Source organism: Piliocolobus tephrosceles, chromosome 6, assembly GCF_002776525.5.
Source record: "Piliocolobus tephrosceles isolate RC106 chromosome 6, ASM277652v3, whole genome shotgun sequence".
NCBI classification, from domain to species: Eukaryota; Metazoa; Chordata; class Mammalia; order Primates; family Cercopithecidae; genus Piliocolobus; species Piliocolobus tephrosceles.
In genome coordinates, this window is record NC_045439.1 from 93,788,057 (window position 1) to 93,852,662 (window position 64,606).

At 42.9% G+C, this 64,606-nt stretch overlaps 1 protein-coding gene across 2 annotated transcripts; it reads left to right on the forward strand.

Annotated features, from left to right (window-relative positions):
• Nucleotides 1-25,771: 25,771 nt before the first annotated feature.
• Nucleotides 25,772-54,694, forward strand: BNC1 (basonuclin 1). 2 transcript variants are annotated; one of them, XM_023194289.2, is made up of 5 exons: nucleotides 25,772-25,950; nucleotides 42,349-42,448; nucleotides 43,495-43,730; nucleotides 45,764-47,628; nucleotides 52,467-54,694. In XM_023194289.2, the coding sequence occupies exons 1-5, from the start codon at nucleotides 25,852-25,854 to the stop codon at nucleotides 53,149-53,151; spliced, it is 2,985 nt and encodes a 994-aa protein (XP_023050057.1). In that variant the 5' UTR covers nucleotides 25,772-25,851; the 3' UTR covers nucleotides 53,152-54,694. The 2 variants fall into 2 exon arrangements, with proteins under 2 accessions (XP_023050057.1, XP_023050058.1); XM_023194290.2 differs by lacking the exon at nucleotides 25,772-25,950 and adding an exon at nucleotides 27,014-27,336.
• Nucleotides 54,695-64,606: the final 9,912 nt, after the last annotated feature.

Consider the following 64,606-nt stretch of genomic DNA (forward strand, 5'->3'; position numbering starts at 1 on the left):
GCCACAACCTCTGCCTCCCAGGTTCAAGCGATTCTCCTGCCACAGCCTCCCAAGTAGCTGGGATTGCAGGCATGTGGCACCACGCCTGGATAATATTTTTTTGTATTTTTAGTGGAGACAGGGTTACTCCATGTTGGTCAGGCTGGTCTCAAACCCCCAGCCTCAGGTGATCTGCCCATCTCAGCCTCCCAAAGTGCTGGGATTACAGGTGTGAGCCACTGCGCCCAGCCTAGAATCTCTTTAACCACAGCTCTAGACTTCTGGGTTCAAACAAACATCTTGCCATTATAATTTGGGCAAGCTTCTTTGCTTCCTCAAGGACTATGATTACTCTTCCTGATTGCCTAGAGAAATACCCTGCATCATCTCTAATCTATCTGCTCCTGATCCTGGAAATATGGGATTCCTTGGATCCCTGTCTTCTTTACTATCCCCCAATCCTGTTGCTCCATGGGTTCACATCTGAGGAGCAAGATAGAGCTGGGCAACCACTGGGCTTTTTGGGTGATGAACCTTCACAGGACGGTATCCTGACAGGAGGAGAGGGGGTGTCAGAATTTGCAGATAAAGTCCCCAGTCTCTCTCATCACCTGCAACATGCTGGACACACTGAGAATCAGAACCCGTTATAAACCCCAAGCTGGTCTTGAATTTTCAGTTTTGTCTGAACTCTCAGAAAGTAAATTCATTCCATGACAATGTGGGGGGAGCATGGGAGCAGCCGACCTGGGTTGCAGGGAGTAAGAGGCTGTGTTGTCCTGTAGAGAATTTAAAAACAATAAAAGAGCTAACTAAAAGTCTCTCTGCTTTTTATTATCTCCATGCGCCACTTCTGAATAATATTGGCAATAAGAGACTCCAACATGTGGATTAGACCACTTCTACCGACCCCTTCCCATCTTGGTACACCTTGACTTTCATTTCTAGCTTTTCTTTTGTCCTACCATTTTGTTAGTCTGACCGTCAACCCCCAATACCTCATTCTTCACTGGGGTTCTTGGTATCTGAAGTGATGAATGAAGAGAACACAAGTCTTTATTTGGGAGGAAGAAAGAGGAGTGGTCTTTAAAGCCCACGTCTGCCCTCTTTTCTCCCCACAGAGGTGTCTGGGAAAGAGGACCTGGGAAACCAGGTATGGGGCCCAACTCCTGCCTTTCCCCTGAGGGCAGACATTGTCCCCAAACTTGGAGTCAGGCTCGTGCTGGGAAAGGGAGTGTCTCTGAGGCCCAGCCCTGATGTCCCAGCTTTTCTAAAACTTTCCCTGTGCCCCAAGGCAGAGTTAGTCACTTCCTTCTCCTGCTCCCACAGCACTTTGTACATATACCCCTTTGTTGGAGCACTGGGCACATTGAGCACTCTTAGATCACCCCACTCTCCCGGGAGCTCCCTGAGGGCAGGAACTTACGTGTTCATCTTTGTTCCCTGGCTCTGACACAGAGCAGATGCTCAAAAATGTTCAGTTGGATAGAAAATACAATCATAGGCCAGGTGCAGTGGCTCATGCCTGTAATCCCAACACTTTGGGAGACTGAGGTGGGTGGATCACAAGGTCAGGAGATCGAGACCATCCTGGTTAACATGGTGAAACTCCGTCTCTACTAAAAATACAAAAAATTAGCTTGGCATGGTGGCGGGTGCCTGTAATCCCAGCTACTCAGGAGGCTGAGGCAGGAGAATCGCTTGAACCTGGGAGGCGGAGGTTGCAGTGAGCCAAGATTGCGCCACTGCATTCCAGCGTGGGCAACAGAGCAAGACCCCATCTCCAAAAAAGAAAAAGAAAATACAACCATACACTGTATCCATCTTTCCTCATGAAACCCTGCCTGCTATCAGCTCATGATAAATATGGTCCAGAGTGAGGCATCATTCATTCATTCATTTATTCCACTTATACTTGTTTCTTCTTATGTAACTATCATTAGGGTAAATTGTTTTTTACTGTTATTGATCTGAGTGATTTCATTTGTTAAAGATAGTAAGTTGCAAACTGATAGAGGAATAGCAATTCAATACAAAATGAGGAAGTTTCTAGAGAGAAATTCAGAAATTACAGAAGGCAAATTGATGATATTAATTTGCTCTGTAGGGACTATGGAGACCTGCAGAGGAAATGGAAGAGGAAATGGAGTTTGGGTCATCCTCACCCACGGGCAAAATCTGATGGGAACTGTTGTGACCCTGTGATAAGCACTTTGTTGAGGTTTCAGTGCAGTAAGAGAATTACTTACTAATAACGGGTGGGGATGAGCTGGGAGGAAAATGTGACAGGACTCGTTCAGCCTTGTCCAGGCCACACCCAGTTTAGTCAACGACTTCTGAACCCTAAAGACATTAAAGGAACACAGTAGAGGTTGTACTTGGGACAAGTGGCAGGTAGTCAAGCGAGAGACTTAAAAATAAAAATATCACCCTGCTCCTGCAGAGGAATAAATGCAATCCTCTTTACCCAGTAAGAAACACCCCATGCTGCTGCAAAGATGGTCTGGAAAACAGTGCCGTCCTGAAGAACAGTTGATGGTTTTGCTTAAAGAATGAGCAGCTGACCTGATCTACTTCCTTTCCTTTAAATGGAAGAATTTGTACAATAGCTTCAACAAGAGCCATGTCACAATAATCACTTCATCTTTTGCCAAGATGAAATTCAAACCTTCACAGGCATGTGCTGTGGTAGCATTCAAAAATATATTTTCTAGGTATCTGAAAAGAAATGTAAAAGCATGTAAAATAAGTACACAAAAGCCAATTAACAATAGCATCTGGGGGAAAGAGAATGGAATGTAGGGGAAATCCTTGGGAAGCACACAGCTGATAGCTTCAGCAGCACTTCCTGAGCTTTGGCTTTGACCTATTCTGAGAACCTTTCGGGGCCTCTCAGGCAATATTACCACAGACAGGGTTTGCAAACCAATGGCTCATGGGCCAAATCCAGCTCACAGCTGTGTTTCATTTGGCTGGAATAGTGAATTCACTTTTTTAAAAAAATGTTTTTAATTGATATATAATTGTTTTACATATTTTGGGGGTACATGTAGTCAATTCGTTTTTTAAGTTGAAAATCTTTAAATAAGACATGTGCTTTCCAGTTTACCACAGTCTTACCTGCTCCCAACTGTCTGACACTAACTCATTCACATGACCTGCGAGACCTCTGTGGGCATCTAGGACTGTGACCCCTCCATGCCCTAGACTCTGGTTCTCAAACTTGACTGCCCACTGGAATCATCCACAGGAGCTGTGGGAAATGCCCATGTTTGGGACCCAACCCTGAGATCCTGATATAACTCACAAGGAGTACAGCCTGGGCAGTAGGAATTTTAAAAGCTCCCCAGGTGATTCTAATGTGCAGCAAAATACAAGAATCACTGCCCTTGAGAAAGGAAACTAGCTGAAAATCTATGACCCAGGTTGTGTTCCACAAGGCACGCTTTTCTCCAAATTAGCTGTTTCCCTTTACCTAACACTAGGCCACACGGACACCTACCTCAGGCAGACCCTTACATTCAACCTACCCTGATGAGCTCCAGGCCAAACTCCCCAAACTATCCCTGGTGATTTGGGAGATAATGATCCCTTTTGAAATGACGGGTTAGGGCGATTTTCTAGAGCTTTCGATAGTTGACAGGTGATTTGGCCACAAGCACAGAGTCAATCATCTTGTATTAGGCATGAAGTGCCTTTTCATTTGATTCATATTAGATTTATAATAATATCATGAAGAAGGTATTACTCTCCCATTTTATAGATGGGAAAATGGTGACACTTAGCTCTGGGGCGATAAAAGCTTTATTGTACACTCAGTAAGTCAGGCTATGGTTGAACTTATTTCAGTAAACATTTGGTGGCTGTTACGAAGCCTGTGGAGAGCTATATCCCAGAACAGCCCTGACAATTGTTTACAGCCAGCATGTGCTCTGACTGGTCAGTTCCTGTGTCACATTGGACAGTAAATACTTGAATTTGGAGTCATTGGACTTGTATTAGGCACCAGATAGTTTCTTCATATCATGTCTTTTACAACTAAAGTGATAAGATGTGGTCCCAGTGCTTCAAGGCTTAAGCATCGAAGGGGAAATAGACACTGAAAACCTTGCAATAGGATGTAATGCATCATAGAAAAAGATGGAAACTGATCGGGCACAGTGGCTTACGCCTGTAATCCCAGCACTTTGGGAGGCCAAGGCGGGCGGATCACCTAAGGTCGGAAGTTCTAGACCAGTCTGACCATCATGGAGAAACCTCGTCTCTACTAAAAATACAAAAAAAAGTAGCCAGGTGTGGTGGCGCATGCCTGTAATCCCAGCTACTGGGGAGGCTGAGGCAGGAGAATTGCTTGAATCCAGGAGGCAGAGGTTGTGGTGAGCCGAGATCGTGCCATTGCACTCCAGCCTGGGCAACAAGAGCGAAATTCCATCATAGAAAAAGAAGAAAGAGAAGAGAAGAGAAGAGAAGAGATGTAAACTGAGTGTTATGAGAGCATCAAGCATCTATCTCTACCTCTGCAACACCAGAAGGCTCCACAGAGCAAGAGATATTTAGATCTACATCTTGAAGGATGAGTAGGAGTTTCTCAGGCAGAGAAGTGGGTAGGTGGGTGAAGGTACTTGCTGAGCAAAGGCATGGAGGTACACCAATGCATAGCATGTTAGGAAAACTTGGCTTGGAGTCAGGAAAAGAATTGGAGATTCCCTTGAAGGTTAGTTTATCCTGCTTATCTATAAACCTAATGGTTCTGAATGACCTTAATTATTTTTTCAGTATTTGGACCGTCAGGTCTATTGTAGATGAGTTTCCCAGCTGCAGAGACAGAACTCACTATTGTGGCAACATCCCTGGTCTTTTACAGAGCACTTTTCCCCTTTCAAATAGCATTCCAGAAATCTGAAAGTGTCCCTTATCTCTAACAGAAAGTAATCTCTTTTTCTCTCCCACTACAGTCAAGAGTACAATGGCATTGCCAATTATCTTATATTAGCTGATGCCAATGGCAGCATTATTTTTTTAAAAAATCATAGGAAGAGATGGAAATCTCAGAAAAGGAACACACAATGTAACACTAATACTTTGGATATTTCTTTCTTTCTTTTTTTTTTTTTTTTTGAGATGGAGTCTTGCTCTTTCACCCAGGCTGGAGTGCAGTGGCGCTATCTCGGCTCACTGCAAGCTCTGCGTCCCAGGTTCACGCCATTCTCCTGCCTGGGACTACAGGCGCCCGCCACCACACCTGGCTAATTTTTTTTTTTTTGTATTCTTAGTAGAGATTGGGTTTCACCGTGTTAGCCAGGATGGTCTTGATCTCCTGATCTTGTGATCCACCCGCCTCAGCCTCCCAAAGTGCTGGGATTACAGGCGTGAGCCACCGTGCCCGGCCTGGATATTTCTTTAAAATAGTCTTGAGATGACTACAATCTGTCATTCCACTAACATAGACACATTAGTGTCTGTAATTCCTCTTAGCATGTCTTTTAAACCCATCCTTTGTCCCTTAACTGTGGACATCTTTTTTAATGCTATGGAATATAGAAATTGTGGATTTTTAATATTCAGACTTAGTGAGTTATCTAAGTGAGCTCACAAAAGGCTTTCATTTGATCTAATTATGGTTACACCTTCCAAAGTGAATGCATCATCAGAAGTAGCATTGTCCAAGATCAGCCAAGACATCTGTGCATGAGCCTGCTCTCCCCTTTTCACGTGCATGTGTTTTAGCCTGGAGCGATGTACATGACTTTGATATTCTTCAATATTTTCAAGCGGGAAGGTCTGTACAAGATTAATTACAAACTTAGGGCCTAGTGTAACCCAGTCTCTCATTATCATTAATGAACCTCTTCTTCTGTACTAAGAAGAGACCTCTAATTGGGTTTATTTCTTAGAATAGATATAAAGGTATCCCTCAGAAGTTTACTGTGATGACCCATTATGTGAAGTCAACCTGCTAATCTATGCAAACTGGAGGATCCACTGAGAATAATAATTTTTTGTGACATTAGTCTGTTGGGGGAAGCCACAATGAAAACCTACTGCATCATAATATATACTTGGTTCATTAATCTGTAAGTAGAAGTTGGCCTTAAATTATTCATGATAATAGCCCTTAATATACTAGTTTACTGTGGCATATTTTGTATCAGTAATGGAGATCTCCATCCTTTAAGAATATATTACAATTCTCCACTATTAAATCTTCCCTGAGAGGTGGGGTAAGAGCCTGACCAGGACTTTCATGGGAATGTCATGTTTGCAGCATAATAATCAAGCTTTACTGTTCTGAAGAGACTTTCATCCTAAGGATCTCAAAGCACTTTATGAGGCTTCATTAGTGCCAGGAATACCCTGAAGGCACCAGGGTTTTACTATCTTCATTTTATAGGTGAAGAAACAAGACCGGCTGATGAAGTGACTTGCCCAAGGTCACATAACCTATCAAAAGGACATCTTGGAGGGCACAGGTAGGTTTAAGTGGTGGCTGTTTTTCTTCAGCCTTACAAGACACTATTCATGTGTCTTTTGAGCTAGAGAACCACGGCCATGACTTTCAATGTTTAGGTGACCTTCATCCATCCTCAATCCCCTTAATAGGCCCTCAGTGCCTGGTGAAGGGAAGAATAAACCATAGTCTTACTGGTGCTTCTGAGTCAAAAAAAACTCCTTATTAGCTACTCAAACTCTTTTATTTGCAATTTCTCTCCCACTATGTATGGCTTGTGGAAGACTCTTGTGAAGTATGCTAAATATGCCACTGCTATCACTTTCACATTTGCACTCTCTAAGAAGAATGGAGTGTTTTGGAATGCTTATTCTTAAGAAAAGCGATTTCCATCTCCCATATTATTATAGGATTGTAATAAAGGACTTTTGCTTAAGTTATATTCTGCTATTGTGTTGGAAAGTTCCAAATAATTAAGTGGTAGGTTTCTCCTTATAAATCTGGCTCTTCTTTCTAAACCCTCAAGCTTCAAGAAAACTGAGGAGCTTTTTAAAAATTACTTTTTATTGCTGGTGACATCTATAATATGGGTCCTGCTTTGAGGTAGGGGAGGGGATCTTTTTTATTTGTTTTGCTTTAAATGTGTGTATTTGATCCCAGTTCAGCTTTACATTTAAACATTTTAAAAGTGCATGCACTCCCAATTGTGTGGAATGCCAGGAAACGAGTTCATTCTGCGAGGAATGAGCTTTCAGCTCTGTCCTTTGTGACAGATTCCAGAGCGTCTCTACCTTAAGGCAGGCGGGTCACCGGGCCGCTTCAGTGACCCCCCCCCAACCTGTACCAGGCTGCCGGCAAGCACTCCTGTCAGCTCTGTTTACTCTGGCAAGACTGATGGCATCCAGGTGGATTTCCCAACCCCCGTGCCTCCTCATTCTCCGCCCTCACTTCTCCTCTCCAGCCCACGACCACGGCTACATTTGCCAATGGAATAGTTAGGCAGTGAGTTGCTGTGCAAAACTCCCATCTGTGAAAGCGGCTTTTCTCCTCAGTTAAATCACTTGCTTTGCATCTGATGTGTGTAGGGCCTCCACCTGATCCCCTCCTAGCCCTATCCCCACCCTGAAGTGTCCTCTGAGCTTTAGAAAAATGTGCCCTGGTGCTTGCTACTGCTCCTGCATTTCCCTAGATGAAGTCACTCGCCTGGGAGGGCTGTGCTGTTAGGCAGATAATCCTGTTAAGCATCTGGAGGGCCTGGTCAGGAGATGTTCAGCTCAAGAATGTCAGAAGTAGATAGAATGGTGCTGGAGGTGGGCTCCAGGGGCAGTGCTGAGGGTAAACAGGCTGCTTCCCTGCTGGACATCAGCCTCCGGTCTGCCAGCTCCCCACCGCCAGTGATAAGCTGCTGACCATAAGGAATCGTGATTAGTGGATGACTGTTACATGTTAAGCTAGCCCCTCGGATGTGGCACTAAGCCCTAGAGACTCAGACATGAGTAAGACACGGTACCCAGGTAATGTGTGTGGAGGTAGGGGAGGAGGTGGTGAAGTGAAAGGGCAAGGTAGCAAATGGGAAATGATGTGTTGCAGAATCCAGAAAGGGGATGATCCCGGAGGAGTGGAGGGGCTAACTGAAGGAACAAAAGTGACCAAGGCCTGTGGAGAATGGGGGTGTTCCTGACAGGAGAAATTACATAAGCAAAGGTGCTGAGGCTGGAACTAATATGCTGTGTTCAGGGAACAATGGAGGATATGGCTGGTGCAAGAGTTCACACGGGAGTAATGGAAGAGTAACTCTGGAGCCAGGGTAGGGCCACGTGAAAGGGCCTCAAGTGCCAGGCAGAGAGGTTATTCAGCAAGAAAAAAAAAAAAGGTTCTAGAAGAACTTGCCAGGAAGGTGGGAGGGTGACATGATCCAGGTGGTGTTCTAGAGAAATTAATCTTGCATTAGGTAGAGACTGAAAGCAGGAAGCTGTTTGACTGTGGTAACCCACATAGGACTTGATGATATGGGCTGGGCAGTGGCTGCTTAACTTATTCGTGGTCCGCCTTGCTGTCTAGTGTGTCCTTCAGCCCCTACCCTCTATACTCTTCTGTGGCTAACTTCATTCATCCCTTAGGTCTTGGCTGAAATGCCACTTCCTCAGGGGGGCCCTCTCTAACTGACCCCAGATATATTCCTACAGAAGCCCACTTGCTTTCTTATAATACCCATTGTACTGTTTTGTGTCTTAATTGTTTAAAAAAATCATAATCTAAAATTTACCATCTTAAACATTTCTAAGTGTAGTTCAGTAGTGTTAACTGTATTCACATTTTTGTGCAACCAATCTCCAGACCTCCTTCATCTACACCCATTAAAGCACAACTCCTCATTTCCCCCTCCCTCTAAGCCTCTGGCAGCCATCATTCTACTTTCTCTCCCTATGAATCTGATTACTCTAGGGACTCATATATTATTTGGTTTTTTCTGGGTGACTTATTTCACATAGTTCAATGTCCTCAAGGTTCATTCATCTTTAGCATATGACGGGATTTCCTTCCTTTTTAAGGCTGAATAATATTTCATGGTATATATATACCACATTTTGTTTATCCATTCATCTGTCAATGGACATTTACAGACTTTTTTTTTTTTTTAGCAAAACAAACTGCTAGGATAGGACACAACAGAATTAAAATATCAGAGTACCTTCCTGTAATAGGGATAAATACTGAGAGGGAGAGTCACTTGTCAGAACTCCAATATAATAAGATTAGCAAAACAGGGAACAAATTTTATTTCATATATCCAGAATTTAGAGACACAAACCAATTCCTTTTTCTATCCTGTATATAGTGCAAGTGTCAAGGCAGGTATGGATGAACTTATACATCTAACTCTTCTTGCCTTAAACTGCCATAGTAGAAAATGAAAGTGAATTGAGGAGTGAAAAGTACTATTTCTCCCGGCCACATTTTCCCAGGCATTTTTCATTCTGTGATGGTTGCAGGCTGGCTAGGTAGGCCTAGTCCTCTTAACTGTACGACTCTAGAGGCTCTCTGAACCAGAATGCAGTTCTCTGTTACTCAGCTTCATTGACCACTGAAGTCTGGGCTTAATTTCTTTTTTTTTTTTTTTTTTTTTGAGATGAGTCTCGCTCTGTCCCCCAGGCTGGAGTGCAGTGGCAAGATCTCAGTTCACTGCAAGCTCTGCCTCCCAGGTTCATGCCATTCTCCTGCCTCAGCCTCCTGAGTAGCTAGGACTACAGGCGCCTGCCACCATGCCCAGCTAATTTTTTGTATTTTTAGTAGAGACGGGGTTTCACCATGTTAGCCAGGATGGTCTTGATCTCCTGACCTCGTGATCCACCCATCTTGGCCACCCAAAGTGCTGGGATTACAGGCGTGAGCCACCGAGCCCGGCCTGGGCTTAACTTCTAATATGAGCCCCAAAGTTCTTTCTCTCCCAATGCCCTTCTGATCTGTGCCCCCAGCACCTTATGTTAAACCTTGGACTAGCATCCTCCCATTAGAGGAAGGGGTCTAAGACAACTCTCTGAAAAGTTTTTACCTTGCAGCTACAAGTATTTAATACATAAGCATGAGGGAGGACACACACATTCATACACACACACATAGAGGCAGACATGCATATAGCCTGGGGCCTGTGAAGCAAAGAGGAGACGTTGCAACTATTCCTTGGTGACTGTGGGAGGGAAAAGAGAAGATATGAGTGACCATCACCTCAAATGTTTCTTCTAGTCATCAGCAGAGACATCATTCTTCCCCATCCCACTCCTATACTACCACCTTGTTCTGGCTGTTACACAGATGTTATAGTGGACACAGAATAACACAAATGTGCATTGAGATCCACAGCCTTTCTGGGTGCAGAGAAAGCCTCTGCTAACCTATTTCTAGCACACTTGAGTGGCCCTAGGCCCTGGTACTGCACTGCTCCAGGAGCAAAGTCATCAATAAACATCTCTGCCTGAGAGACTCAACCAAATCTGTATAACAAGAAGAACCGTGAGCTTGAAATAACTTACACTGGTAGTTGTTTAATATAATGGTCACATCCCTGGACATACAGCCACAGTTCAAAGATTCATAAGGCATTTAAGTTTATATCTAAGCAGTGGTTGGGAGGATAATGTGTAATACGATTATGCTAATTTTCAATGCAGATAACAGGAAAGTCAAAATAAAGAATTATATCTAATGCTTATTGTAAGTGAATGCTCAAATTGTTACTGGAAATCAGAATATCTGATTAAAAAGTAGAGACACTGAAGATATGAAATTGATACTGAAATTTTAATACAAATTATGCATTTGGAAGCAGGTGTTAGTCAAAGCTGAGTTAAGTTTCTACTCTGAGCCCCTCTCCAACTCTAAACACATGATAGTGATAGATAAAATGTAAAAATAGAATACTAAAAATGTATAGCCATGCTCAAAAGGAAAATAAGTACCTCCATGGACTAGAAACTTATGAGAAATGTAAGCTTATAAGTGGTAAGCAGAGTTGGTAGGTTGAAAATTACTGCATGAGAGATGGAGAACTGAAGCCAGGATTATTGCAGAACTGCACAGATCCACACACTGAGCAATGAGATGACTTTTCTCAGGTCCTGGATGTAAGGTGAACTTTTCCCCATCTCCATAGGTATGTTACTTTTTAAGAAATCATAGGTTCCGGTGGCACACTTAGTATTTTTTTTTCAGGCTTAATTAGTAAGAATGTCCCACCTTAATCTCAGTTTTATGTGGTGATCTTAGGTCTGGTCCCCACTCTTGCATGAAGTTCTAAATCAATAATCAGTAGATGAATTCATTCCAGTGAAATGACAATAATACAGCTCTCTAAAAATGACATTAAAATACCATTTTAAGGACTTCAAAAAAATAAGTGAAGAAATAACATTCATAAAAGAATAAAAAGTTATGAAACAAAACAGGCAGAAATTATGTAACAGAAATATGAAAAATAATTTATAATAAATCTTAGAAGTAAAAAAATATTCCTTGATGTAAAAAACAATCAGGTCTAATGGACATAAAAAGAAAAGTAGCAGATTGGGAGATAGTGCCAGAAATTTTTCCAGAATTGAGCAGAGAAAGATAAAGATAAAAAATTACCAAGAGCAGGCCAGGCATGGTGGCTCATGCCTGTAACCCCAGCACTTTGGGAGGCCGAGACAGGCAGATCACGAGGTCAGGAGATTGAGACCATCCTGGCTAACATGGTGAAACCCCGTCTCTACTAAAAATACAAAAAAATTAGCTAGGCATGGTGGCGGGCGCCTGTAGTCCCAGCTACTTGGGAGGCTGAGGCAGGAAAATGGCGTGAACCTGGGAGGCAGAGCTTGCAGTGAGCCCAGATGGCACCACTGCACTTCAGCCTGGGCAAGACTCCTTCTTAAATAAATAAATAAATAAATAAATAAATAAATAAATAACCAGGAGCAGTTCAGAAACCCCGGTGACGGGTAGAGAAGTTCCAGTATATGTCAAGAATAGTCTGGAGTAAGAGGGTAGAGATAATAAGGGAGAGTAATAGTTAAAGAAGTTTTGGCTGAGGATTTTTCCTAATATCGTATAAGCACACCAAATGCCAATCAGAATAACTCAAAATAAACCATTCCTAAACATATCATTATAAAACTGCAGAAACCAAGGATATAGAGAAAAACAATAAACCTATGGAAGAAGCAAGACAGACTACTAGCAACAGAACAATGGTTAGACCAAGAGCAGAGCACTCATCAACAATATCAGACACTGGAAGAAATTTTTTTTTTTTTTTTTTTCAGACAGAGTCTTACTCTGTCACCCAGGCTGGAGTGCAATGGCATGGTCTTGGCTCACCGTAACATCCACCTCCCAGGTTCAAGTGATTCTCCCACCTCAGCCTCCCAAGTAGCTGGGACTACAGGCATGTGCCACCATGCCCGGCTAATTTTTGTATTTTTAGTAGAGATGGGGTTTCACCATGTTGGCCAGGCTGGTCTCGAACTCCTGACCTCATGACCCACCCACCTCGGCCTCCCAAATTGCTGGGATTACAGGCATAATCTACATCCGGCCTGGAAGAATTTTAATGGAAGAATTGTCTCCATCAGTGTGCTGAAGAAAAAACACCATCAGCCGGGTACGGTGCCTCACTCTTGTAATCCTAGCACTTTGGGAGGCCGAGGTGGGTGGATCATGAGGTCAGGAGATCAAGACCAGCCTGGCCAACACAGTGACACCTCGTCTCTACTAAAAATACAAAAGTTAGCCAGGCCTGGTGGCTTGCGCCTGTAGTCCCAGCTACTCGGGAGGCTGAGGTGGGAGAATTGCTTGAACCCAGGAAGTGGAGGTTGTGGTGAGCCAAGATCGTGCCACTGCATTCCAGCCTAGGCAACAGAGCAAGACTCTGTCTCAAAAAAAAAAAGAAAAAAGAAAGAAAGAAAAAACACCATCAGTTCAGAATTCTTCACACAGCTAAACTATCATTCATATGTGAGAACAAAATGAAAATCTACTCAAATTTATAAAGTCGAAGGGCATTTGTCATTCACAGATCCTCACTGAAAAGACTACTAAAGGATTTACTTCAGCAAGAAGAAAAGTAAGCCCAGGGGAATGGAATAGGATGCAAGGAAAGACAGAAAGCCCCAAATAAGAAAAAATATATTGATAGATTAGCTATTGACTGTACATTTGGACTTGAAGTTACCTGAAGAACCATAAGATAAAAAGTTGAAACATGAGCCAAAACAAAGAAATAATTCATCAGCATTATTAAGAAAGAACTTGGTATGCTCTAGATTCTCTTTGATCAGCCACGCGGCAGAGAGATGAGTGACCTCCATCTATTGATTGATATACTCCAGTCTTATTCCCAGAAAGATTTAGTTAGCTAACCTGCAACTATTCCTGGTCTATCCTTCATTTTCAGAACCAATTGCTTCCTAGGGGAGTCATTGGCAGCTTTTGATTGAACCTTTGGCACTAGTCCCAGGGAGAACGCTCCATGTTCAAATGAATCATGGGATGTGGGTTCATTTTTTAAAAAACAGTCCAGTCCCTCAAGTCTTCCAGACAAATACAGTAAAGACTTTTAGAAAAAAAGATATGCAAAGGAAAAAGGAGCATGGGATATATGAAAAAAATTTGCAGCATTAAAGAATATGTAAGACTTCCCCAAAGGAAAATTTTCCTCCTAAAGTAGGTTAACCTGAAGATAAACCTGCTTTATATTTCAGTAAGATACAGGAATTCATCACATCAATCAATGAACAGGTCAGCATAAAAGGAGAATGCAACAAAATTATATTCATAATAGCTGAAATTGGGTCTCCCTAAAAAGCAGAACGAAAACTACAGAAAATCTTTTCATCAAAATAAATGATAGTGTCAAGAATGTTATACCAAACACAAAATAAGTCAATAAAATAGTTTAAAGGGAACAAAAGAAGACAGTAGATATGAAGAACAGGACACTGACCTGATAGCCAACCTGTGGATAAAACATTCCTGATAAAGAGAAAACAAATGGTTAAGACTTAATTATCAAAGTTTTCAGAATTAGGGGTCTGGAGGGGAAACCCTGATATTAGAAATCAAGAGGACTTACTTTATCCGAGATAAGAGCAATAAAAAGGGAACAATTTTTTTTTTTGAGACAGAGTCTCACTGTCGCCCAGGCTGGAGTGCAGTGGCGTGATTTCGGCTCACTGCAAGCTCCGCCTCCCGGGTTCGCACCATTCTCCTGCCTCAGCCTCCTGAGTAGCTGGGACTACAGGCACATGCTGCCACGCCCGGCTAATCTTTTGTATTTTTAATAGAGATGAGGTTTCACCTTATTAGCCAGGATGGTCTCAATCTCCTGACCTTGTGATCCACCCGCCTCGGCCTCCCAAAGTGCTGGGATTACAGGAGTGAGCCACTATGCCCGGCCAAACAGGGAACAATATTAATATAAATTCTGGTGAATTATTAAACCCAAGAGATAAAAATACACCTGTAAGTTGATAAGAGTTTGGAGAGGGTGAACAAGGATTTAAGATCAGTCTTGCTGCCTTATATATCTCTTCTGAAACTGTCAATGTTAAACTATTAGTTGGGAAGTTATGATTGAAAAGAAATAGTGATTGTCACTGATATTAAGTTTCGGAAATAAGTATAAAATGCTACATAATGTTTTTACAAGTAACAGGGAATGAGTATAATTGGTATCTAAAATAATACAGATATTGGAATAAAAGGAAAAAGACTTTGAAAGAATAGAGACAGGAAGTTTTTTACTGTTGTATACAGCATCTGAGATGGCTCCCAATGATTCCTTCCTCCTGATGTTCACCCTTTGTGAAATCTCCCCTGCAGGGTGGGCTGGACCTACACTCTCTTCTAACAAATAAAATACAGCAAAAGTGATGGGATGTCACTTCTGAGATCCGGTTACAAAAATATTCTGGTTTCCATCTTGCTCACCATCTCTTGCACTCTCTTGATTGCACTCTCACATGCTCTTTTTCCATCTCTTCCTGCTTTCTCTCTTGCTTGCTCTAAGCACTGCCATGTTGTGAGCTCCCCCATGGATAGACCCATGTAGCAAGAAGCTGATACCTCTGGCAAACAGCCAGCCAGAACCTGATGCCTTCCTGCCAATAGCCATGTGAGTGAGCTTGGAAGTGGATCTTCTGACGCTGCCAACAGCCATATGAGTGAGCTTGGAAGCAAATCCTTTCCTCGTTGAGCCTTGAGATGACTGAAGCCCCCGCCAACACCTTGATTGCAGACTTACTAGCAACCCTGGACCAGAGGACCCAGCAAAGTCACATCCCAAGAGATAATAAATGTTTGTTGTTTTAAGCCACTCAGTTTTAGGATAATTTGTTACACAGCAACATACAACTAAAATACCTATTATCTGATTATATTTTAAATTTTAGAAAAATTTTAGTAAATCCCTCTAGCCATTGAGTGCAGGAGTTCAAATCCAGCCTGGGCAACTTAGCAAGACTCCATCTCTAAATAAACAAAAATGAATGTTGTTAAAAAAATAAAATTCAGGAATTAATAAAGGTTGAAGGGGGTGGAGTGTTCTAAGCCAATTCTCAATGACTGCAGTGAATGATGGAAAGTAACCAGGAGTGACAGTGCTGCTGAAGGGCTGCTCATGAGTACAAGGACTGGGTCTGTCGTATCCTCAGGTGCAAGTACAGTGCACATAGAAGATGCTCAATATTAGGCCAGGAGAGGTGGCTCATGCCTGTAATCCCAGCACTTTGGGAGGCTGAGGTGGACGAATCACTTGAGGTCAGGAGTTCGAGACCAGCCTAGCCAACATGGTGAAACCGCTTCTCTACTAAAAAATACAAAGAAATTAGCCTGGCATGGTGGAACACACCTGTAGTCCCAGCTACACGAGAGGCTGAGGCAGGAGAATCGCTTGAACCCGGGAGGCAGAGGTTGCAGTGAGCCGAGATTGTGCCACCGCACTCCAGCCTGGGCGACAGAGGGAGACTGCATCTAAAAAAAATAAAAATAATAAAAATACAAATACAAATACAAAAATTAACCGCCATGGTGGTGCGCACCTATACTCCCAGCTTCTCGGGAGACTGAGGCACGAGGATCACTTGAATCTGGGAGGTGGAGGCTACAGTGAGCCAAGACTACATCATTGCACTCCACCCAGGACAACAGAGGAAGACTACCTTTAAAAAAAAAAAAGGCCGGGCGCGGTGGCTCACGCCTGTAATCCCAGCACTCTGGGAGGCCAAGACCGGTGGATCACGAGGTCAGGAGATCGAGACCATCCTGGCTAACACAGTGAAACCCCGTCTCTACTAAAAATATAAAAAACTAGCCGGGCAAGGTGGCGCGCGCCTGTAGTCCCAGCTGCTCGGGAGGCTGAGGCAGGAGAATGGCATAAACCTGGGAGACGGAGCTTGCAGTGAGCTAAGATCCAGCCACTGCACTCCAGCCTGGGCGACAGAGCCAGACTCCATCTCAAAAAAAAAAAAAAGTCCAGGAGTGGTGGCTCACGCCTGTTAATCCCAGTGCTTTGGGAGGCTGAGGTAAGTGGATCATAAGGTCAGGAGGGTGAGACCATCCTGGCTAACACAGTGAAACCCTATCTCTACTAAAAATACAAAAACTAACTGGGTGTGGTGGCGGGCACCTGTAGTCCCAGCTACTCGGGAGGCAGAGGCAGGAGAATGTTGTGAACCTGGGAGGTGGAGCCTGCAGTGGCGGGATCGAGCTTGCAGTGAGCCAAGATCGCACCACTGCACTCCAGCGTGGGTGACAGAGTGAGACTTCCATCTCAAAAAAAAAAAAAAAAAGAAGCTCAATATTAGTAATAACTTGTGGAATAAATAACTTTAATTCATCTCCCTCATTTTACAGATGAGAAAACTGAGGCCCCCAGAAGGGTAAATGTATTGCTCAAAGTCACCAAAGCTAGTGTACACCTAGCCAAGGCTTCCTACTTTCTTACAAAACCATACTCAATGTGGAAGTCCTTCTCAGCATTCCCAGAGGCAGCTCATTATTTTATTATCTCACAACCATTTAAGTGGCATTTGTCATTGTTTGGTTGATGGGATGAAATATCTTTGAATGAATACAGTTGAATGAATAAAGGGAGTGGTTAAAATCTTCCTTGAGGCCTAGAGGGATTTACTTATTGGAAATACACCACATGTCTTTTCAAGGCACATCCAAGGAATCTGGTCCTGTAACGTTATTCTAGCCAGTTTGCCAACATCTCATTGTTCTCTCCTCTTCTGGTACTGTGGTCTCATTTTCTTTAAAACTCAGAAAATCAGGAAGAAACACAAATACAAACACACACATATTAGTTATCTACCCATAGTCACTATGGATTTCCCTAGGAATAAAGAAATTAATGAACTTTCAACTGAATAGGACAGAGGCTTTTAAAACCCTACCAACTACTATCCTTAAAGAAAAATGGAAACATCTCCCGCAAAGGTTATTGTCAGTTATGGAATTCAACCTAAGGAGGAAGGTGGTGACATGCTTCTCTTTCCCACTGGACCCAAATTTCAAAGCTTCAAATGTGTGGTAAATCTAACCAAGATAAAGATTTGCAGGTGTTTTTTGCATAAAAGCAAGAAGGGCAGATGTATCTGAAACGTGCTTCTAACCAAATACGACATCTGCAATCCATTAGGGGTGTCCTGATGAAGGAAAGTGAGAGGAGAGGTTCAGGCATAAAGCCTGCTCTGCACAAACACCAGCCTGAGGATGTGTCCAACCCTCTGTCAGAATCTCAGGACACCAAGGTCCTAAGAAAGGTGACCTTTCCAGGGGAAACTTACATTTCTGCCAAATAACCCAGTTCCTCTTCTTTCTTGCCTTCTATCAAGTTATCTTTGAAATGTCAGTGCCTTCTCTTTACTCAAGTACGCCTACATGTTTTAGTATTTAAGACTTGGCAGCCACCTCAGATAAAGAGAACACTCCCTGCTTTGAGTGTGCGGACCTTCCTTTCCCAACACTCACGGAGAGCGATCTGTGTCCTGATTCAGCTACTTACACTCCCACAGAACAAAGTAGAATTGTCACCACAAACATTACTTGCAGGTTACTCAGTGGTTGTTATACGCCTGTCCTGGACTCCCAAGAAAAACCACTAACTTTTATTAAAGTGTTTGTAGCAAAGTCTGTTGCAAAACATCCATGACTATGAAAATGACTCCAAGGTATGTGATTCCTAGAACGGACATTCAGAAGGACACTCAATTTTGTTCATATATAGGATCCATGGTCAGGGCTTGCTTCAGACCTCCCTTTGCAAGTCTTACATTGAGCTTCAGCAACTGGGCTCAAATTAAACATAACGTGTAATTGGAGTGCTCCTTAAATGAATTCTCTCAATGAGCATACCAAGTCTGTTTCCTGTATAATGTCTCTTACTTGCTTACTGGCCTTTTGATAAACCATTAGAGCTGCAGCATTTTGTTAATTACTAAACACCTGGTAACAGACAAAACTGGCCTGTTAAAACTTGTGCTGTAATTTGAGGATTAAAAGCCACACCTCTGGAAAACATCAGTATCAAAACTGATTTGGTGTTGGAGACAAGGTGTAGAAGCCACAGTTTGACAAAGTAGATTTCCAAGCACAGTTAGCAATTACATTTTTAGAAGTCTTCTATTAACGCCATTTACAAGAAGGTACTTTTAAGGAGCTACAAGTCAGGAATATGTGTTTAAATTTCTTCATTTATACATGTATAGGAAAAGTCCACATTTAAGAAGCACCTACAGTGTACAGATGAGCACTGTGCTAGATACAGCAAAAATCAGCAGTCCTGGGCCGGGTGCAGTGGCTCATGCCTATAATCCCAGCACTTTGGGAGGCCGAAGCGGGCAGATCACCTGAGGCCAGGAGTTAAAGACCAGCCTGGGCAACATGGTGAAACCCCATCTGTACTAAAAACATAACAATTAGCTGAGTGTGGTGGCACACACCTGTAATCCCAGCTACGTGGGAGGCTGAGGCATGAGAATCTCTTAAACCCAGGAGGCAGAGGTTGCAGTGAGCCAAGATCACACCACTGCACTCCAGCCTGGGTGACAGAGGAAGACTCTGTCTCAAAAAAAAAAAAAAAAAAAAAAGCCAGGAACAGTGGCTCATGCCTGTAATCCCAGCACCCAGCACTTTGGGAAGCTGAGGCGGGCAGATCATGACGTCAGGAGTTCAAAACCAGCCTGGCCAACATGGTGAAACACCATCTCTACTAAAAATATAAAAATTGGCCAGTTGTGGTGGTGGGCGCATAAAATCCCAGTTACTCCAGAGGCTGAGGCAGAATTACTTGAATCTGGGAGGCGGAGGTTGCAGTCAGTCCAGATGGCACCACTGCACTCCAGCCTGGGTGACACAGCAAGACTCTGTCTCGGAAAAGAATAAAAAAAAAAAACAACACAGTCCCTAACCTCCTAAATCTCATAACCCAATGAAGAAAATGTTATTAAAAAAATCAAAGTATGTGGTCAGTGCATTTCTGGAAAATATTTTACTTAATATTAAGGAAAAAAATAATGATTACAACATCAATGTACTTTGATTGGAAAAATCTCTTCACTTGACCCAGGGTTTGTGGATTGAAGGTCTGTGTCAGGAGGTTCTCTCCTAATCCTCCATCACCAATGTCATCTAAAAGTGCAAATAATGAACAAAGACTGTTATGACAGAGAACAGTTGGTATTTCACTTGTCCTTCAGCCAGGATAATCTTCCAGTAAAACCGAATGTAAGTTTCTATATCAGTTGAGAAGCTTTCTCTCAAAAATAAGAAAAAACCCATCTCAAACTGGCTTAAATGACAAAAGTGATTTAATTTTTCACAGATCCATAAAGGCCAAAGGCTTCAGGCGTGAATCAGAGCTCCAGCTGAATTTCTCTACAATTCTTTCAGCTCTCATCTCCACATGTCAGGTCTATTCCCAGTCTGATTTCACTTTATTATTCACAAGATGCCAGGAACAACAGGGATTACATGTTTTCCTTCTTCACCCCTATGGGGAAAAAAAGAACTCGGCAATTCATGCCCATCAAACAAAAGTTCTGAGCTTTAAGCTGATTGGACCACCTGGAACCGATTCCTGTGCCCAGGAAAATACCTTGGTGCTGATTGGTTTAGGCATGGGTCACCTGAGCCAATCACCTATGGGACTGGGGTTGACTGCCCAGAGAACATGGCTGTTACACTGTGGAGAAGGAACAAAAGGAAGGGTGAAGAGGCCGTCACACATTATACTGCCTGCTATAATCTTTTTTCATGCACAGCTTAGATTGCTAATTAACTTTTTTATTCAATATCAGACATAACTCTATAAAGGGGAATCTGTTTTCTATAAAATTCCTAAGTCAGACATTTAAAGATGGTTTTACTTTTTCAAAAACATAACAAAATGGGTAACTCAAATTTTATTTTTTTTACAGAGTTCTCTCTTCCCTTAAGAATATATAAAAATTATCCCCCTAAAAATGTTTTTACCATTTGGTATCAGTGAGTGAGAATGATTCAAAATTTGTCCTATAGCCCATCTTCCCTAACCCTTTTATTCTCAGTTTCCAAAAGCAATATAACCTAACCAAATATACTCTCCTTCACCGTGGATAATGGATCATTAAATCTGCAGAAGACACCATGTTCCAGATGTTCTTAGATGGGTTTTGGGAGGCCCAAAACCCATCTAAGCAGGACCTGTCCTGTCCTCATGAAACTCACCCCAAATTCACCAGCTCAATCTGTAAAGTGCCTAGTTTAAGGGATTTTCAACAACTAAGTATTTCTTCCACATGTGTAGTACTAAACCAGGGATGTCCAATCTTTTGGCTTCCCTGGACCACACTGGAAGAAGAACTGTCTTGAGTCACACATCAAATACACTAACTCTAATGATAGCTGATGAGCAAAAAAACAAAACAAAACAAAACAAAAAACTCATAATGTTTTAAGACAGTTTACGAATTTGTGTTGGGCTTCATTCAAAGCTGTCCTGGACCATATGTGGCCCACAGAACTTAGACTGGACAAGCTTGTTACCAAACAAAGTGTCCAGGGATAAGTTCACCTGTGGTATTTTCTTCCTACTGCCTTGGTGATGAAAGAATGAGTTGTCTGGAAGGCAAGCCACTGCCTTCTTGTGACTGTTGCTGACTGTTTAAAGGCCATGGACAACAGCCTAAATGAGAAGCTAACCTCACACACCCCAGACATACCAAAACAATGGTAGCCAAACTTGCAATATTTATTCCAAGCATTCCACTTGAAAAAAAATCATTGTAAGCCTTCAACTCGTCTGTTTCAGAAATGAGAATTTTCTGGTTACAGAAGGTGCCACTGAGGCTCACAAGTTGCACCACTGGCAGCCACATTCAGGCAAGCAGTTAGAATCAGGCCCGCGTTTGTTTTCACTTAGGAATTTACCATTGTATTTATCACTTCCTCGCTGACACCAACTCCCACCACCCCCTTAAGATTTGGCAATCTTTGGCAAAACCCAAAATGCCAGGCACAGTGCATTCGACTCTGAGTAGCAGGACCTGCAGGGTATTTTGCTCCCTTCAACCCCAGGCCTTGTGTGAGATATTGAGGAACAGGGACAATTTTTTGCCACCAAAACCCTGGGCCACATTTGGGATGGCCTCATCTCCTCTCCCTCAAAAGAGAGCAGCCCTGAAGAGGGGAAATTGTGACACCTGTGCCAGGTTTGTGGCAGGCCAGCCTGCCCCCAAGCAGACAGCTGCGTGGGGGGGCCAGTTTGGCCCAAGTGCTGCTTAGTCAGGCTTTAACACTGAGCCAAGTTGCAGATGTGCCCAGACCTGCCGCCACCAGGTGTCTGTCTCTGGGCCGGGAGGTGATGGCACAAATGTGACTCTTGCCTCCTGCTGTTTCCTGACACCTCAGAGGAATGTGGAGGACTCAGGAGAGGACACCGCAGAAGGCCACTGACAGGGCCACTGCTCTCTGCCCACCCTGCTATTTCAAAAGCCTTTACCTGCGCTGCCCCTTTGGCCCTCACCCTGTTTTTCTGCCAACAGCCCCAGGGCTGGCTCCTCCTCCAGGCCGCTGGTGGGCTCAAGTGAGAGGCGGCTACCTCCTCAGGCAGATTACCTGCTTGCCTGACCTGCTGTAGTATCAAGATGTTCCCATTGTTAGTGCCCAAACCTCCACAGCTAAAAGGTGTTCTTTTTTTTTTTTTTCTAATATGATTTCCATGATTAAAAATATTCCTTAAAATTTTTTTCAAGCTCATTTGTCCCCACTGGGGAAAAACTTCTTGTGAGAATTAGTTTCCTAAGAAGAGGCTATTCTGTATTTAACAGAATTATTTATCGACAACCGGAGGGGGTTTTCTATGGTGTAAATATTAGAAAGGTCTACCTGCCCATTTGCAGACTTCAGATCCAACACAAAAAGGTTGTGTCTAATCTCAGAGTGTTTTTCGAGAATTTCATTTAAAACTTAGGGAGGTTATAACCTGTTCTCCATCAGGAGTGATGTTCACGCTACAAATATTTATTGCACATCTATTATGTGCTACAATCCCAGGCCTCAAGAAGACATCACTATATAGCAGAGTGTGGAAATGAATAGCACATTGGCCAGATTCAGCTCGCAAACATTTTCTTTGACTCATACCGTATTTATCCAAAATTTGAATTAGTTGCCAACTTTTAAACATCAGAACATTTACAGCTTCTCTTGAAAACTCAAGAAATCGGGCAAACCTGAGCCCACATTCCTGGCTGATGACAAGTAGAGTAACTACTGCCCACTTCAGACAGGCACCGGCTCTGGGTTCACATGGCCCCCCACCTCTCCGCTTTCCCCTGACTCAGCCTGCCCAGCCCCTCAGCATTTGTCATTGATTCTCAGGATGGGGACTGACAACACATTCACCCTGGGAAATGCCTCAGTCAGAGACACAGCAACCCAACCAAGCCCTGCATCTCAGAAGAGCTGATTCTTACCTCCTTATCATCAGGTCACAAAGATTTCATTATTTTGTATCTTCTCAATCTTCCAATTTTTAATAAAGTTTCTTTTAGTCCTTGATAATGTAAAGTTAGGGAAGACAATCTGTTTTTATCACTTGCCAAGACAAGGAACTTGCCACAAAAGAAAATGGCAAGGTTGAAACATAGAAGCAAAACGTGAGGACTTTGCAAGAGCAGGATGGGCTCTCAGAAACGCTCTCATTTGCCAGATGAAAAAGCTGAGCTCTACAGGAGGGAAAGGCCATGCTAGACCCCACTGGTAACCGGGAGGAAAATAGGAAGATGGTCTGGGTAGTCTTTACCCAGCCAGTACCACACTCCTGTCTACAGGCACAGGTGGTTTCTCTGTTCCTGTTTCTATTTACATTTCCAAGGAATGGCAGAGAAGCCCATCAGACTTGAGAAATAAATTTGGGGACTGATTTCAGAGGTCACATGGTACTATCAGGTACATGATTTAAAATGAACCTGCAAAAGATTAATTAGTAATTTTTATCTCAACCTACTGATTCCCTCTATGTGGGTCCAAATCATCATATTTGAAAAAAGTGTATCTGTCCATCCCAATGGTACATGTTGGAAGAGGCAGCTTGTTTTCATGTTTTCAAATTATGTACTGCCAAAATATTTCTTATGTTTGTAGCTAGGAACAGAGTTACACGGTTGATCCTGATATTTGTTGCTAGCAGAAAGTTTTACTAAAACACATATAATTGCAATAATAAAACACATATAATTTAGTTGCAATTAATACAAAGATAACGATCAAAACCTTCAACTGGACAGATTAAAGTTATTTAAGTGGGCCACCGCCTGGGACATAGACATTGTGGTGTGTTTATAATAAGCATAAGTGGCCTTCAGTAATATTGTAATCAAGGATCTCGCTTGGTTACAATATTACTGTAGGTAACAAATTTAAGTTAATCCAAAAATTGGTTTTAGATGCAGCAGAAAGGAAAGGGGGAGAGGGTTTGCAGAACAGAGACTATTTTATTTAGTCCTACCAATCTGGCCTGAGACAGGCTTTCATATCTGCTTTTATAGATGAGAAAAGCGGGGCCAAGAAAGCTGACTTCCTCAGCCAGTTTCCAGTTGCTAGGAATGAGCTATCCCCGGGTCACTCTGACTTCAAAACCAGAGGTTTGTCTGCTACCCTATCTCATAGCACAGAAGCCACTAAGATGAGTAATGACCAAAGGAGTTAAGACAAGCACACAACACAACTAGGCTACAGAATGCAACAGGCACGATGAAAGAGGCAAAAAAAAAAAAAAAAAAAAGTGCTTGGGGGTCACAACAGGGCAAAAGCACATCGAGTGGAGGCTTGGTGGATCAGGGAAGGTTTTTGAGATGTGGTGACATTCCAGAAAGTCCTTGAAAGATGCACTGTGTTACAACAGAGAAGGAGGCGCTAGAAGAAAGGCATAAATACTGGGGCATGGAGGAATGAGAGGTAAGCAGCTTAGATGCGGAATCAATCAAGCAAAGCTATATCATGAAGTCAGCTACATGAAAAAAATAAAACGGATCTCCCCCCCAGGGCAAGGTCCATCACGTGAGGCCAGGAGACTTCATGCCTGTTACAAGGAAAAGCGCCACACATCAGGCCCAGGACATTCGCCTGCGTGTCCACCCCGGAAGAGGCAGTAGGACCCGCTGGACCCCAGGACGCCCAGACACCCACACTTTCTTCGTCGTCCACCCTGTTCCCTCCTTTCCCTCCTCTTCCCCTCAGAAGCCTTCCACCTGCCTGTGCCTTCCATAGCCACAACCAGGCACACTCTGGGTGGCTGAGGGTAACTCACTTCATCTTCCTTTTCCTCTCAGAGAGGGAAAGAAGAGCTTTGTTTCCTTTTCAAGGATCCCCACCAGCAGCAAGGCAGGTGGAAGAAACTGGGGGAAGAGGAAGCAGGACCCCAACCCCTTCCCAGTCTAGCCTTTAGAGACTCCTTTTAAGGAGCAGAAGAGGCTGGGAGAGCCTGCCCTGCCCTGGGGCAGCAGAAACCCGGGCGCCGCTGTAGCAGCTGTGGGCGATCTCCGTCAGCTCCTGGGCTCCAGGATCCTGCGGCCTCAGCCCCTCCGCCTCTGCTCTCGGGGCCACCACTGCCAGTTGGCCTCTCCGGGGCACTTCATTTCATTCCGTCCCTAGCATCCAATAAGACACAAAAAACTTAATCCCCATTTTACAACTGAAGCCACTGAGGCCCAGAGAACAAAGCCATTTGTCCTGGGAAAGTGGTCAAGCTGGGACTTTTCTCTTTAGACCACCCAAGGGAAGGTGTGTGTGTGTGAGGGGCGGGGGGAGGGCTTGTTTGACTTCTTAAGAAAACCTAGCGACCCCCTTTTTCCACATCCCGGGACGCTGGTCCCGCACTTTCTCGGGAATGAGGTTTCTGCAGGCGAGGGCGGCGCTGCCCTCTTTCTCGGCGGCAGTGAGACCCCGATGGCGCCCCAGGGTAGGAGGGGAGGCCGAATCATCTGAGAAGAGCGCCAGAGAACTTCAGAGCGTTTCGCCCTTCCCCGGGAGAGGCAAACACCGACACGTCTGTGTCTTTTACCAACAAGTGCCTTCAAGCCCAGCGGGGGCAGACACCTCCGCGCCGGCAGCCGGCTAGGTCTCCGCGGTCTGCGGGGGCCACGGCCTCGCCTCAGCTGCGCTGATTTAGGGCGTTATCCGGTCCCGGGGCGGGACGCGGCCTCCCGGGCGGCGCAGCAGCGCCCGCAGCGTGGGGCGACCGGGCGGTGGGCGGAGGGGGAGGGGCGGAGGGGCGTCCCCGGGGCGCAGGGGGCGGGCGTGCGGGCACACGCGGTGCGCGGCGGGGGCGGCCACCGTGCGGCGCAGCCTGGGCGCCGGGGAAGCCGCCCACTTCGCCGGGTCGGGCCCCGACGGCCGGAGCCTGGATGCGGCGTCGCCCGCCGAGCCGGGGCGGACGCGGGGCGGCCCGGGCCGGGGAGACGCGCCGGGAGCCCCAGCACCGCAGCGGTCGCAGGATGGCTGAGGTAAGCGCGGCGCCCTCCGCGGGCGCGGGGACTCTCTGCGCGCGGAGCAGGCGGCCCGGGACGCCGCTGGGTGCCGGGTCTCGTGGGTACCCGAGGGCCACCTCCAGAGGGCCGGCTGGCTACCTGCGCGGCAGCGCGGCCCTGAGGCGTGGCGGGAGGGACCGTGGTCTCCGGCCGGGAGAGGGGGGGTCGCTGGGACCCGTCCCCGCCCGACATCCCGGAGCCGGCGCCGGGGCAGCGGGTGCGTCGGAGGTGCCGACGGGCGAGCCTGTGGAAACTGGCGGCGGCACTCTGCGGGTACTCTACACGCCACTCCCCGCCGCCCGCACCCCGGGCTTCAGCCCAGGACCTTGGGACTTGCTGTTTCCCCCTGTGGGGGTCGATCCCTTCTTTTTTTTTTTTTCTTTTACCTCAGAATTTGTGGAACAGCTGATATTTCACACTGGCCGTTTTTCTCCTCGGGGATTATTTCTCTGGAGAACGGGCCGCGCGGCAGCCTCCGGTCGCTCTGAGGAGCATTGCGGAGACGCGCGGGTGGCAGTGAGGAGGTTCCCGTCCATTGCGGGACAAATCTTTTGTAGAGCAACAACAACAAAAAACAAAACAAACTTCAAAAAACCCACAAAAACAAAAAACCCACGACTGAAAATCGCTATTTAGACAGGTCCGGTCCGAAAGCTTCCGGGACGTGGACCGAGCGCTGACCGTGTGCGGGGCAGATTTGACCAGCTCCACGACGGACCCTGGAGTCCTTGCCGCGGCTCCGCGCGAGGTGGCCCGTCTTTCAGAAAGCGCTGGGACGGGGTTAAGGTGCTTGGGCTCCGGGGCCGGGGTGGAAGCCGGGCCGAGCCGCGTCCGCCGCTCCGAGGTTTCCCTGGAGTGACAGGAAGTCGGCCGGGGCTGCGGAGCCCGCCGCCGCCGCCCGCTGCCTCCTTCAGGGGTTTGCCTGGGAAGCGCCGGGACGGGAAGACCCCGGCCCCCAACTTGGAGGTCCCTTAACAGTCCGGCCCAGCCCGGCCTCGGGACCTGCGAGTGCCTCGCTCGCCCATCTCGGGAGCGCCCCGTCGGTTCCGTGCTGGGAGCCGGGCGGCGGCGGGGCTGGGGCTGCGGGTGGAGGAGGAGGCCGCTGCGGGGTCTCCCGCTGCTCCTTCGGAGCCGCAGCCCAGACCCGGAGCCCCGCCGCCGCCTGGCTTTGCCTGAGCTCCTCAGGATTTGTCAGCCAGATGTGACAAGATTGTGGCGAGGCCAGTGAAGGAGATCTGATGTTAATCAGCGCGTAGCTCCGAGCCAAACTTTCTCAAATGCGGTGTAGAAACATGTTCTTCTCATTTAAGGCATCTCTTTTGTGGCTGCAGGGCTGCCACCGCTCCTGCTCCGAGTCTGACAGTTAAGTGGAATGCCATCTCCCAGCCTTAATTGTGTGAGTGAAGTTGCCTGCGTTTAGTGGGTGGGGGATCAGACGCTGGGGGATTCGGTAAGGTCCCCTGGTTTTATGGCTGTGCTCGCGGCAGCCCTCTGAAGGCCAGGGCATTTAAATCGGCCCAGACGCCTGGTCTCAGCCAGGCCTCTGCTGTTAACACTTAAGGGGTCTAAAAGAGGCCCCACCGGTGTCCTGGGAATCCCTGTCAGAAAGAAAGAGAGAGTGCGCGCGTGAGAGAGAACATGTATTGCTGCATAGGACCACAGAGCAGATGTAGCAACAATTTTTTAAAAAATGTATTCTTTTCATCAAAGCGACAAGATTTTGACTTGACAGTAAGTGAATTGAAAAACAGCATTTGGCAGATTTTTTTTTCATTCGCTGTTTATTGTTTTAATTTGCTATTCGATTTTATGGGATATCTTCATAAGATTCTAAGAGTCTTCGACCCTGAGTTTGCAAATACGTGTTTATGTATTGAAACTTTTGTTCAGTGATAGATACACTGACTCTCTTTTCAATGATCCCTTCCTAAATTCGTTGATATACATTATTAAAACCTTGTTAAAATAGTTTATGTCAAAATAAAATTTTGTACATCCTATAAAAGAACATTACCTCAGATGTTACAAATTGTACTGGATTTGATTTGCTCTTTAAAGAGGTGTGAAAAGATAGCTTCCCCTTTTGTGATGATGAATTTTGAGAAATAACTATTCTTTTTGGCATGATCAGATGGTTAAAACGAGTAAGATACGAGTCATCATTTGATTTCTCATCTAATAAGTTTGCTAACTAATTTCACCAAGAAACTAATTACTATTTCAAGTCAACTGTTGGTTGAACATGTTCCTGTTGTAGTTAAATGCTGAGATGAGGTGGTGAAATCTTCACCTAGCACACATGCTGCTCACACTTTAGGAACTCGTAATTATGTTCAGGCGTCTGCATAATTTAATTTAAATATCATCTGTACCTATAGTGTCCTTTCAGACTAGTGAGGATTTAGGGACCTTCTCCTCCTTCAGAAGGCGGTTAAAGTTGTTCTTTGGCCGTTGATATCTACCAAAATGTGAAACAGTGATCTTTTTGCTGTGGTTATAATTCACATTAGAAATATTGACTAACATGAAGTAGTTGCCTTGGAAGCGTGAGACTTACTAGAGGGCTATTCTATTTTTTACTGCATCACCCACATGTAGCAGTTAGGCCTGCATCCCAGGCCCATGCCCACTTTCTCTACCTCAAGATCATCAGAGTGGAAAGGTGATCCAACCCGACAGATGAGAGAGAAAAGCCATACAGGTTTCCCTGTGGAACAAAATAATTGTCCCTAAGCACACATTTGTCATTTATGAATGCCTAGGGATAAGTATAAACAGGGGAACATTTTAAAAGTTAAGTTTGTCAGTAAAATTAAACTGCAGCTTAAGGAGTGGGGGGCAGAGTGTCTTTTAGCTTCTGTATGTGGCTTTAGAAGTAATTTTGACATGGCCATTAAAAGAGATGCCCTGAAGGTTCCACAGGGTAAATTACTTACAGGAGTGTTCTTCACCCCAGGGTGAATTTTCTCTACAGATGTCATTTAGAGTGGGTTACTTTTGTCAGAAACTGTCCTTTTTAGAAAGAACTGAAAATACCCTAGCTAAGGTAAAATCTCAATGAGCCACCCATCTTTTTGGTATCTAAAATGAAGATTTACGGAGTTGGTACTTCTTTAAAAATTACCTAATTACAAGTATTCTGCAGAGTTTTTGTTTCTTTATTTTTGATGACTTCTCTGAGAGATGTTAAAGATAACTGGATTCTGCTCAAAAGAAGCATCTGGAAAGCGTTTCTTTTTCCTTTTAAACTGGTTTCCACCTGAAAACCTTATTTCTGCATATCTTGTCATTCTTTGAAGTCCTTTTCCTAATTCTGGAAATTCCAGGATTCCAATGTCGCACCATTTCTCCGCACAGACACATACCTATTTTAGCCAAAGAGGGTGGGTATAAACAGAGAACAGACTTGCTTCTCCAGGGTCCAATTTGAGGCTTTCTCAAACCTCACATAGTTAGTTATAGGCAAACAGACTGTCACTCTTGCCGTCCACACATGGACTCATTATTATAAACCAGCTTAACAAATCACAGGAGGACTCTGCCTTGGGGAAATGATAATTTCATTCGACTAATGTGAAACAAAAGAGAGATGGAGAAATAAAATGTGAGGGTCAGGTCCAAACAGCCCTGTCCATAGGGAAATAGTTGCCTTAGGTAAACTAAATCAGGGTTCTAACATTTTTTCATATAGTTAGATTAGTTTGGTTGTCTTCTCTTACAGATTATTTGTGTGATCCTACCAAATACTCAAACCTCAGTTTTTTTTTCTAGCTGTACATCAGCTTCCAGAAGTGTTGTCCTTGTTCTGTAGTTCTCTTATTGTTTCTTGCATTATTCATTATGAAGGTAAAATTTTTACACAGTCAACTCTTAACATTTCATGATACTTCATGCTGAATTTGAAGAAAGTGATCGGGATGACATAATTAACTAAGTTTAATCTTTTCTTTTTAAAAACTTAGTTCTGAAAACCTAGTTCTCGTTAAGTCCCCAAAAGAAATGTTTTACAAAATTTTACTTAGAAATGTTCACAATTTCGTTTTTATTTTGTATCAGCAGCAGTAGTGAAGTTGCATTGCTCATGTAACTTAAGTAAAATTACACTAAAATGTAAGTGTTTTTGCTTTGTATTTTTTTTCCCTCAGGCTGATTCAACTATGTTCAGAAAGTTCCCTTTACATGCAATTAATATCTTTTGGTTTTTTGTTACCAAATTTTTGTTCTAAAGATTAACCTGTGAGGTTTCCCAAATTTAGGTTATAAAGGAAAAAATATATCCATATAATTTACATTTCTGTACAGTTCTTAAATTTTTTTAAAGAAGGCATTTGGCTTGGCTTTTAAGGTAATGTTTTCATGTTTTTCAGCTATTTTATATGTTTTCAGTTTTTAAAACTAATAATTTTAAGAAAAAAAGCTCAGACATTAAATTATTTTGGCACAGAGTTTATACTTTGATTCATAGACATCAAAAGAACCAGTATTTTCCCCATCACTGTCTTTGAACTAAGCAGCAAGAGAACACTACAGATGTGTCATGCGTACTTTAAACTCACAGGTAGACTCAGCCCAGTATCTGTCACTTGAAGGAGCTCTACCTCCCACCTGCCCTTTCTCTGCCAGACCCTTCTCCATGCCCTCAGTCGTCTTTGGTGTGTTATTTCATCCTCATACTTGCAGTGAGAAGTCAGATTTTGTCCATTCTCCTTTAATGTTGTATTTATATTGCAAATGCTGTCGGGCTCCCCACATCCCCTTTCAAACACGCTTGTGGTAAACAGTACCTCCCCATTGTTTAAAAAGCTAATGATCCTATGAACCCAATAAAGAGACTCCTGGCTGCCCATCTGGACAGCCCAGGCCTACCTTATGTTGTCTCAAGGTTAAGTCTCACTGCCCATAACAGACCTGTGCTCTGTGGCCCAGGCTCCTTGGCCTGACATATATGTACATGGTAAGCTTTACTTTGTACCTAGGTTGTGGTATTTCCTACATGCACTCACTGATGAGAGCATGCCTTTTTCCTGGAGGAAGCCCTGTCTGGCCTCCCTGTACAACCTTGACTTCTCCATTTCTCCTATCTCACTCAGACTATTTAATTTGGGGGAGAGTAGGAGTTTGACTTATTTTATTTTTTTCACTTTTTATTTTAGAATTATTTCAAACAATCAAAATTAGAATTGCTTAATGAAACTTGGTAATATGTGCTTGGGGATTCAACAGTTATCAACTTTGGGCCAGTCTCATTTCATCTGTATTTCCTACCCATTCTCCCCATTGTAACCAACACTGGATTACTTTAAAGCAAATTCTAGGCATTGTATAATTTCATTCATATGTATTGTAATATGAAGCTCTAAAATGCAAAGGCTCTTTTTTAAAAAACCAGAGCAATATACCATAGAGCACCTAAAACATTAACAATAACTGTAATGTCATTTAATTTCCAATTAGTATTCAGATTTCCTTGATTACCTGATAAACTTTATATTACAGTTGGTTTCTTCAAATCAGGATTCAAGTAAGGTCCATACATTGTCTTTTTTAATGTATAGGTTTATACTTTTTTTCCTTGCAATTTATTTGTTGAAAAAGCTGGATCATTTGTCCTGTAGAGTGTTCCCTGGTCTGAATTTCAATGATTATTTCCTTGTAGTATCATTTAAACATTGCTCTATCTCCTGTATGTTCTTCAATTGGAGTTGAGTAAGAGGCTTGATCCAATTCAGGTTTTTGTCGGGAACACCAGATGTGTGATGGGATGTATCCTTCAGTCCAGAGGCAAATGGCCTGGTTGTCGTATTTTTCATTAGGAGTTGTGGAATGGTGATACTCTAGTTCTTCATTTATTTGATTCACATTCAGAGAGAAACTTTGTCTCATCAATGATTTTTTTATCCTGAAATACGGGTTATATAGCAAAGGATACATACTTGATTCTTTTCCTTTGTTTACCAGTTTTCAGAATAGTTAGTTGGTTTCCTAGCATTTTCTAAAGGTAGCCAATGAGTTTTGTTTGTTTTGCGTATATTTTGAATTCCTAGATTTTAACACAGTGAATGACTCATGCTAATTTTTGACAAATCATATTCTCTACTCTGCTGTTTTTGACCAACCCAGTTGTGTGACTTTTCTTGCAGTCATGAAAGTCTTCCTAGAGTCAGACACTGGGAGTTACTCATCTTTATATCTCCATGAAGCTCCCCATGGTTACCAAGTACATGATAGATGCTTTTGAAACAAATAAAAACTTTGTTAAATAAATGATTATCATTTGGTGAAACTATTAATGTAAGATGATGGCATGATGTGTTGAGTGTCTGCCCCATGTGTGTTTCTCAAGGTCAGCTAAAGTCCAACACTGTCGTCTGCAGATAAGCTGCCTCACATTAAAGGACTTGATGGGTTTCACCTCTCTTCTTCCTGGTTGTCCTTATTACCTATTTGGCAAAGGGTGATACTATTTTTCAGAATCCTAGTTGTACCTCTATGGGTTTGCATATGTAAGAAAAACAATGGGAAACTTAAAAAGTGAAAGAAGTGAGTGAGAAGTGAGAGATGGAAAGGTAAGGAGAAAACAAAAAATCCAATTATAATAAGGAAAGTGAGAAGTGCAGAGGCAGAGCAGTTGCAAAGAGCAGTGGGTTAGAGAACTAACTCCCACCTTTGAATGATGCAGTTTCCTAAACCAGGAAGGCTAGCTCTGCAGCCACAGAAAGAGTAAGAATGACAATTTCATAACAGACTAAGTGAAGCCGGGCTCTCCACCTAGACACCAAAAAGGTGGCCCAGCTGCTTTAAAAGATGTCTTGTTTCATGTGTCCTGATTGTCAGTTTTCGATATGCATGTTAGCAACAATTATCTATATTCAACATTTAAAAAGTACTACTTAGAAAAAACTGGCCAGGTGTGGTGGCTCACGCCTGTAATCCTAGCACTTTGGGAGGCCAGAGTGGGTGGATCATGAGATCAGGAGACAGAGACCATCTTGACTAACACGGTTGAAACTCCATCTCTACTGAAAATACAGAAAATTAGGCGGGTGTGGTGGCATGTGCCTGTAGTCCCAGCTACTCAGGAGCCTGAGGCAGGAGAATTACTTGAACCCAGGAGGCAGAGGTTGTAGTGAGCCAAGATCGCACCACGGCACTCCAGCCTGGGCAACAGAGCGAGACTCTGTCTCCAAAAAAAGATAAAAAAGAAGAAACGGAATCAGGAGTTCAAGACCAGCCTAAGTAACAGAGTGAGACCCCCGTCTCTACAAAAAACATTCTTTTTTAAAATTAGCTGGTTATGGTGACATGCGCCTATGTGGGGTTTGGGAGGGTGACTAAAGTGGGAGGATCCCTTGAGCCCGGGAAGTAGAGACTGCTGTGAACAGTGATCACTGTCCTCCAGCCTGGGTGACAGAACAAGACCCTGTCTCAAGAAAATCCTGAAGCATTTTAATTATAAAGCTTGGTGGCTTTTAAAAAGTGATTTGTGGTTTGCCAGACTGGGTTCTGTAATTTCAAGTTGAAAAGTTACAATTTTTTCCACTGAGAATCTGGCATAGCCTTAGAATCTCACACATAAGAGAGGACCACAGACTCTAAACTTCGGTAATCTCTGCTAGTGAGTCATTTTCCACATGTTTTTTACATGGCCCTCTCCACAGTCAACAGGAAGATCAGTGTGTAAACTAGGAACTGCATTTGGCTGCAAATTAAAAGAATTCCTAAATAATAGTTGCTACCCTTTCTTCTCAGGCATCCTTAGGGCATGACCTCGGTGTTGCCTCATAGTCACAAAATGCTATCTGAGCTCCGGCCATCATATTCTTGTTCGAAGAAAGAAGAAGAGGGAAAGGCAGACAGGTCTTACAGTAGAGTCAGCTGCTATTTATGAGGAGTTTTCTATAATACTTCACCCAAAAATTTGTATTGTATACCATTGGTCCGTACTTAAGTCATTTGACCACCAACTGAGACTTGGAAGTTAAAGTTCTTTTTACTAAGGCATATTGGGGAAAAAGATAACTGGGGGAAAAAGATTAATAATCAGTAAGCATAGTACAGTTCTCTCATAGATTTGTTCAGTCATTCATTTACTTTCTCAAATAATATCAATGGAGGGCTTACCAAGTATCAGCCTCAGTGCTAGGTGTTGGTTTGGAGTTATAGTTGTTTCATTGCCTCTTCCAGGAATGATTCATTGTGAAGCAGCTTTTATAGGGGCTTTTACCTAGATATTTTTGGTAGCTCTGTGCAGAGGCGGACCACCAGAGCCCAGAAGACCGAAGAACTTACTTGTTGTGGGTCTTCACTGTTTTGATTGATCACTTCAGCTCACCATCTGTGTATCCTCCTTAATATGGCTAACAGGCCTTTGAGGTAGGCATGAGCAGGTTTCCAGCCCATGTTATAGCCAAAGGCACCAAGGCATGGGGCTGAAGTTTTTACGTGGCTTAACTGGAAGTAAGACATAGATTGAGGCCAATCCTAGGTTTTACTACCTCTCAGTGAAAGGTGCCCAGTGAGGTAAAGGGGAAGGAGCTCAGAGTCCCCAGCCCTGCAACCAGGGGTATTTTTTAACAGGGAGATTATATTCATTTCATACCTTAAAGAGGAAGGAGCTCAGACTCCCCAGCCCTGCAACCAGAGGTATCCTTTTAACAGGGAGATTATATTCATTTCATACCTTAAAAAAAAAAAGCTTACTGTTAAAATCCAGACTCCTTCACCTGCCCCACAAGGTCCTATGCAGAGTGGTCTCTGTCACCTCTCTTATTCCCATTTTTTGCTAATAGCCTCACCAACTTCACTCCAGCTACATTGGCCCCTTAACTGTTCCTTGAACACCCCAGTCTCTATTGCGCCTCAGAGCCTTTGCACTTGCTATGCCTTCTCCCTTAAATACTTTCTCTCTCTCCAGTCTGCACATGACCAACTTGTTGGCATCCCTTGGGACTCAATTCAAATGTTACCTCCTCAAAGGCTCTTGGTGATGACTCAATCTTAAAGATTCTTACTCCTATCCCTATCCCTCCATGCCATCCAGTTAAATCACTAGCATAGCTTTCTTCTTAGTTCTTTTTTATTTTTTGAGATGGAGTCTCTGTCACCCAGACTGGAGTGCAGTGGCGCGATCTCGTCTCACTGCAACCTCCGCCTCCTGGGTTCAAGCGATTCTCCTGCCTCAGCCTCCCAAGTAGCTGAGATTACAGGCATGGGCCACCATGCCTGGATAATTTTTGTGTTTTTAGTAGAGATGGGGTTTCACCATGTTAGCCAATCTGGTCCTGAACCCCTGACTTCAGTTGATCCACCTGCCTCAGCTTCCCAAAGTGCTGAGATTACAGGCGTGAGCCACCGCGCCCAGCGTCGTCTTAGTTCTTTCATAACACTTGCCTTACTCTGAAATGATACTGTTTGTTGTTCATTTCCTGTCTCTTCCCTCTAGAATATAAGCTCCTTGAAGGTAGGGACCTTATCAGTTCTGTTCAACGTTTTAGTCTCTAGAATTTAGAACAATGCCTGGCTCATAAATGCACAGTAAATACTTATTCAATGAATGAAATTTCTTTACTGTGTGGAACTTTTAATGTCCTCATCTGCAGAATGTGTATGATAATACCTAACTCTGAAAGTGGTTGTAGGAATTAAATGAAACCATAAATATAACTGTAGTTAGCACCAAATAGTGATATTTCAAGTTGTAATCCTCCCCTGGTATCCAAATTTGAGACCATCCCAGTAGCCTATAAGTTCTTCACCTTCTTCATCTATAAAATGGGGATAGTAATACCTAACCTCCCTGGGTAGTTGTGAGAAAGAAATGAAATGATACATGTACACTGATTAGTACAGTGTGTCTCACATGTAATTAATAAATGCTCAATAAGGCTCACCAACTGTGTGACCCTGGGCATGTTACAAATCTTCCATAAATTTAAGTTTCTGAGAATAATTCTCTCCTCACAGCACTGTAGTGAGGTTTAAAATAGATTACATGTTAAACATGAACTTTACCATGTCAAAAAGCAGATGCTGGAAGGTTGGCTAACCATTGGACTCAGCCTTGCCCAATAGAGCTTTCTGTGATGATGGAAATGTTGTATATCTCCACTGTCCAGTAGAGTAGCCACTACCTACACGTTGCTCCTCTGCACCTGAAATGTGGCTAGTGTGACCAAGGAACCGAATTTTACATTTTATTTATTTATTTATTTTGAGACAGAGTCTCGCTCTGTCGCCCAGGCTGGAGTGCAGTTGCGCGATCTCAGCTCACTGCAAGCTCCGCCTCCTGGGTTCACGCCATTCTCCTGCCTCGGCCTTCCCAGTAGTTGGGACTACAGGTGCCTGCCACCATGCCTGGCTAACTTTTTGGGGTTTCACGGTGTTAGCCAGGATGATCTCGATCTCCTGACCTTGTGGTCTGCCCGCCTTGGCCTCCTGAAGTGCTGGGGTTACAGACGTGAGCCACTGCGCCCAGCCATTTTATTTGATTTTAATTAACACAAAAAGGGGAATCATTCACAGTGCTGTGAATCTGGGAACCCCAAAATTCCCTCTTCCCCTTACCAGTTACTCCCCCAGGAATATCTCCCTAGGTTTATCTTCAGTGAAATGAAAGTATATGCACATACTAGAGATGAAAACAGCCTTGAACTAAAACAGTTTTTATTCTGAGCTCAATAATGCAAATCCCACGAGAGGCTACTCTGTCCAGCACTGAATATCTGTGTATATACCCAACCATGCCTAGCCTGACTGCTTCCAGGAATTCAACTCAGCATCTCCTGACAAGAGGCCTGTGGTAGCATCTCCTCAAGCCGAAGGTAGAACAGTGTGTCTGAGAGACGAAATGGGTCCAGGAGCCTGCCTAAAAACTAGGTCATAGCTTTCTATCCCAAGACTGCAAAACCCAGTCTTCCATCACATATTAGGTGTGTCAGTAGTTTTTAGATGAATGAGAAAATGATAGTTACAGAAAAGCAAGCCAGGATTTTGAATGTTGATTTGTAGCACAAAAGTGACTAATAACAATTCTGAAATAGTCTAATTAAGATGAGTGCGTTATAAAGCAATAATCATGTCTTGATGAGTTCAGAATGTTGTAAACATCTGCTTTATGTTTCTGAAGAATGGAACTAGAATGGATTCCAAAGGATATACATTTTAAGAGTTTTCCGTTTTGATTTACATGAGTGCTTTTTGTCCTGTAATTAGAATATTTTCGTTTAATTTCATTTTAGAAGTTTTCATTTATCTTTAGATAATGGTGCTATAATTTTACTATGTCGTGGAGTTCTAAGATGGGTGGAAAAACCCAAGGGCCTTGATATTGGAAGTTTTCTTACACACTATAATTAGCTTTTTTAGTTCATAAATAATTCCTCTGAGATTTATTTCCATAGATGTTTAATGAGCTTTGTTAAGCCTTATTCAAATGGGTTCATGGAGAACCACAAGAATATTTCTCATAAAGCTGCATTCATTCATTGAATTATAGACAGAATTATTTAAAATTGTCCTGAAATGAAAGCTAAAATTGTCCCCAAACTAAAACTATAGGCCCCAAATGCCCATGAGGGTGGTATAGGCCCCCCCCAAGGGCATTTGGCAGTGTCTGGAGACATTTTTGGTGGTCACAACTGGAGGGGAGCGTGTAACTGGCATATGGTTTGTAGCAGTCAGGGATGCTGACCAGACGTCATACATTGCACAGAACAGCCCCCCCACCACAAGCATTATCCAGCCAAAATGTCAGTAGTGCCAAAGTTGAGAAAACCTGACCTAGGTGACAAGAGATGCAAAATACAAGTTTCAGTATTAATCTATGAAATGTGCTTGGAATTGTTCCCTTTGTGGTTTTGCTGTGCTGAACCTGAGACAGTCACCTAGCTTCCTGGGTTGCATGAGCCTTTTGAGCAGAGTCTTCAGGGAGTAGAGGACATCTCTACTTCGGGTTAAAGCAGGTTTTATTTTCCAAATAAGCAAGATGTGAATTTACTCATATAGTTCCAGCATCTTGTTTTTAGAGTGAATGGGGCCTGGTGCACTGGCTCACACCTATAATTCCAGCACTTTGGGAGGCCGAGGCAGGTGGATCATCTAAGGTCAGGAGTTAGAGACCAGGCTGGCCAACATGGCGAAACCTGTCTCTACTAAAAATACAAAAAAAAAAAAAGCTAGGTTGTGGTGGTGCGTGCCTGTAATACCAACTACTCGGGAGGCTGAGGCACAAGAATCACTTGAACCTGGGAGGCAGAGGTTGCAGTGAGTCGAGATTGTGCCACTTCACTCTGCCCTGGGCAATAGAGCAAAATAAATAAATAAATAAATAAAAATTTTAACAAAAGGAATAGCATTTTGAGGGGTATAATCCAAAATAAGAACCTTCCTCCCTTTTAAACATTTTCTGTAAAATGATATTTATAGAATCAAGATTGTGAAATATTTCACAGGTTTAATACTGGTGCTATTGGGAATGTAGCAATAATTGGTTCATCCGTGAGCTGATGTTCAGAGGGTTGCAGCCAAATTTGAGATGCTGGACAACATTTTAGGTGTACTACAAACTAAGTTAATGGTGCCTTTTAGAATTTTGTTTTGACAATGTGTAATGTAAATTCAACCATCACTCACTTTTATCCTTTAACTTACATTCAAGGTAACTATATAATTATGTATATAGGTATACTTATATAGATGTAAACTGTTCATGTATTTAATACATTTGTATGTGTATATACAAGTAGAAACTCTGTAACCAAAAAGTGAAATAATTTCTGTCATTAGAACAGTGTTACTTGATTTTTTTTTCCATTAACCTCCACACCTAAGGAGATTTTAGATATTGTTTCCTAATTGTGCCTCTCCAATGAAATTTTAGTATCACACCATTGCGATACAGGTTTATGTATGTATGTACATCTGTATTTATACATAGAGTAATTCTTTCACCCCCCCAAGACCAATTTTTATTCATTTGGAGATGATAGTATCACCCTTGAGAATGCATGCATTATTAAAGTGAGACAGTGTAATCACATGGAGTTCTTTTTATTATACTGTACAGTTTACAAGAGCAAAACCTTTTCTCCCACATCTCCTGTTTTTTGGTAGCCTCTTGAATGGATTAGGTAATGCTGTTGCTGTTTACTGTACACCTCAGTTATGAACAGCCCTATTCCACATCACCTGAAAATGCCTAGCTGCAGCTGTGTTCAAACCCGTTCTAGTCCAAAATAAATGGTAGAGGACAGTCAAATCATGAAAACTTTAACCTGCATTTAAGCAGGGTCACTCGTTTTTTTGTTTTGTTTTTTGAGGCAGAGTCTTGCTGTGTTTCCCAGGCTGCAACCCCTACCTCCCAGGTTCAAGTGATTCTCCTGCCTCAGCCTCCTGAGTAGCTGGGACTACAGGTGCATGCCAACACACCTGGCTAATTGTTGTATTTTTGGTAGAGACAGGGTTTCACGATGTTGGCCAGGCTGGTCTTGAACTCCTGACCTCAGGTGATCTGCCCACCTTGGCCTCCCAGAATGCTAGGATTATAGGCATGAGCCACTGCGCCCAGTCTGTGTTTTAATAACATTTTTACTGGGATGTAACTGACATACCATAAAATTAACTTATAGATTGTACAGTTGAGTGGCTTTTAGTATATTCACAGAGTTGTGCAGCTATCAGTACTATCTAATTTTAGAACATTTTCATCACTTCAAAAAGAAACCATGGTCAAAATTTTAAACTTCTGTGCTTCAAAGGATACCATCGAGAAAGCGAAGATAACCCAAGGATAGGAGAAAGTGTATGCAAATCATGTATCTGGTAATGCACGTGTATCTAGAATATATAAGGGTCTTGTATAACTCAATACGAAAAAGGCAAACAACCCAATTTAAAAATAGGCAAAAGATCTGAAGAGACATGTCTCCAGGGAAGTCATACAAATGGCCAATAAACACATGAAAAGATGCTGAGCACCATTCGCCATCAGGGGAATGCAAATCAAAACCATAATGAGATCCCACCCACAGTCACTAGGATGGCTGTAATCAAAAAGACAGACAATAACAAGTGTTGAGGATGTGGAGAAATTGGAACCCTCATATGCTGCTGGTGAGAATGTAAAATGATACAGCTGCTTTGGAAAAGTTTGGCGGTTTGTTAAAAAGTTAAACAAGAGTTACTGTGCAATCCAGTAGTCTCTTCTTAGGACTATACCCAAGAGAAATGAAAACATATGTCTACCATATTCTTGTACATGTGCCTTTTGGGGAAGATGAAGATGTTCCAAAATTAGATTGTGATGATGGTTGCATAACTCTGTGAATATGCTAAAAGTCGTTGAATTGTACACTTTTAACAGGTGAGTTATATATGTGTGAATCGTATCTCAATAAAGCTGTTTTTCTCAAAGATGGAAACAAACCAAACAAGAACACACTCTCTCCAACTACTACCCACTAGCAGTCACTTCTTATCCATACCCCACTCTCCACAGCCCCAGGTAACTACTAATCTGGTTTCTGCCTTTATCAATTGGACTGTTCTTGACATTTCATGTAAATGGAATCATACAATCCATGACTTTGGTGCCTGACTTCTCTCACTTAGTACATATATTTTCAAAGATCATCCATGTTGCACCGTGTATTAGTATTTCATTACTTTTTATTGTTCAATAGTACCCAATTGAGTGGATATATCACATTTTGTTTATCTGTTCATCAGTTGATGGATGTTGGGGTTGTTTCTACTTTTTGGCTATTGTGAATAATGCTGCTATGAACATTCATATACAAGTTTTTGTGGACATATGTTTTTGGTTATTTTGGGTATATACCTAGGAGTGAATTTCTGGGTCATATAGTAACTCTATGTTTAACTTTTTGAGGAACTGCCAGAATGTTTTCCAAAGTGGCTGTACCATTTGACAATCCCACCAGCAACCAATTTTGAAGTGCAAACTGATCATATACTCCTTAAAATGAATTTCCCAAGTCTTCAGCTAGATTCTCCCTTCCTTCTCCCCAATGCAGGCCACATAGTCCCTTGATTGGCAGATTAGAGGTTTAAACCCTTAATTGTAAGGCTATTTTATCCCTCCTCCAGATGCTCTTGCACGCGCATGTGCACACACACACACTTCCCAGTTTCAAGACTCTCGTGAATCATACAAATTCTACCCAGCAGCTCTTCCCAGAAACCTCACTGACAAAGCTGCTTTGAGGGCTTTTTCTGTTTAATAATAGATTATATTCTTCAGGACTGTATCTCCTTTGAGGAACTCATCTTAAAAATATATGTGAAGCTTTGTGGGTGGTGGTGGTGGTGGTGGTGGTGGTGGTGGTGGTGGTGGTGGTGGTGGTGGTGGTGGTGGTGGTGTTGTTTTGAGAGGGAGTCTTGCTCTGTCGCCCAGGCCAGAGTGCAGTGGCATGATCTCGGCTCACTGCACTCTCGGCCTCCCGGGTTTAAGTGATGCTTCTGCCTCAGCCTCCTGAGTAGCTGGGACTACAGGCGTGCGCCAACACGCCTGGCTAAGTTTTGTATTTTTAGTAGAAACAGGGTTTCACCATATTGGCCAGGCTGGCCTTGAACTCCTGACCTCGTGATCCACCCGCCTTGGCCTCCCAAAGTGCTGGGATTACAGGCATGAACCACCACACCCAGACAAAGCTTTGTTTTTAGTACTAGAACTTTGTTAGACATGTACCTCTCTATTTTCAATTTCAGCTACATTTTTGTACACTCTGTACCCCCACATAAAACATGGCACCATAACATGCAAGGGGCGTTGATGCAAGCCTTGTTCAGCGTGTGTCTGTCTGACAGTCATGTAATTCAGTGAGTGATGTCAGGGAATCATCCTCAGTATAGTTAGCTATTACATGTTCTCAAATCTTATTTGTATTTTCAGCTTCTACCGTATCTGTGGGTGGGGGAAAATAAATTTTATATGTAGATTATTCTCAGTTGAGGTCATTCTCCCTTTTACTTGTTCCAAGACAGCTTCTGTATACTTTCCAGGGTTGCTGCTTTGGTCAACTTAGAAATTTGGTGAAAATATGTTTACCCTTTCTATGACCTTAATAACAGTGCAGGATAATTCATTCTAAACCATAATCTTTTCTTATAAAAAGTTCTGATGTTTAAGCTCATTCTTGAATGTGGAATATCTGTGTAATGTGTTCACGGTCTCCAAGTGAAGGGCTGGCTGCTTATCTTTCCAGAGTACAATGTACACCTCTGGGCCTGGGACACGGTGGGCACATATTGCTCAATAAATGCTGCCGAATGGAGGCATATGTTTTGTGTGAAATATGATGAATGTTTCACGCATCACTTATATGCTCCACATACCTGTGTTCTTCTCTTTTTCAGGCTATCAGCTGTACTCTGAACTGTAGTTGCCAAAGTTTCAAACCCGGGAAAATAAACCACCGTCAGTGTGACCAATGCAAGCATGGATGGGTGGCCCACGGTAACTTTGTTTTTCACCCTCTCTTGGCCTGTAGTGTTATAGAGTTATTCAGGAAGTGATTTCGTATCTTAAGAATGACAACTAACGAGTAAACTAGTAAGTTACTAGCATGTCCCAGGTAACAGGCTAAGATTCAAAGAGTCTTGAATCTTAACTACTCTATATGGGAAGTGTCTTATTAACCTCAGTCTAAAGATGTAGAAACTAATGCTTCAGTGCTATCCTTCTATAATGATAGAAATGTTCTGTTCTATCTGATACAGCCTCTAGGCTAGGGTTGCCAGATAACATACAGAATGCTCAGTTAAATTTGAATTTCAGATAAACAACGATCATATTTTAACCTAGGTATATTCCAATGAATATTTTTAGTATATGTATATCCCACCCATTCATTGTTTATCTCAAATTTACATTTGGATTTAACTGGGCATCTTTTTTTATTTGCCAAATCTGACAACTCTACAGTAGTCACTTGTGGCTACTGAGTACTTGAAATGGGACTAGTGTAACTGAGGAATGGAGTTTTAAATTTTATTTAATTTTAATTTAATCTAAATGTAAATAGCCATATGTGAATGATGGCTATTACACTGGACAGCATGGCCTTCAGGAGGTTAACTTGTCAAGCCCCACAACTGGAAAATATAAAGCCCCACAACTAATACTCAAACCCAGATCTCTCAGATTCCCAAACCCAGATTCTTTACGCCCAGACTCTATGCTTCCTGATTATCCATCCTCTTGATTATGCACCTGCCACCTCAGTTTTTACCCCTTTTCCTTATTCCTTCCTTGTTGGTGACTGTTTCTCTCCTTAGCGAGGCCACAAGAAAGGGAGAAAAGTCCCAGGCTAGTTCATTTATTTCAGAAGTTCCTGTAAATAATTTGAAGCTTCATAGCTATTAAGGTATTTAATCATTTGTATATTCATGCATTTTCTGTGGAACAAATAACCGAGAATTAGTCCTAACCTACTTTTTTTGCAGTGTTTCTCTTACAATTAGAACTTTTCTAAATGACATTTCCTCAATTTGATTTTTCAGCTCTAAGTAAGCTCAGGATCCCCTCCATGTATCCAACAAGCCAGGTGGAGATTGTCCAGTCCAATGTGGTGTTTGATATTAGCAGCCTCATGCTCTATGGGACTCAGGCCATCCCCGTTCGCCTAAAAATCCTACTGGACCGGCTCTTCAGTGTGTTGAAGCAAGATGAGGTTCTCCAGATCCTCCATGCCTTGGACTGGACACTTCAGGATTACATCCGTGGATACGTGCTGCAGGTACAGTAACCATGACCATTGTCGTCCTGCGGTGTTTTCTGTGCCGATGTAACTGACGTAACCCAGTTACCTCCCAATGCTACAGCCCTTGGTGACCATCTTTTCCTTTAATACTTCTTTTCTAATGGCCTAAGCCCCTACCTCATGTTCTTGGGGGAAGTCCAAGGTATCTGTGAAGCTTTAGGAGCATTACATATTCTCTGATTTGGCTTTTACTAAACTACCTTTTCAACAATAAACCATTTGCCCCATTTCAGGGGCTGCCTCCATGTCTTTCATTAGTCCCAGACTACTTACTGACACAAGATGCTGTCTGTATCAGATTTTACTGAGAGTTTGGAATTGAGAAAGGGAACTTAAAGAATCACAAAGCAAACAACTTATAATTTCATAGCACACCTTCCTGTGCTTTAAAGCCTTCTGCCATCTCACTGATGTTCTTCCTTCCTAGGCTCTATTTTTTATGGTATTTCTGTGTTCATGTATGCATTTGCTCATTCTCAATCTCTCTCTCTCTCTCTATGTGTGTGTGTGTGTGTGTGTGTGTGTGTGTGTATATACACCTCCCTCCCTCTTTCCTTCCCTCCCTCCCCACACCCCAGTTTTCTTTTGGCATCTTCATACATTCTCTTCTTTTCTCCAACATTCCAAGCCCTTCATCCTCTCTGTTCTCTTTATTTTACAGAGTAGTTTACCACTGTTCCCAGATCATGCTGTGTGTAGGCTTCATGTTTCATTTCCAGAGAGGCTGTCAGGGTGTTTTTAGAAGCAAAGAACATGTTTTCTGAGATGAAGCATCATTCCTTTAAGATATGAAACAGCTACAGCATTGTATTTTCTTGCCATTACACTAGAAAATGTTAAAGTTTGGTAAAGATTTCAATGAAATGGGAGGCGAACATATTTCCAAGACCAGCATAGATGTCAGTCTTACTAAGGTAGGCCATGTAATTAAAATGAACACTAAAAACAATTTTATAGACCTAGATCCTTTCCCAATAATCTTAAGCATTAGGCATGTTATCCCCATTTTCCAGTCGAAAAACCAGAGGCTCAGAGTGCCTCAAAATCGTGCTGAAAGTCATTTCACTAGTATGTGGCAGACCCAGAATTTGTACTCACTTCTTTTTAACTCAAATGACCATAATCTTTCCCTGTAAAAACGTTTGCTCACCTCTAGTGCAGGACCCCCAGCAGACTAGAAACAACCGTTTATGTAGAGTAGCATTATGATCTTACGTTATGACATAGATCAATATTTAATGATCCTAATAATCTTGCTTTCTAGTGTTAGGATTAAAAATATGGAATCAATTACCTTGAACCTCTAGTGCATGAAAAATTTATGATGTTACATTCTTTATCATCTTCAAAACTCTTATAAGCACTGTGAAAAATCTCAGTAGGCCATCAAATACATGTTCTGTGATAAAATATTTATTGTAGTTTTGGGGAAAGTTAGGCCTTGCTAGAGTTTGAAAGATCTCCAACACTCCAGTGTAATTACAGCTGTGCTTTGTGAACGTGCGCAATAGATCAATACAAGTTCATTTGTTCTCTGATGTTAGTTGCTTAGGAAGATTATTAAACTTGCAGCAAATGAATACTTGAGCTGTATCTCAGCTTGATTGTTCCATCTATCCTCTTTAGATAAAGAAGTTACTATTGTTCAAATGATACATATTTTAATTTTAGTAGGGAGAATTATTACATCTAATGCAAAACAAGCAATTGGTCTGAAATGAGGTGAAAAATAATCACTACATTTCCCTGACTTCAGCTTGAGTAATGTGATTTTATTTGTCTCTTTTGCACCAATTGAAGGAGTACTGCTAATATTTGTGCAGCTTATGGTCTGCACAAAGCTTCTGACCTGGGAGAGTAGGGTAAGCAGGGACTAAATTCCCCAAAACCCTGCATTCATCTTTTCTTATATGCACAAAAGTATCCCATAGTCTAGTGGACTACATTTTTAGAGGAAAGGGTAAAGAGTTGTAAATTAATCACATTTCTAACATCTGGTTTGGGTTTAGGATGCATCAGGAAAGGTGTTGGATCACTGGAGCATCATGACCAGTGAGGAAGAAGTGGCCACCTTGCAGCAGTTCCTTCGTTTTGGAGAGACCAAATCTATAGTTGAACTCATGGCAATTCAAGAGAAAGAAGAGCAATCCATTATCATACCACCTTCCACAGCAAACATAGATATCAGGGCTTTCATTGAGAGCTGCAGTCACAGGAATTCTAGCCTCCCCACTCCTGTGGACAAAGGAAACCCCAGCAGTATACACCCCTTTGAGAACCTCATAAGCAACATGACTTTCATGCTGCCTTTCCAGTTCTTCAACCCTCTGCCTCCTGCACTGATAGGGTCACTGCCCGAACAATATATGTTGGAGCAGGGTCATGACCAAAGTCAGGACCCCAGACGGGAAGTCCATGGGTCCTTCCCTAACAGCAGCTTCTTAACTTCCAGTTCCACACCATTTCAGGTTGAGAAAGATCAGTGTTTAAACTGTCCAGATGCTATTACTAAAAAAGAAGACAGCACCCATTTAAGTGACTCCAGGTCATATAACATTGTCACTAACTTTGAAAGGACACAGTTATCCCCTGAGGCCAAAGTGAAGCCTGAGAGGAATAGCCTTGGTACAAAGAAGGGCCGAGTGTTCTGCACTGCGTGTGAGAAGACGTTCTATGACAAAGGCACCCTCAAAATCCACTACAATGCTGTCCACCTGAAGATCAAGCATAAGTGCACCATCGAAGGGTGTAACATGGTGTTCAGCTCCCTAAGGAGCCGGAATCGCCATAGCGCCAACCCCAACCCTCGGCTGCACATGCCAATGAACAGAAATAACCGAGACAAAGACCTCAGGAACAGCCTGAACCTGGCCAGCTCTGAGAAGTACAAGTGCCCAGGTTTCACAGTGACGTCCCCAGACTGTCGGCCTCCTCCCAGCTACCCTGGTTCAGGAGAGGATTCCAAAGGCCAGCCAGCCTTCCCAAACATTGGGCAAAATGGTGTGCTTTTTCCCAACCTAAAGACAGTCCAGCCAGTCCTTCCTTTCTACCGCAGTCCAGCCACACCTGCCGAGGTAGCAAACACGCCTGGGATACTGCCTTCCCTCCCGCTGTTGTCCTCTTCAACCCCAGAACAGCTCGTTTCAAATGAAATGCCATTTGATGCCCTTCCCAAGAAGAAATCCAGGAAGTCCAGTATGCCTATCAAAATAGAGAAAGAAGCTGTGGAAATAGCTAATGAGAAAAGACATAACCTCAGCTCAGATGAAGACATGCCCCTACAGGTGGTCAGTGAAGATGAGCAGGAGGCCTGCAGTCCTCAGTCACACAGAGTATCTGAGGAGCAGCACGTACAGTCAGGAAGCTTAGGGAAGTCTCTCCCTGAAGAAGAGAGGCCCTGCCATCGTGAATCAGTGATTGAGTCCAGTGGAGCCATCAGCCGAACCCCTGAGCAGGCCACACACAATTCAGAGAGGGATACTGAGCAGACACCACCGTTGATCATGGTGCCAAGGGAGGTCAAGGATAGTGGCCATGAACACTACTTCACACCTGGGATGGAGCCCCAAGTTCCTTTTTCTGACTACATGGAACTGCAGCAGCGCCTGCTGACCGGGGGACTCTTCAGTGCTTTGTCCAACAGGGGAATGGCTTTTCCTTGTCTTGAAGATTCTAAAGAACTGGAGCACATGGGTCAACATGCATTAGCAAGGCAGATAGAAGAAAATCGCTTCCAGTGTGACATCTGCAAGAAGACCTTTAAAAATGCTTGCAGTGTGAAAATGCATCATAAGAATATGCACGTCAAAGAAATGCACACATGCACAGTAGAGGGCTGTAATGCTACCTTTCCCTCCCGCAGGAGCAGAGACAGGTAAGGCATCTGTAGGCAATCATTTTTTCTAAGGCAGTGGCTCTTAAAGTTTAACATGCATCAGAATCACCTGGAGAATTGTTAAAACACAGACTTATGGGCCCCACCCTAGAATTTCCACTTCATTAGGTCTAGGGTGAGGCCTGAGAGTTGGCATTTTAAACAAGTCCCCAGATGATGCTGATGTTACTATTCTGGGAGCCACAGTTTGAGAAACAGTGTTGTATGAATTTTCATATTTCAGCATTCATGAATGCAAGTTCCCAGATGATGCTGGTGTTACTCTTCTGGGGGCTACAGTTTATCTGACAAACTATTCTATGAATTTTCATATTTCAACATTCATGAATTTTTACTTCCAAAAACCTAACCTAATTTGGCTGCAAAACCTGACCTGAAAGTGATGTGAGGTTATTTGTAATCTTCTTTAATCTCCTTTTGTGTGGATTTATAAATATATATATAGTACAGATAGTAATAGATTTATTATAAGGCATTAACAATGTTTCATTATATGCATCATTCTGCCTGTCTGAAGTCTGAGAAATTCTGAACTCAGAAACATATCCGGCCCCAAGGGTGTGGGATAAGAAATCATGAACTACGGCTGGGCGCGGTGGCTCATGCCTGTAATCTCAGCACTTTAGGAGGCCAAGGCAGGCAGATCACGAGGTCAAGAGATCAAGACCATCCTGGCCAACATGGTGAAACCCCGTCTCTACTAAAAAATACAAAAATTAGCTGGGCGTGGTGGTGTGTGCCTGTAGTCATGTTCCAGCCACTGGGGAGGCTGAGGCAGGAGAAACACTTGAACCCAAGAGGCGGAGATTGCAGTGAGCTGAGATCCCGCCACTGCACTCCAGCCTAGTGACAGAGCGAGTACTCCATCTCAAACAAAAGAAAAAAAAAAAATCATGAACTAGTTGTCACATTAGCAGGTTGAGTAAAGCGTAAATAACTATTTGAATAAGAGTGAGAAGGGAGCTTTTTAAATTACCACGATAGCATCCCAAAACTTGACTCATTTTCATTTGATAATATGAAATCCATAGAATAAAATATTTTCCTTTATTTCTAGTTACCCAGCTACATTTGAAAGGAAGAATCACTGCTTGATTGAAGGTTTTTTAATTATTAAGATAATAAAGGTGATTGGCAGGGTGTTTCAGGGACTATGATTTCTGGTTGAAAGATCCTGAGTTTTCATGGCACACATAGAGGCAAACTGTTTACAGAGACCCCCGCTATAGAGCGTATGTCATCATTGTGGGGATAGCACTGGTGTTACTGTCTTGCTTGTGCTTTTCTTCATGAACTTGAGTCACTTAACCACTCTTCAGGTCACCTTCCTCCCCAGCCTATAAATTGGAAGAGTAAGCATACCAAAAGATGGCCCCAGGAGGCTTATGGAAAAGATCAGCTGCCTATCGATGAAATGGAATATGATAAATGCTAAATGGTACACTGAATATTAAAATGCTACATTTGCAGAAACAAGCTTGACTTGAAGCAGTTCAGCACCACCACTTGTTCCAAGTTTTAATGCCCAATTTGTTAAGAGGGTGAAAATGTACAGACTCCCACACACATTCCTGGACAGGGCTCATAAGAACATACTCATTGTCTTTAGCAAAGAGGATAGAGCACAGGAGATATTAGTTAAATGTTTATATTAAATCAGTATATCTACTGATAGGATGTTGAACCAAACCACCAAGGTACCCTAATTAGTGAACCAGTCCTTCTCCTTCAGCCTCCAAGAGGAGGAGTGTTTGTTCGTGAACAAGCTGTTGTTATAAAGAGACAGTCATGTTGGTCATATTATCTTTGATATTTATGATACTGTTCTATCCTACAATATCTACTAAATTAGAAGGCATATTGGATTCAAGATACTTTTTAATTTGATACTTATTTTTTCATAGATTTAATATTTCCTTATGTTCTGACCTATTTGTACTAATAGATCCAAGCCTTCCCCACCACAACAGGAAAGCATCTTGCATTATAAATTAAAACCACGAATTAGTCTAGAGTTTGAAATGCATTTTACCTAGAATCTATGATTTAAGTTACAGTATTTTAAATTTGACTTTGTGGGCAGGTCCAGAGCTAACACCATTTCTCTCAGTCAGAGATTGAGAACCACATTCCTGTAGGGACACCTAAGTTCTCTTTGAGCCACTGCTACTGCCAGCAACAGTTACCAAGACCCATCAGGAATGGACTGGGACAGCACCCTGGATGCCTATTTACCCAGTGAATATTAAGAACTGTCTATGTTAGGTGTTGGGGACATAATCCCTGCCCACAGAGGCCTTCTGTAGTGGGGGAGAAGGCCTTCTGGTACAGGCCTACCTGTACCAGAAACAGGTAATTACAGTTGAATGTGATTACTTCTGCAGTGAAGGAAATGTAGGCTGTTGTGGGCACATGGGAGGGCACCTTGAGAAGTTAAGGAAAGCTTCCTGGAAGAAGGGATATGTCTACACCAGTAACTCTAAAACGTTGTGGTCTTATAACCCCTTTACAAATACTTAAAACCTAAGGTTACTCAAGAGCTTTTCTTTATTTGGGTTATATCTATGAAAATTTATCATTAGAAATTAAACATTTTTTAATTGTAAAACTTTATATATTAACATGTTTATGAAAAAAAACTACATTTTCCAAAGCAAACATTTAGTGAGATGAGTGACTTTGTTTTACGTTTTTGTAAATCTCATTAATGTCTGACTTCATAGAAGACAGCTAGAGTCTCATATCTGCTTCTGCATATGTTGTGTTGCAAAATCATGTCAGGTAGCCTCTGAAAAACTCCACTGTTCACTCATGAGACAAGGTGAAAAAGGCAAATAATATCTTAGTATTATGAAACTCTGACTTCAGGAACCCCCTGAAAGGACCTCAGGGATCACTAGGGATGCTCAGAACACATTTTGAGAACCACTGGTCTGAACTAATCAAAATAGAAGCCAAGAGGAAGAGTTGGAGGAGAGATGTAGAGGTTGTAGGGTTGAAGGGAAGAGATGGAGACATGGGCAGTGAGTACAGGATTAGCAGAGTCCTAGAAACCAAAGCCTTGGTACATGATCCAGAGGGTTTTTACAGTTGTTGTAGTTATTGGTCTCAGGGGACATGGCACCTCAGGAAATGTATCTAACCCACTAAGGCTTGAGAGGAGAGAGGGAGCCCACAAGTTGGCCATTAGTATGCATGGAATACTCAGGAGTTGAGTATGAGGCCCAGAGGTTTGCTTTGTTCCAGTAGGGACCGTTCTTTACAAGGTTCCAATAAAAGTGATTGTCTTTCTTTTTAACCACTTGTATTTACTGGAACCTGTATGTCAACCCAGTATCTGGTTTTCTGCCAACACATACCAGCTTCTTCAACCCAGAATGCTGACATAATCACAGGGCAGAGTTGGAGTTAAGAAGGGCTGCTTGCAAAGTGGGTGATCTGGGAGTATAATTCTGATTATGTCCAGAAAACATGTGTAAGGGAATAGAAGATGGAAGTTGAACAGTAGATTTTGTACATTTTATAAAGCTTCCCACACACATGTCTTTGGGGATTTAGAAAGTTCAATTTTTAGTTATTTTGGTGAAGGTGTTTTCCCAACTTGACTCTGCCATAAATTCTGATATGTATTGAGGGAATATTTTCTCTATTTGGAATAATTCTCTCCTCACCTTTAAGATTGTAAGCTCCTTGGTAAGGACTGTTTTTGCTTATCAAAAGTTAGCAGAGGATTTCTGAGGAAGACCAACATTGATTTACAAGTTACTTCCAAATGATAATATGACTAAAAGGTGTGTGTCATAATGGATACTCATTATCTGTCCTTCGAGAGTAATCATTGGGTAGAAGATTGGTGGTATGCTTATTCTGCTGCATTTGCAAAACTTCTGTCTGGTATAGGATAGTGAAACATTACAAATATGAACTCAGCTACATACACACACAATTACAGCCAATCGGATTCTCACCCACACTTGTAGAACTTTCGGGATGAAGTGTATGTCAATGCTCTAGACGAGTACTATCCAATAGAAATATGATGTGAGCCTCATATGAAATTTTAAATATTCTAATAGCCACTGTAAAAAAGAAACCAGATGCAATAAAATTTAATAACATTTAACTTTAGTCAAAATATCCTTTCAACATATGGTACTAGCCATTTTTCAGGTGTTCAGTATCCATATATGGCTAGTGGCTATCACTGGACAGTGCAGCCCCAGAAGGTAATATTTCCTGATTTCATTGAAATAAAGCCCTCTTCTTAGTTCCTTAGAGTTTGTGACCAGTTTTCTCCTGGGATCTCCTGGTTCCAGTGTCCCCGTTAAACTGATCTAGTTGATGTAGTCTAGCCATTCTGGGAGACAGACCAGAAACAGGCAATTACAGTTGAATGTGATGACTTCTGCAATGAGGGAAGTGCTGCTGTGGGTACATGGGAGGGCACCGTGAGAAGTTAATGAAAGCTTCCTGGAAGAAGGGGTATGTCAAACCCATAGCTCTGAAACAGTGAGCTCATGTATAGAAAGTACATAAGGTACAGAAAGTACATCAAACAGATAGTGGAAGTCAGGACTACATATTCTCAGTTTCCAGACTGTCGACTTTCTTGGTGAACACTAACTTCTGACAAGCAGTGAACAACAGTGGGCCTGTATCCACTAGACAGGTGTTACATCCCATGGGGGCCTACCCCCTTATCATCGGTGCTCCCATACCACACGTTTTTCCTGGTATCTACCAAGTCTCTCCACTCAGAATGATGGCTGTTTCTAAAACAACCCAACTCATTACTAACCATCTTTTCACTCTTGTAGACACAGCTCAAACCTAAACCTCCACCAAAAAGCATTGAGCGAAGAAGCACTGGAGAGCAGTGAAGATCATTTCCGTACAGCTTACCTTCTGAAAGATGTGGCTAAGGAAGCCTATCAGGATGTGGCTTTTACACAGCAAGCCTCCCAGACATCTGTCATCTTCAAAGGAGCAAGTCGAATGGGCAGTCTGGTTTACCCAATAACCCAAGTCCACAGTGCCAACCTGGAGAGCTACAACTCTGGCCCCTTGAGCGAGGGCACCATCCTGGATTTGAGCACTACCTCAAGCATGAAGTCAGAGAGTAGCAGCCATTCTTCCTGGGACTCTGACGGGGTGAGTGAGGAAGGCACTGTGCTTATGGAGGACAGTGATGGGAACTGTGAAGGGTCAAGCCTTGTCCCTGGGGAAGATGAGTACCCCATCTGTGTCCTGATGGAGAAGGCTGACCAGAGCCTTGCTAGCCTGCCTTCTGGGTTGCCCATAACCTGTCATCTCTGCCAAAAGACATACAGTAACAAAGGGACCTTTAGGGCCCACTACAAAACTGTGCACCTCCGGCAGCTCCACAAATGCAAAGTACCAGGCTGCAACACCATGTTTTCATCTGTTCGCAGTCGAAACAGACACAGCCAGAATCCCAACCTGCACAAAAGCCTGGCCTCATCTCCAAGTCACCTCCAGTAACAAGATGGCAAACTAAGTATGCTCAGATAAGCTTTTTTCATAATTCAGGAATAAGGTAGTCCATAGAAATGTTTCTGTTTAATATCATTTGGGGTGAGTCAGGCAAAATTATTTGATTTGACTTTATAGTTTTCCACAGCAGAATGAGCAAAAGACAGACCTTGTGGGAAGATGACACTGGGGCAGCCCTTTCTATCATTTTTCTTAGTCCAAGAGGTCTTTCACTGATACAAGGAAAACTTGCAGAAATGCAGTTTTTCCCAGATTTGTTTACATGTTCCCTGGGACAGATCCAGGTCTGCAGATCGACACCAGTGGGCCCAGGACCTGGGGGTGGCTTTAAATGAGGCTTGCAGTGTTAAGGGTCTTGGATAAGAAGTGTCCTGGGGAAGAAGACTCACCAGTCCCAAAGATAGCATTTTCAGTTCCTTCTTCAATTAGTTTGAAATCCAGACCTGAGTTTGGAAGACTGACTTTTTGAGACCATCCCTGTATTTGGAGTGGATAATTGTCCCTCCCCTCAGCCCTGCGCCAAAGGTCTCATATGTTACCCCAGGGAGTTCTCAGAGGATTGAGGTGGCCTCTAACATGTTCCTTGTTAATTCTTGTTCTGTAACTCAAGAAGCTAAGGGGAAAATATCTCATGCACTCAAATAATGGTCTTCAATTTAATTTAAAAATATTTTGATAATATTTAATTTGTGCTTATGTGGTGTTTGGTGTGAGTGCATATATTGCACTGTGTCACCTCTGGATCTCTGCTCAGAAGCAGAACAAGTGATGACCTAAATGTCAAAATCACCACTCATTTTCATTTGGTGAACTTCAAAGTCTGTTATTTTTGGTCACCTGTGGAATGAATGCAAGCATGATTTTGGCAGGAACATTTGTACATATTCTGCCATAGATAATGTGGTTCTGATGGTTGTTGTGTATTTTCTGTATCACTGGATCCCTCAGTCTTCACCCTTTTATAAATGTTTAAGATTAGGATGAACTTTTGAATTTACTTGGTAGGAAAAAAAGTAGGACATTATTGCTATATTGTATGTCTTAATATTTAACTTATTCTGAAATATATTCCACACCATTATATACATTTTCCATTGTAGAAAGGAAGTTTAATCAGTCCTGTGGAATGAAACCATCTCCTGAAATTCAGCATTTACAGTATTCTAAAAGCCTGTGTAGTTACAAGGATGTTGATTTTGTATTCAGAATTCAAGTTAACTATCTTTTAAATTCGTGGTTGATGTAAGTAATAAAAAACATTCTTAAAGTTGAGGGTTATAAGACATATTATTTCTGTGGTCTAAAGGTTTAAAAAAAAGTCAACAACCTGTTACCAATTATTTCAACATTTTTTGTTTTAATAAATGTGACAACTTAAAACTTGTTTCTATTTAAAGTGAGATGTATCTTTCAACTGTTTTGTTACCCAGCTGTTTAATATACCAGTTTTCCCAAAGTGAAAAAATTTGTATACAAATGTTTCTATGATTTAATAAAAATATATGACACACCTTTTGTTTTAAAAGGCAAACATTTGTAAAAATGGTTTTGTCATGTGGGCTGCATTTTGTACAAGTATATATCCTTATGCACACACACAGAGATGCATTATGAATTTGACAGAGCTGAAAACCCTGGAGGGTGGGGGAGAGTCTGGTGGACAGAGAAGAGTGTCAGTAACTACTGACGCGTCAAACAAAAATTGCAGAAATTAATGAGTTCAAAAAGAAACAAAGTGGTTACTTCATTGGGAGGAGGATTTGGGTGTGCTGATCTTTTATCAAGAAAAATATAGCCTGGGCCCGGTGGCTCACGCCCATAATCCCAGCACTTCGGGAGGCCAAGGTGGGCAGATTACCTGAGGTCAGGAGTTCGAGACCAGCCTGGCCAACATGGCGAAACCCTATCTCTACTAAATATACAAAAAATTAGCCAGGCATAGTGGTGCATTCCTGTAATCCCAGCTACTCGGGAGGCTGAGGCATGAAAATCACTTGAACCTGGGAGGCAGAGGTTGCAGTGAGCTGAGTTCATGCCACTACACTTCAGTCTGGTGACAGAGCAAGACTCCATCTCAAAAAAAAAAAATGATTAAAAAAAAAAAAATGCAGTAAAGAGAAGTCTCCAAATGCTCCAAATAGAATGCAGTGAAAAAATTTAAGCCTCTTCTTAAAAATGCAGGCTTTTTTAAAAAACAAATTTTTGTAACTATTAATTTTTTTACCTTTTTTCCTACACTTCCAATATATAAATAAGAGTATGATCCTATCTACCCATCCAGCCACTCTCGCAGTTGATGTTCTTGCTTCATATTTCACTGGGAGAAAAGTTACCAGAGGGAAACTTAACACATCTACCATCATCTGTACTGTTCTCACCCTACTCTAAGCCCTGTCTCCTTTCTGAATGATTGCAGTTGCCTCTTACCTGATCTGTTGTTTCCATTCATACATTGTACAATGGCCAAAATGGTCCTTCTAAGATGTACATCAGATGATGTACATGTGCCTCACCTCAAAACCATCTGGTGGTTTCCCTTAACAGTATAAAATCCAGTCTCCCAAGGCCTACAGCTTTGTCATTTGGAAGCTTCCCACCCCTACTACTTTGCCATCTCCTTTTCCCACTAGTCTTACATTTTAGCTGTTACCAGCTTTATCTTCCTTCTCCCACTGTTCTTCTGAAACCACTTTGCAGGATCCCACCCCACCAACTCTCCACAGTAGCTGGCTTCACTTTCTACTCTTGGATAATTGGGAGAGACCTCCTCCCCCATTGCCCACCACCTCCTTTTCAGTTTGTGTATAATCACACCCATCTTCATATGGTCACATCTGCCTCAACCTTCTGAAAATCCACCTCATGCCCAGTGGGCTGTCACAGTAAGCTGCAAACATCTCTATAAGAGAAAGTTACCAGGATCCCACCACTACCCATTTTGCTGTCACATTTATCATGATCTCCCTGGGCTCAACACCTGTCATTGAGAGATGTGAAATTCCCTGGCTCAGCCTTTCTGGTTTTATCCACTTGCGCCTATAGGGGGCTGTGTTTGGGTCCTCCATGATGCCCACGCCAACAGGGCTAAAGATGTGCATGGATTTTATTAAGATAAATTACTTTGAGATAAAATAGCCAGGCTGGGCGCAGTGGCTCACACCTGTAATCCCAGCACTTTGGGAGGCCGAGGCAGGCGAATCACGAAGTCAGGAGATGAGACCATCCTGACTAACATGGTGAAACCGCATCTCTACTAAAAATACAAAAAATCAACAGGATGTGGTGGTGGGCGCCTGTAGTCCCAGCTACCCGGGAGGCTGAGGCAGGAGAATGGCATGAACCCAGGAGGCAGACACAGAGTGAGAATCTGTCCAAATATATATATATATATGTGTGTGTGTGTGTATAATTACATAATATATAATTATATATAATTTAATATACATATAATTTATATATGATATATATAACATATATATATATAGAGAGAGAGCCAAGCAAAGCTGGGAGAGCCAGCCTGTGCAACACAGGTTTGGCTCTCAGTGAAGGGGAGAGGGAGGTAAAGTCAGGTGAAAGTATCCAAAGCTGACACAGTCTGAGGGAAGTTCAGGAAGGCCATAATGAGCCCTTGAGCCAAGGTCAACAATCAGAGCAGTCCTGCGTCTCTGGGGAATGGGTTCCCTGCAATTATATTCCTGCCATGATCAGTCATTGGCTTTGAGCAGCCCATGGGAAGGGTGCTGCAGAGCAAATGTTAACAGTGGATTTCAGAGTATAGTAGGGGGAGCCCTTGGGCAAATCTTAACCTTTCTAAAGCCCCTATGTGCTGTTCAAGGTGCATTCAAACCTATAGTTAACTTTTCTCTGGACTCAAAAGAAGTCCCTATTCTTTCTGAAGCCTGATGCCCTCACTTCACCCCTTTAGCTGCCTCAAGGGTGTGGTGCCAGCCCTTCTTTCCCATTCATTATCAAACTCATCCTTTCCAGTGGCTCCATCTCTCTAGCCTATGACATTTGCAGATCTTTCTCATCTTAATGTATTAAAAGAAAGAAAAAGACAGCCTTCTGGATCCTGATCACAGATCCCTTCCAGTGATATTATCTCCTCCTTCTACAGCCGAGGACCTTAGAACAGTAGATTTTGCCTCTCCCCTAATCACTGCACTCTTGTTTCTTCCCCTTACCCTTTAGAGCTCCTTACCATTTAGGAAACTAAGGTTCCCAGTGACTTCCTGATGGCCATATCCAAAAGGACACATTTGCTTCTTCGGTGTCCCCTAGTCTTGTTCTTGACCTTTTCCTCTCCTCACTCTCATGCTTTCTCCTAGCTTGTCTCATTCATTCCCATGACGTTACTGTCTGCAGGCTGGTGCCTCCTAAGTCTACCCTCCAGCAGAGTCCTTCCAGAGCTGCACTCCTGACTAGCAAATACCTACTGGATAGCACAGAATAATCCACAGCATCTCCAGCCCGACTTGTCCCAAACTCAGTTTGTCATTTCACCACCAATCAACAATTTTCCTCCTCCTGTTTCCTTGGATTGAAGAATGGTGCCACCACCTACCAGCCAACCCAAAGTAAAAACCCAGGGTCAATACCAGGTACAGTTAAGAGCATGGCTTTTCAGGTCCCCCCCCCCCCCCCCCCCCCCCAACGCTTGGGTCAAACTTTGGCTACTCCACATACTAAATGAGTGGCCTTATCCAAGTCACAGCTTTTTGAGTTTCAGTTTCTTCGTCTGTATAATAGGGAAAACAAACAACACCTGTAATCCCAGCACTTTGGGATGTGGAGGCAGGTGGAACGTTTGAGGCCAGGAGTTCACTGGCCAACATAGTGAAACCCTGTCTCTACTGAAAATACAAAAATTAGCCGGGTGTGGTGGTGCATGACTGTAGTCCCAGCTACTCAGGAGGCTGAGGCACAAGAATCGCTTGAACCCCAGAGGCGGAGGCTGCAGTGAGTCGAGGTCACACTGCTGCACTCCAGCCTGGACAACAGTGTGAGATTCTGTCTCAAAAAACAAAGAAACAAACAAAAACAGTCTCACCCCTCTCCCAAAAATGAAAAGGTATTGATCAGAATTAAAACACCCATATAACAATAACAAAATAGTCTGTACTTTAGTGGTTCATGATGCGGCTCAAATGACAAGGTGTATATGAAGCACTTAATGCCTGGAACATAAGCACTCAACAGATGTTAACTACAAGCATCTTCTTCATCATCATCTTCATCATCATCATTATCATCATCATCATCACTATCCTAGGCTTCTTTTATTTCATTTCCAATAGCCAGCAGTTGCCAAATCCCAACAAGTCTACCTACCAAAAAACACTAAAATTTTACCCCTTTTCATGTGCGTAATCAACATTAGTTCAACAAGACGATCCTCTCCTTTCTCTTCCTTCTCTAAGACTATCTCAGCAGCCTTTTGACTTACTCTCAAATCCATCCTTCGGATGACATCCCCAGGGGGTTCTACAGTAACACAGACCAGGCTATGTCTCCGCTCCTCCAGTTGCTTCTCACTGCCGTCAGGGTAGAACTGCCAACAAGGCCAGGCCTGTCCTTCATGACCGTGCCTGGCCTCGGCAGGCTGACCCCAGCCCTTGCTCAACAGTCCCAGAGCTGGTCAGCTGCCTATGGCCATGCGTGTATTGCTGGCTCTGTGGGAGCTGCCTTTCCAGTCTCTGACTCACTAACCCTTGAGCCTCCCCTTGAGCCTTCGCTCAGGTATCATCATTTCCAGGAAGCCTCTTTTCACTCCTTCCTCCATAGTGCTGGGCCAGCCTATGGCACCGTGTGGTCAAGGTTTGCTTACAGACTTGCTTTACCACCGCCCCCCAACCTCATTTGCAGTCCTACTGTCAGCACTCCCCCGTCAACAAAAGGCTTTACCCGTGGCCTCCGGTTTTCAATCAACAGATCTATTGAGAACCCACCTACTATGTGCCTAGCACTGTTGAATCTATGGTGGTAAGTATAATATACACTGTCCCTGCCTTTGTCCACAGGGCTCTGAAAATGTATTTACATCCTACCCTAGCAAGGGTCCAAGAATATTTGGGCACAGATATGGCAGATTGTCTATTTTAGGTTATCTTTTTCCTGAGTGACCTAATTCACTCACATCCTGATTTTGCCTGATTTCTTAAAATCTTTCTCTATTAGGAAAGTTTATAAACCATTGATTCTTTTTTTCCTTTATGATAAAATTTGCATAACATAAAATTTACCATTTTAACCATTTTAAAGTGCACAGTTCAGTGGCATTTAGTCCATTCACAATGTTGTGCAACCATCACCTCTATCTAGTTAAAAAATATTCCATCACCCCAAAATAAAACCCTGTACCCATTAAGCAGTTTTCCCTTCACAGCAGCCCCTAGCAACCACTAATCTACTTTCTGCTTCTATGGATTTGCTTATTCTTGATATTTCCTGTAAGTGGAATCATACAATAGCCTTTTGCAAGTAACTGGCTTCTTTTACTTAGTATAATGTTTTCAAGCTTCATTCCAGTTGTAAATATATCATTCCTTCTTATTGCTAAATAGTATTTCATCGTGTAGATATGACATATCCATTTTAATTTGTTTATCCATTCATCAGCCAGTGGACATTGAATTGTTTCCATTTTTGGCTATTATGAATAATGCTGCTATGAACATTCATGTATAAGTTTTTGTGTGGACATATGTTTTCAATTCACTTGGGTATATACCTAGGTGTGGAATTGCTGGATCATATGGTAACTGTGTATTTAACTTTTTGAGAAACTGCCAGACTGTTTTCCTAAGGTCACTGATTCTTAAACATAGCTATACATTGGAATCACCTGGACAACTTTTAGAACGTGCTGTTTCTTAGGTCCCACCCACGGAGGTTCTGATGTAATTGGTCTACTCTGTGGCCTGGGCAGGGGGAGTTTCAAAGTTCCCCAGGTGATTCTCCCCAGCCTGGGTTGAGAATTTCTGATACAGACGAAAGGGACTCAGAGGTGTTGTATTCGTCGTAATTCTTTAATCTGCCCTTTGAAGTCAGTGTTTTTAGATCCGTTTGATTGTGAGTATTTTCTGGGACACTTAATAAAAATACATATTCTGGGCAGGTGCAGTGGCTCATGCATGTAATCCCAGCACTTTGGGAGGCCAAGGCTGGAGGATTACTTGAGCCCAGGAGTCTGAGACCACCCAGGGCAACATAGCAAGACCTCATCTCTACAAATAATAAGCAAAATTAGCTGGGCATGGTGGCACATGCCCGTAGTCCCAGCCACTCAGGAGGCTGAGGTAGGAGAATCACTTGAGCCTGGGAGGTTAAGGCTGCAGTGAGCCATGATCACACCACTGCACTCCAGCCTGGGCAACAGAGTGAGACCCTGACTCGGAAAAAAAAAAAAAAAATCCTAGGCCCATCTTCTGGAAATGTCCTATCTAGAGGGTCTCAGAAGGGGACTGGGAATCTGAAGGTTCAACATACACTTCAGGTGTATTTTATGATCTGGCAAATTTCGAAGCAGTATCTTAGATCCTTCTTGTTTCTTAAAATGTGGGCCCTGAACACTCCTCCAATTGAACAGTATCATCAATATCACCTGGAGCTTGTAACCAATGCAAATTTTAACAATGACTAAATCAGAACCTGCATTTTAACAATTCTGCAGTGACTGTAAGCACATTAATAACTTAGAAGTACAGTGTTAGACTACCAGCCTCAAGCAGTATAGTCCCCAAACAAGCAGTTGCCATACTTGAGCGTGCCTTAGATTCTCCAAAAGGCTCACCAAAACACAAGTTGCTCCCAGAGCTTCTGATTAAGAAGGTCTGAGGTGGGGCCCAAGAATTTCCATCTGTAATAAGTCCCTGGTGGTGATGATGTGCCATACTGGGGACTACACTTTGAGAATTTCTGGTCCCTGGTCTGAACCACAGTTTCTCAAACTTGGCACTATTGACATTTTGGACCAGATCGTTCTTTCTTCTAGGGAATTGTCCTGTGTTTTGTAAGATGTTCAGCTGTTTCCCTGGTCACTCGCTACCCACTAAATGTCATAGCACCCCCAAAATTATGACAACCAAAAATGTCTCCACGCATTGTCAAATATTCCTTGATGGGAGTGGGTGACAAAATAGCCCCCGGTTGAGAATTACTGGTCTAGACTATTCTTAAAAGGGAAAAGTCCTGCTACTCATTCTGTTCATGAGGAGAAAAGACTTAGTCCCTGACTTAGGCAGCCTCTCTCAGCCTCTCCTCCCACCTCCTCAGATGCTGGGGCATCTACAAAGGAGCTTGAGACCCCTGAGGGAAAACCCCTTTGGACCAGAATTTCCACATCTGGGAAAACGAGAGCCTGTTCTTAGCTCCCTGGCAATCGTGGGGCTAGAAGAGAAGTGTCTGACTGAGTCTCTGGACACCAGCTGTGCATTCCTGAGCAGGCAGCCCAGCCTGTCACCCCCTTCTCACCCACAATTCTTTTTTTTCTTTATTTGTTGGTTCATAATGCCTCCACTTTTATCTGTTGAAATATGTGGGTTGGTTCACTGTCGCTAAGCTTCTATCTACTTATTGAAATGTATGCATGTTGGTTCACAGTGTCTCAAAATCTGCATATTTATTGAAATATGTGGTTGGCTCAGTGTGCTTCAACGTCTTTTGCTCTTTCTTCTGCAAGATATGCTCTGGCTGATCATTAAAGCCAGATTAGTCAAGAAACTTTAAAAACAGCCACAGGCAAACTGTTTAAAGAACAGAATGCCTATTGGTCACCTGATTCTTTTAAAACTACACCCTAGAAATCTGTGTGATTGGGAATTTTAATTCGTCTGAATTGCCCTACTTATGTTCTTTGCAGAGAACTAAGACTACTGAAAAAAAAAATTTTTTTTTTTTTTAAGGCGCTTCCTAGCCTTACAATCTTAATGCTGGTTAGCATTTCAGATTGTTGGGAAGTAGTACCCTCTGCTGGAATTACTTGGTTATTGCAATAGGCATTGTGCGCTACTTCTGAGTCCTATTAGACCTCCAAAATGTATTGTATTTGTAAAGTCCTCTGGTGACAAAGTCCCCATGTACGTCTTCCAGTTCCAAGGCTAACTGAAAAGAGGACATATTTTCTGAATGGTCTTAATCCTGCTTCCAGGAATTGAGTGCCTCAGCCTAGGACATTGGTTTGGAGTAGGTTTCCCACGGGCTTCCACGGCAACTCTCCAGTTTGGCATTTGCCTTCCCGGAAAAGAAGCTGAATTCAGAGACCCCCCTGGTCACCAGCCACCCTACACGTGGAGGACTGATGTGGTGGAAAGAACACGTTTGGGGACTCCAAGGTCCTGGTTTCAGCTTCCACCTCTGCACATCCCTAGCTGTGGGGCCTTAAACATCTCTAATGCTGGAGCCCTCATTTCTCCATCTGTAAAACTGCCATTTCAGACTCTACTTTGAGGGATTCTAGGGAACCTCACAGGTGCCTCACAGGCCCTTCTGGAGAGAGAGCTAAAGAGGAGATAAGAAGTAGCTGAGTGGACAACTCCCAAGCACCGCACGAGCTCATTCCACTTGTATCTGGTTTCATGTACTTTTAATATTTTGTTTTGTGTTCTGCTGCTAAAAAAGACAGACTTTCCTTCTGAAAACCATGCAGTAGGTGACCTCTAAAATTCTTCCAGCACTTTTCTCTGATTCCTACCCTGAGTGTTTCTGTGAGGAGGTGTGTCTGCGTGTTAATTTGTTCTAACGTGCACCACCCTGCCCTGCTTTTTGAGCCAAATTAAGGAGAATGGTAAGGGCTGAGGGTGTTCTCTGTCTTCTTCTTTCTGAAGAGCATCCAGCCCAAAGTAAATGTTCAGTGAGTGTGATAAAAATGGCTATTTCAAATTTATAGCCTTAAATGCCCACAGCAAAAAGTTAAAAAAATCTCAAATTAACAACCTGACATCACAACTGAAAGAACTAGAGAAGCAAGAGCAAACCATCCTCAGAGCTAGCAGAAGACAAGAAATAACCAAAATCAGAGCTGAAGTGAAGGAGATAGAGACATGAAAAACCATTCAAAAGTTCAACGAATCCGGGAGCTAGTTTTTTGAAAAAATGAATATGGTAGACTGTTAGCTAGAGTAAGAAAGAAGAAAAGAAAGAAGAACCAAGTAAACTTTGTCATTTACAGAAATACAAATAACCATCAGAGACTACTATGAACACCTCAATGCAAACAAACTAGAAAAATCTAGAAGTAATGGATAAATTCTTGGACATATACACCCTCCATAGCTGAACCAGGAAGAAATTGAATCCCTGAATAGACCAATAACAAGCTCCAAAATTGAATCAGTAACAGGTAGCCTGCCAACCAAAAAAACCCCAGGGCTAGACAGATTCACAGCTGTATTCTACCAGATGCACAAAAAAGAGCTGGTGCCATTCTTGCTGAAACTATTCCAAAAAGTTGAGGAAGAGGGACTCCTCCCTAATTCATTCTGTGAGGCCAGAATCATCCTGATACCCAAACCTTGTAGACACAACAAAAAAGAAAACTTCAGACCAATATCCTTGATGAACATTGATGCAAAAATCATCAACAAAATACTAGCAAACCAAATCTGGCAGCACATCAAAAGGTTATCCACCACAATCAAGTAGATTTTATCCCTGGGATGCAAGTTTGGTTCAAAATGTGCAAATCAATAAATATGATTCATCACATAAACAGAACTAAAGACAAAAACCACATGATTGTCTCAATAAATGCAGAAAAGCCTCAATAAAATTCAACATCCCTTCATGTTAAACACTCTCAACAAACTAGATATTGAAGAAACATACCTCAAAATAATAAGAGTCATCTATAACAATCCCACAGCCGATGTCACACTGAATGGGCAAAAGCTGGAAGCATTCATCTTGAAAACCGGCTCGAGGGGATGGAGCAAGATGGCCGAATAGGAACAGCTCCAGTCTCCATCTCCCAGCGCGAGCGACACAGAGGACCGGTGATTTCTGCATTTTCAACTGAGGTACTGGGGTCATCTCACTCGGGAGTGCCGGACAATCGGTGCTGGTCAGCTGCTGCAGCCTGACCAGCGAGAGCTGAAGCAGGGCGAGGCATTGCCTCACCTGGGAAGCGCGAGGGGGAAGGGAGTCCCTTTTCCTAGCCAGGCGAACTGACACACACAACACCTGGAAAATCGGGTAACTCCCACCCCAATACTGCGCTATAACACTGGCACACCGGAGAATATATCCCACACCTGGCTGGGAGGGTCCCACGCCCACGGAGCCTCCCTCCTTGCTGACACAGCAGTCTGCGGCAATCTAAGGGCAAGGCAGCAGCGAGGCTGGGGGAGGGGCGCCCGCCATAGCTGAGGCTTAAGTAGGTAAATAAAGCCGCTGGGAAGCTCGAACTGGGTGGAGCTCACAGCAGCTCAAGGAAACCTGCCTGTCT

Coding starts and splice junctions, on each gene's coding strand:
- BNC1 (XM_023194289.2), top strand. CDS start 25,852: ATGCGGCGTCGCCCGCCGAGCCGGGGCGGACGCGGGGCGGCCCGGGCC. Junction 42,449..43,494: donor GCATGGATGGGTGGCCCACG/GTAACTTTGTTT, acceptor TTGATTTTTCAG/CTCTAAGTAAGCTCAGGATC. Junction 43,731..45,763: donor TCCGTGGATACGTGCTGCAG/GTACAGTAACCA, acceptor GTTTGGGTTTAG/GATGCATCAGGAAAGGTGTT.